The following is a 72,089-nucleotide window of genomic DNA, read 5'->3' as shown; positions in this document are numbered from 1 at the left end:
ATTTTTATTTCTATTACAATGATAATAGATAGAGACACATAAAATATGTAATTGGATAGAAGAAAATTCTAAGTTTTATTTTATGCAATCAATAGGAACCCTACTTGTTATACGATAAATATAAAATAGGAAGTCCGTTTCTTGCAGCACATGCATAACTGATGATTATTGAATTCATTGCTATAACAATTTAATCTCGCAGTTCTTGAAAAGTAGCAGACATAGATTATAAATACAAACTGTCTTCTATGTACCCCAATACATTGGGCTACGCTCTGTGTTCGAAAGCAATTTGAATACACCCAACGTTTTCATCTGACGCAACGATGACTGGTGTATTTCCCTTTGCATATGCAACCACCTTCTACGAAAGTCTTGTGTCAACAGCAAATCTGTTTTTTGACTAGGCGGCTACAAAACACGCTAAATTGCTACAATGGATTCATTCTTTACATATTACAGAGCGCAAAATAGCTATTTCTGAAGCGTCGTCGCTTCTTTTTCGTAAACAAATAATAATACCGTTTTTATCAGGATTATCTAAATGCATAAAAAAACAACCATTGTATATTTCTCTATAAAAGGATATATCGCATCTGTTTCTCTCCACTTTCATTCATTTGAAATAAAATTTTAATTCTGCTCCTTTGTTTTGAATAACACTATATATCTAATTCCAATATATAAAGAAATAGACTCTTGTTCACCTTTTCTATATCCTGTTAAGCAGAACTTTCGATTGTCATAAAAATAAAATTTAATCAACTGCTAAGGTTATTGAAAGAAGATTTTGATTTAAAACTGCTTGTGATAAATATTGTATGCAAATCTATTTTCGTATAGAAAATAAAGTATGTATTAAAATTAATGTTATTATAAAAAAAACCCAATCAAACGAAGTCATCTCCCCAAAGCTTTCTCGCATACACTCTAAAATAAACTTGTCATGCCAGAGAACGCCTTACATGGTATTGGCGTGCAATAATTACGAAATATTAATTTTTGGCTTGAATTTAGCATTTTTACTCTATCTATCGTTTGTTCCTTAACTAATTTTTAACTAAGAGGTGTCGTCCTTTTCATCTGACCGCGGTTTTAAATTACGAGGTCCGTCCCAAAATAGCCCTAGTGTTGCTTTATAACGGGACGTTAATATAACTAAACTAAGATACTTTTGAAATTATTTGAACAACGTTGCAAAAATACTTATTCATAAAGCAATAAATTTCATGATATGTATTGTTTGATGAAGTTTAAATTATAATTTTATATTATGATCGTTTTGTGTAATTGTTTCTTTGAAAGAATATCGCATGAAACCGTATTACATACGATTTTCTGATAAAAATTTTATCCCATTCCTCATGTATATACTCCCATCTATTTAAAGTTATTAGATCGGTGCATTGAGACAGAATTCTTATTTTAAATTCTGAAAAACACAATATGAACTTTCCTCTATTCAGTGACGTATCGAATGTGTCTCTATCAGTTGCCGTTCATGTTATTATTGAAAATGTAATTCCCGAAGAAACCTCCTTCAATTAATTTTCTTAACTTTGAAATTGAAATCGATTTCAGTATTCGTTTTTGGAAATATGTGATTATTTTATTATAATTATAAGCCCTCAATTCATAGACAGCATTCGGCTAGGGTGGATCGGAAATTTACAAAAACAAAAAGATTTACAGGTTTCTAAATGTTTATAAGATTTTTATACTCTCTGGTTGGTTCGGGATCTCGGTTGCCATAGTTCAGGGTCAAGGATTCGATCTCAGTTTTATGAAATATTCGCTGGGGATATGATAACTCTATCGAAGGTCAAACGCTCTCTTGTTGATGCGGAGTTGAAGTGTGGAAAGGTAATGACCGAACTTTATATTTTCGACCTGCCTGAGTTTATTTTAGACCTGAATGAGTTCAAAAAACACATTTTTGGAATCATGTTTGTTTAGGAGTGGAAAAATTACTAGATAAATAATGATACAGTTAGTAAAAAGAATATAACGATATAATCACTTCTTGAAACCAAATGAAAAACTACACAGCTTTTATCAGAATTTAAATTTTATTATCTTTTAATAATTTTATAAATTCATTATTTTAAAATAAAAGAACTGTTCAATTTTATCAAAATTTTACTTTTATTCGAATTTGTTTTGTTTCTTTCTCGTATTTTACATTTTTTAATCATGTTGAAAATGGTGGAAGGAATTTGAATTATTTAATCATTTGAATTTGTGAATAAGTTTGGCGTCATTTTTTAAATAGTCATAGTCATTTTTAATGCATTAGTAGTTTGTAAGAAAGTACAATATAAAACGAGCAAATAAGAATATGCTTAGATTAATTAAAATTAATTAGACTCAGTATTTTATAAAAATATCGGTCAGAAAGTCAAGGAAAATAGAAACAGCGACTGAAGAACAGAAAATAGTCTAAGTCAGAAAGCTTAAATAATTTGAAAGATTCTTCGATTTATCTACGTTTGTTTCAGTATTCTGAGACGATCATTTTCGACGATTCTATTTCATTAAGGGGTGATAGCGGAAGGATGTGCGCATTTCCGGAATTTATTTTATTGTTAAATGTAAACATCTTCTTTCCTCTCACCCCTGTTTTGCCGAATTAAATGAAAATTCTAAAGCGCAGAGAATTTTAGAATCCGTGGCAAACAATAAGCAACGCGTGCAATTTGTTTATGTTTTTGATAGAAACAATTTCATTTCTAATATTGATATCTTAGTATTTTGATATCAACCTCTATATATATTTGAAAAAATGAAATTTGTATTTTCTATCATGAACAGTTTTAAAAAAATAAAATTAAAATTATGTATATTATGATTTTTATTATTATTATTATATGTGTTCCAAAAAGTATTCGATTACAAGATGAGTCAGATTTTAGAGTAGAATTATGCATTTGAAATGCGATGTTAAAAGTTATTATCATCATTTAAATCAATTAGCTGTACAATCATAAACGTTTACATTTCTTTTATTTTCTCTTATTTTTTTTTCCATGTTGGAAAACTACTGACAAAATCTTTAATTTTATTTTTTTAAAATTTAATCTGATTTTTTTTAACGAGTGAGGAATCAAATATAACTATAAACAATCGGACTTCTATATATAGAACTTGAAGGTATCTGGGAAAAATTCCGAAATAGAAAAGGATATCTTGTAAATTTTTCATCATTTTCTTTCCAAAATAAACATGTTTACACGACTTAAAAAAATGAAACTTTTAAAGAATTTTACAGTGTTATTTGCAGTCTTTCTTACAGTGCACTTAAATTACTATTTTCGTCCTGACATTTCAAAATTTTTAATAACCAAATTGCGAATTTTTTAAATCTGTTGAATGTTTTATTTTTTAGCCTCATCTTTATATTATCAAGCTTTCAATGTCTTTCATCAAGCCAAACTACTTTTTTGATATTTAAATGTTGCCATTTACTTTTTTTAATAATCTTGAAAATGATGGGAGGAATTTGAGTTGTTTAGTTATTTGAATTTGTCAGTTAATTTTGTGGATATATTTTTACTTTCTTGTATGCGAAGTATAGTAATCGTCAAAAAATTTGAACTCGAGGTTTTTACCTCTCTGAATACGAATAACACATTTTTGAAAAATGTCTGTCTGTCTATGTCTATCTGCGACAAAGATAATTGAAATACTCTTTGAGCTAGACTGATGAAATTTGGTATACGGTCTTTTGATCAAATTTGTAGATTTCTATCGAATTTGGAGCAAAATCTGTTCTGAGGTGGCCTGTCTGTCCGGTTATCCGAATAAAAGTTAACAAGATAACTACAAAAAAAAGAGCTAGATAGATGAAATTTGGTGCATAGATTTAACATCTATAGTGTAGACGTCTATCAAAATCTGAGCCATATCCAACAACGGTTTGATTGTCTGTTCTGTCTATACTTTCAGAAATATGTAAGCGCGTTAACTGAAAAACGCAATGACTTAAATATATGAAATTCGGTTTTGTGGTTTTGTGAATACAAGTGAAGCTGCGTAAAAGTTTCATTTTAATCGATTGGAAAAAATTTGTATAAAACGCAGATTCGATTTTTGGATACCATTAACCGCATGCCGGGGAGTAATCGAAAAAACAACAACATGTAAGCGCGTCAAACATCGCACGATAAGCTCAGTTAAAATGCTAAATTCACGCTAAAATTTAGTATTTCATAATTATTGTAGGTGAGTGCTATGTTAGGCGTTCTCCTTTATTAGAGAATATGCGAGAACATTTTGGAGAGACCCATCCCGCTGGTTTAACATGTTAATTGTTTGTAAGAAAGCACCGCATCAAACGAGTAAATAAGAATATGTTTCAACTAGTTAAAATGAATTGGATTCAACGTATTATTTTGTCATAAAATTATCAAATTTTTATGGGTAAACCTCCTAATATTGTGAGTCAGTACATTTTTGTGAGACAGTAAAACCAATGCTTGAATTAGCACTTCATTTTCCAAGCTTCTAAATTACTTCAGAGTTAAGCTTTTAAGCTAAGTTTTATATCATAAAGATCCACTGAAGACGCTCACATCGCCCGACTTGGAGTGTACGAAACCTAATGACACAGAACTTAAGTAGAATTGGGTCTCGAAACGAAAACTTTCCAAACCTAAAGGCAAGATTCTGACACCAATCCAACTCTGGCTTTAAGCGGAGTTATTCTCAGGCAGAAAATAAAATTTACATTTGCAATTAGAGCCATGTTGTTTATTTTGTTTTCATCTAATGTTTATTTTTATCGTTTTTATCTTTTCAGTACGTTCAAAACTTTAACGAGAACTTTCTTTTTAAGACTGCTTGCTGCACGGATCAATTTTTTTGGACCTCATATTAATTTAGTTTATTTTTTTACTTTTAATAATTAGCATCTCGAATATCATCTGCAGCGATACTAAAATTAACTTTTTTGTTCTCCTAAAATAATTAGAGGAAATCCTTTCCTTTTTTTCATGGTTAAACTCCTTTGCATTTCCTAATTATGCAAAACTATAAATTAGATTATGTTAACTAGAATGCGCAGATGCATAAAATCTGAATTACATAGAATTTTGCAAATTAAACATTAATCTCCTTTGTTTGTCGATTTAGTGTGCTCAGTGGAATGAACTCTTTTATTTTCTGATCATCGCACTCTTAACTATATTTCAAGGTAATTATTAAACTACTAATTAGAAATGAACTCAAATCGTTAGTTGTATTATTCTTTTCTTTTTCCTTATTTAGTTTTCTCGATTATGATTATCACTAAAAAGCCAGACTTTAAAAAATATTGATGGCTTCAATTTTTTTAGACTGGAAAAATCAAACATATTTTTGAAATTATGAGTAATTTTTTAAAAATTTTCTTTGTTTCGATTTTATATTACGCTGAAATATCCTTTAAATGCGTCCCATTTATACATTAACATACATACGTTGTTCATCATAGTTCCTCGTTTATACGACGCAATGGACACGAAATTTCTGTTATACATCATTTTCGGTATTTAAGAGCGCAGATATAATTTTTGAGAAGTATATGAACTATGATACAATATCACCATGTCAAAATGATTCGCAGTTGAAAAAAAAAAAAATTAATTGGTGTTAATTTAAAGGATTTAGCTAGGTTGTAAAGCTGCTTATTCCAGAAAAATCCGAACATATTTTTATGATCTAAAAATAATGCTAAACTTTATAGATTCTAAAGCAGTTTTTGTTTTTAATATGTATATGATAGAATTACAAATACATCTGTTTATGTAATATGTAAAAGATGAAAATGAAACCGAATAGGGCGACATTTTCTACTGGAATTGAATGATTTTTGCTGACGAAAATTTCTTCAAAAATAATATTTGAAATACTTATATTAACTCTCTGCCTGCTCAGGGTTCACAATAAGCTTATATCAGGCAATTCAGTTTTAAAAACATGAAAAACGGAATTTATTCTAACTAACTGCCTTTGGCTACCAGTTGGTTCGCCACGATTACGCTCGCTAAAATTTGAATTAAATATTTCCTGTAACTTCGTCTCTTAACAGCTTCTTAAGCAAAATATTTTTAAGCTTCAACTCAATTTGATAATTATATAACTCATACCTTTATAGAAACCTTACGCTGTTCTAAGCATTTTATCTCTCTCGTTTTCTGTCAGCTCTCGCAAAATTTGAACTTTAAATTGAAATGGAAGTGGTTGAATTTAATTAATATAAAAAAACTTTTTTCTGAAACGAAACATGCTTTTAAAAATATGACTACAAAATATCGAATCCTTCAACACTTAAGTCGTATGAATACAAAAGAATATTTTTTTTATATAATTCATGCAATATCTCATAGAAAAATTCTATAAAAGAAAATTCCAAATCATTTTAAAATACAGTTTATTTTCAAAAGGACTCATATACGATAAGTAATATTTTATTATTTCAGTCAGAAAATGTACTTCTGAAAACAATTATGAAATCTTATTTGTATACAGTCCTTCAATGCTATGAATCATATCCAGTAAAATAATCTTGACAATCTAATGTTTCAATCTTCTGCCATCAAGTTTAACTAAGCTATAAAGCTTTCAATAGTATAATTTTAGACCAATCAAGTTTGGGGAAACTCCGAACTATAATTGGCATATTTTCTTTAAAACGGTCGAAGGAGCTCTAAAATCGCACGTTTTTATAAAATAAATTTTTTTACATATTTATAATTCACTCCGTTTTGGTCGCAAATCAATGAAACTTTTTTATTTGAAACTTTTGTGTCTTAAGAATATTTTGTTAAATATGATCACAGGACAGAGGTTATATATAAAAATTTAAAATTAGTAAGTCAGTAGAATATTTATTGATTCAAACTACCTAAAATATAATTATTTACTTCATTTAGATCATTTTCAATTCGATGAATATGCCAATTATTAAAGTTTAAAAAATTAACTGCTGGAAATTGATTACAGAGGATATATCTGTATATATTAAACTATTTTTGCTTTAATTAAAGTTGGATTATTGATTTAATAAGACGGCATAGAATTTTAAAATGTCACGGAAATCTTTTTCTAGCATTTAATCGTTTAGAAAATATCTCGTTTTATAGGTTTAGTTTACAGTGAGAGTTAATTTAATCTTTTAATTTAAGCTTTTGTCAACGCGATGACAACACATTGATAAAAGCTAATTTTCCCCATTGACGTGTAACGTGCTCGTCGTACAGATTAAATTTTACTTTTATATTTTCGACATAAATTGTTGGAAGATATAGTTAAAATACTTTTTAAAAAAATCATTAAAAATATAAACTTAATTTATATGTTAAAGCATTGGTATCATTGGAAAGATAACATAATAACTTTAAGATGATGTAAAAATCATTTTTGTGCTGAAATATTTTTGGAAGTTATCGTGGAAAAATGTCAAAAGTTTCTTTAGTTTTAATTCATTAAAATTTCAAAAAAAAAAAAAAAAATCGCTTCGAGGTGCATATTTCCACCCTTCAATATGTATGTTTCCCACCCTCCAAAGTCTGTATATCTAGGTAAAATGGTTTGATCTGAAAAGCGCAATCATACACGCACACACACATGGGCGCAAATAAAAACACACATACATATTAATTATAAGTATAGATAAATAAACGATGTATTTGGATTAATTAATTTGTACATTTTTTAAGCATTTTCTGAAGAATGAATATTTTACTATGATTGATTTACGGAAAATGATATTCCAAACGATATTCTAGGTAGTTTAAAAAGTTATTTCTGTGAACTAAAAATGAAATATTTCTATTATTTTCTAACTTGTTTCTCCTAACACTGAAAATTTTGCGAAGATTTTATTAACGAATCATTTTTTTCAAACACTAATGTAATTTATACTTTTTTCTTCCTTTAATAATGTAATGAACCACAACTAAAAATTTTGATCTTCCTTTTTTTATTATAACACTAGTGTAAAACATCCAATGAAGTTAATTCGATTCATAATGCTGTATACGATACCTATAGATAATCAGCATTTCATACGGTAGTTAAAAATTTTTTTGTTTAATTAATCTCCTACCTGCATGCACATACATCATATTAAACAAGAAATATATAGTTAGTATGAACAAATACAATAAAGGTTCGATTTCTCTCTCCTTTATGACAAATATTTAATTTTAAAATTATATTATTGTTTCCAATGCTGTGGAATAATAATTTAATACTTGTAATAAACTGGTAAATTTATTACTTTTAATTGAATTTATATTACTACCACTAAATTTATAAAAATTTATCTTGTTTTTTAACATTTGGTTAACAGTTCTTCATTAATACATCGTTTCACATTGGTACCAAGAGAGGTGTATGAAAGGTTCTTTTCTGTATGTCTACATCTCCAGATCGATTAATTTTACTTTGTATAAATTTATTCATTTTATTCTTCTTTTAATCGCTCTTATTTTACTTCTCGGTATTTATGTTTGACAAAATTAATCATTTTACAGAGTTCAGCTTTTTTTTTGTTTTGTTTGTTCTAAGTCTGTGTTAAATCTGATTTTTTTTTTCTGTTAGTGGATCGTTATCTCATTCGTTTCAAAGTGATTTGAGTAATTATTTTTGTTTGGAATGTTCTTGAACATTATAAATTAATAAGATCTTATTGTAATTGAGACAAAATTTCTAATGTTATTATACGTTATACGCATTTGACGAGAGCTTCAGGGATATTAATTATATTTAATTTCAGTTAAGTTACTTCGACGCAGTTTCATTTCCATGATTGCATTAAATTGTCAGGCATTTTAAGTCCTTTTATTTTAATTGTCTTACCTATCTTCTGTTCATTTTGTACATGAACCTTTCTTATGGAGACTAGTCCCATGACATCATAGCGTTATTAAAATTTTCATCTTAAATTTTGAGGTATTGCAATTTCACACTTTTTTTAAATTCATCTTGTAAACTAAACAAATAATAAATAAAAACCTTCTTTAGCTTCCAACAATGGATGAAAATTACGGGCTTGAATATTTTAGGAAACAGTGAAAACGGGTTAAATAACCGGCGACAATGTAGTTTACTGTCAAAATTAGACAAAATAAAATATTTTCAAAAATTACCAAATTGAAGAAAAAACACAATTCTGAAACTGTGCAAAATTCATTTTTGCGTAACAATATTTTTGAAAATTATCGCGGAAAAACGCCAAAATGTTGTTGATTTTTATTTAATTAAAATATACGAAAATTCATCCGAGGTGCAGAAGTATATACATGTCAAATTTAGTAACTTAGATCAAATGGTCTATTCTGTATGACGCCAACACACACGTATTTATCTTTATTAGTAGTAGAGATTTGTATTTATGAGGTACTATTACTACTATTTTTAAAATTTCTTAATTATTTTTCCAATGTGTATCAGATTTTCTACTACAACTGTCGTTAGTTAATCTGTGCGAATCAAATCTGACATTGTTAGCATCATAACAGCCCTTATAGGTGGGCGCCTTTTCAAGTACAAAAAATAAATAAGACATCCACATAAAAGAGAATAGAGTTCACTAAGATCTTCTGATATATATTAATTATTATTTCACAGTTATAGAGCAATTCTATACAGAAAGGATTTTGTTCTAACTTAGAATGGGTAGTGCTACTTTCAGCCAGCTAGGCCACCTCTACATGTTTTGTCTTCACTCAACAGATTCTATTAGTTTAATACAGAATTTAATAATAATTTCCTAATTTCTTTGATTCTCTTAATTTAATTCTCTTTTAGAATCCAATCATATCATAAGAAAGAGAAGCAATGTTTGAAAACGGACGAATTTTAACCTTTATTTAGCTCTGAAGTCTTAATTATAATATTAAAATAATTCTAGAAATATGCTTCTTATTGAGATCTACTCAACATGAAAAAATAAGCCGAAACTTCATATCTTGATTATCAACAATAGAAAAAAAAAGCTAGGATAGAAATATTAATATAAAAAATAACAATGAGCAGTGATCTTCATGCTTCATCTATGAAATACAATGTTTTAAAATACTTGTAAAATATTTTTTAAATGATGAAAATTGATTAGAAATAGGAAAGAATTTAATTGGCAATAATATTGATATTAAAATTTTTTTTTTTGCGCTTCCGAATGATGCAAAAATAATTTTTGTGTTGTATTATTTTCTTAACTTATCATGCAAAAATTCCGAAATTTCGCTTCATTTTTAAATAATTTTAAAAGAAGGTGGCTTAGAAATGAACCTTTATATCCTCCAACATGAATATATGTGTTAAGTTGTTAGTTCCAAGCAAATGGGTCTGGTTTGTAAAAAACCAACGCGCGCGCACACACACACATACACAGTTGATCTTTATTATTAGCACAAATGGAGATATTGAATAGATATGGAAAATAATATTTTTATTGTTTGTCTTATCTTCTGCTAGATGCAACATAAGAAGATATTTTATTTTGATAAAATTTGTCGAAGTAAGGAGGTATTTAAAGACGATTATCAAAATAGAAAATTGAGTGCGTCCGTGAATTGATTTGGGTCATGAATACATTCGTGGGCTAAAAATATTTACTGTTGTTTATCAATCTCGAGACACAAAATATGCGGGTATTTCTAGAATGTAACCTAGACAGGGTTTTGAATAAGCATGCTGTCATTCATGATGAATGAAAATATTATACCCTAGTCGCCTCAGGCAACCAGCCGGGAATATCGGTTAAAATTGGTTTCAGATAAATCGTTTAGGTATAATTTCATGTCCGCGATTCTGCCAAACTATCTTACATTAAAGTAGCGTTATTTTAATTGTCTTACTTGAGCTTTGTTTAATGTGTACATGAACGTTTATAATGGAGACAATCCAGTAACATCATAGCCCTATTAAAAAAGTAAAAAAAAGTATTTAAAAGTATTTACTTTTATAAATAAATTATAAAAGTAAATCAAAATTCGAGATATCGTAACTTCACTTTTTTAATTGTATTGCAAACTACACAGATGTTAAACATAATCCTTCTTCTTTAGCTTTCAACAACGGAAAAAAATCACGCGATTAAATGTTTGATGAAACAATGAAAACGGTTTGAATTTCAGGGCAACAATCTAATCTGTTGTTAGAAATTAGATAAAAAAAATTAGGAAAAATTTGCACGAGTATCAAATTTGTATTATTAGAAACACAATTTCTTAAATTTTGAAGTGGGTTAAAATTTATTTTTGTGCAACAATATTTTCGGAAATGATTGCGGAAAAACTCCGAAATTTCGCTGAATTTTTAATTAATTAAAATTTTAATAAAATTCTCCCCGAGGTATATATGTGCCAAGTTTGGCAACAGTAAGTCAAATGGTCTGACCTATAGAGCGCCAACACACACACATATACACAGACTTGCGATATAGAATCTGCATTTGTGTCATAATTCTAATATGCAGAATATTCATAAAGTGAGAAAAAAATAAAGAATTTCTTGAAATCATAACCGCGTAAGTAAAGCTGGTGCAATTAGGGATATTATTGCATATACATTTCTAATTATTGTATTTAAGTATATTGCATTATATATCATCAATTATATCCAACGAAAATGCTTCCATGCCTTTTTAATTATTGAATTAATTTGCATGCACATTGTCACTCCGTATAGTGAAAGCATCAATCCAACCACTGTATACAGAAAATTTGTTAGATAGTTCTGGTAAAATTATAAGTGAAGTTCTATTATATAATCAGCGGAAGAAGTTTCCCCAAAACTTTCTCGCATACTCTTTAATAAAGGTGCTATCCGAAAGAATGCCATGCATGGCATTGGCGCACAATGGTCACGAAATATTAACCTTTGGAGTGCATTTGACAATTTTACTGAATCCATCGTGTCATTCTTGGCGAGTTGTTTGGCGATTAATCACTGGCATGCGGTTAATAATACCCGAAAATCGAATTTGTGGCTTAGAACGTGTTTTCCTAACCGATTGAAACTAAAAGTTTGGCACAAAACTATACTTGTAGTTTCAAAATGCCGTGCCAGATTTTATGTATTTAAGTCATTCCGTTTTTAAATGATCGCGTTAGCATATTTATGAAAATACAAACCGACAGACGGTCAATCACTTGTCGGATTTGGATGAAACTTTGATAAGTATCTACTTAATTCTTTATGTCATTTAATGCTTTTTTCCTACTGGAAGTTTATAGCTATCCCTAAATCTTTAGAAGTTGACTATTCGGTCACGATTAAAAGTGGACATCATCTTTATGTGGAAGTTCAAAATAGTAACCGACTAATTTAATAAATGAGTGGAAGGTAGTCAAAAATATAAAAAAATCGGAAGTTTTATTTAATTTTTTGGTAGAAAGCTTTTTTACCAATATTGATGTCTTAGTACTTTTATTTTATGTATGAAAAGAAACTAGCATAGTTTTATGAATAAAAATGAAATTTACATTTGCTAATTAAAAATTTTAAAAAATTAAAGTTAAATAAATAAAACTATGTTTCTTGTAATTTTTTTATTATTATTTGTGTTTCACAATGTTCTCTGTAACAAGATGAATAAGATTTTTGAGTAGTTTATTTGGAATGTGGTGCCGATTATTATTGCCATCTCTTAAATCTTTAAGTCATACTATTATAAAAATTTTCGATTTCTTTTATTTTATCTCATTTTTCGTTTGGAAAACCCTCGCCAAAATCTATAATTTTTTAAAAAGATTAATATGATTTTTTTTCTAATAAGTGAAGAGTCAACACTTAAAAACCAAATATAATATAAACAAACACTGTAAACAAACGAATCTCTAGATATCGAACTTGAAAGTATCGGAGAAAATTTTTTTTTTAGTCTATTAGGGGATGGGGCATTTTACTGATTATAGAAATGAATGATTTGTATAGTTCTGAAAAATCAAACGCTTAGAAATTATCCTTTAACAATGAATCTAACATGAACACATCTGATAGAAAGAACTTATCGCCCTTTTCTCGAAAACTGTTGTTTCAAATTTCTATACATATAGAATATATTCTATTCATTATAATCGTATAAAAATTTGTGCTGCAATATTTACAAATATCATGCGTATAAAATATTACAAAAATTACCTTTGGCGACCAGCCGGTTCGCCAGTATTATCGCTCGCTACCATTTTCAATTAAATATTTTAAATAACTGGTCTCTTAATAGATTCTCAAACAAAACATTTTTAATCTTCAAATTTTGATAGTCATACCAAACTTATACTGTTGGTTAGATCGTTTCGTTCAATTTACTATATATATATTTTGCTAATTTGTTGTCATTTCCGGTAAAACTTCAACTTTAGTGGAAATGCTGAAATTGCAATTAATGTAAAGATATTTTTTAATAAAACATAGCGTTTTATTTTATTTATCATTTTTATTGTTATTTATCTATTTATTTATTATTATTATTATTGAATATGAGTATGCCCTCGGTATTTAAGTCTTATGTGAACTACAAAATATTTTTCAGAATTTATGTAATATCTCCAAGAATAATTCAACAAAAATTTCTCAGATTCATCATAAAATTTAGTTTTTAGTTTTGCTTTCAAAAGGATTGAAATGAAATCAATAATAATATTTTGTTCCGATCTATAAATATATTTCAAAAATTATGAAGTCTAAATTTAATGCAGTAAGGTATATTCTGAGAAATATTCTGGACACACCAAATTTTAAATAAATGATGAATGTTTCTATTTTCCACGATCAACTAAGACTGATTACTGAAGTTTTGAATGTTAAAAATTTAGAAAAACTCAACATTTTCATAATCTTAGGCCAGTTAATCTTGAGAAACCTGCGCGCTGATAGGCGTATTTTCTTTGAAACGATCGATGGAAAATCTAAAATTATCCTTTTTTTATTAAATAGTGATATTCAATTTTTCATAAATCAGTCAGTTTAAGTGATTGATTTAGTTGATTAGAAATTAACTCTTTTTATTTAAAATATTAGTGTTTCAAGAACATTTTGTTAAACGTGATTTCCACAGCAGAAGCTTTATGTAAAATCAAAAATTCGTTATTTATTAGAGCATTTATGGAATCAAGTTACATAAAATATAATCATTTTCCATTTAGACCATTTTAGCAGATCTGTGTCTATTACTAAAGGTTTACAAATTAGCTGTATGGCCATGATTTGAATGGATATCCTGTTTATATTAAACAAAACTTGCCTTAAAATATAACTGATTTATTGGATTAATAATATAGATCGTATAAAAGATCATTAAATAATTTTTCTTAAATTCACTTTTTAGAAAAAATAATATTTCATATTTGTTTCATTTCCTACAGACACGTGCTGAAAATTATATTTTTGCAGATTTCATTTCCAAAAAGATTTAATTTATTTTTAATTGGAGCTTTAATCAATGTGATGGCAACACTTTGAAAAAAGCTCATTTTTCCCCAAGAACGCGAAACGTGCTCGTGCAGCTTAAATTTTATTTTTATTTTGTACGAAAAAATTGTTGAAAAATATAGTTAAAATATTTATTTACAAATTAATTAAAAATAGAAACTTAATTTTAAGGTTAAAATATTGGTATCATTTAAAAGATAAATTTTTGATCTTTAACTTGATGTAAAAATCTTTTTTGTGCGGTAATATTTTCGGAAGTTACAGCAGAAACACGCCAAAATGTCGCTTAATTTTTAAATAAATGAAATTCTAATTAAAAATTCGGAAAAATAACCCCGAGGTGCACATTCCCGGCCTCCAAGGTATACACGTGCCAAATTTGGTAGCTGTAGGTTGAATGGTCTGGCCTGTAGAACGCCAACACACACACACACACACACACACACACACACACACACACACACACACACACACACACACACACACACACACACATTGAGCTTTAATTATAAGTATAGATTAGCATATTTAAATTAAAATAACTTCATTGTAGTTATTAAACTTATCTCATATATTATGTATATATATGGAGTAATTTTTTACTCAGAATTATTTGTCTGAGAGTACTGATTCGTGATTATAAAGCTGAAAATCATCGCATCACAATACATATTCAATTTGCCTTTAAAAAATAATTATTTTAAGAAAAAAATATTTTTCTGTTATTTTATAATTAAAATAATCATTCTTTCTTTATGACCTAAATTTTATATCAAATATAAAATTTAGTTATGAAAAAAAAAATCCCCCTGTTTTTTACAACTGAAAATTTGATGATTTTCGTTTTCGAAAACATTCCAGTTCCCTTACCCCCTTAATTGTTTTGCTTTTTGTTAGTTATATAATTAGATGAACACTTGTGGTGTAACGTGTTTTCTTCCTACTGAATTGATTAAGAATCCACAGAATATTTGAAATGTTTGTGGATTATTTATAATTTGTGTACCGAGCTATAGTGTCTTTACTGATTTAAGTTTAAGAAGAAATAATTCGATGTCCGTATGATGCACGCTTACAACGCTTAAGGAGTTAAGATCTACTTTTATCCAGTCGCTATTCGATTTAGTTTAGTTATATTAACATCCCGTTTTAAAGCAACACTAGAATTTGATTTTAAGACGGATCTTGTAATTTTGAGTCGTGGTCAGATGACGAGGACGACATCTGGGCGGGCGCAACCCTCTCCAAACTTCTACACCACGCCAGCGGGAGGACATTTGATCCCGACGGATTTAATGTACATCAGACCCGCTTACACGACGGTTCTTCTGTGGAATCAGGTCTCGAACAGGAAACCCTCCGGTTCCACCAGGTGATCTTACCACCAGGCCACCGCGGCCAATCACTGTTCGGATATCAATCTCAAACGACTATAAATTAAGATATCGATTTACATCTAAAATTGTTTAACATTCTTTTTCTCGATGGGTACTGGAATTTTACCATCATCAGTATGGTGTGATAATGTCGACATGAAGGTACGGTTATTATCCTCGTCATCTTACAGTGATTATCTGACAAGATGTTTGTAATCATACTAAATTACTAGATACTAATGGCATAGCGGCGAGGTAGTGTTTGTTTCAGAGGCCGATATCGAAACAAAACATTACTATATTTATCACTTTTCAAAATCTTATATAAAGAATGGGAGAAAAGAAATGACACTGGATCATTTATACTAAACACTGACAGACGATGAAGGGTAGTGGTGGATTTATGGCATTTTATGGCCGTAGACAGTGAGACCAATTATAAAGCTCATATTTTAAATAAATCTTATAACTTTAAACGGACAATTCTTATATATGTGTATAAAAATTTATTTATTTTGTGTATCTTGGAAACGGTTCTAACGAGTTGGATCAAATTTTATATTTAGATAAGGTTTCGCTTTTTATATTTATCTATAAAGGTGCCATTCCTGTTGCGGGTACTCTGTTCGATTCGCGCTTTTTGCTTTATTTTTTTTTACTTATGTATTTATATTTGATGTTTTTGCTTTTTAAGTTTATCTATATAGGTGTCTTGCCTGAAAAAAACGCGATTTTTCAGAATAAAAACATATTTTTATAACTAGCTATTACAGCCTTTTTTTTTATCTGCTTTCATGCTGACAATGTCCCTCTCAGACTCGATTTCACCTTGGTAAAACTGAGTGTAAGTTAAAAAAATATATGTAATGACAGATAAACTGTAAAATGAATACTATAATACAGCAGATTGTTTCGAATAACTTGTTAAATGAAGTGCAATTTGTGATTTTTTTATAAATTTAAAAATGACCAGTTCATATGTAGGTAAGATTGAAAAATATTCATATGTAATCAGTATGTGATTCGTATCTAAATTTTACCACCGAAAAAACACGATTTAAAAAAAATACCGATTGATTTCCCAAATATTTAATCAATTTAATTCACATTTCAGCATATTTTTAAATGAATCGGAATATTTTTTTTTATTTTAGTAACTCCGTTATAATGTGTTATTATGAATTATTTATTGTGATTCATGCTTGTATAAAACGCCAATTGTTGTTCACAATATTATTAAATTCTATAATAACCAATAGAAGGTAATGAATGAGATAAAAATTTGACCACTTATACTTGGAAAAGCATTAATATTGTTCAAATTTTTTATTATTATACAATTTTTTTTATAAATTTATTCATTAATAATTTTTAATCGACCTCTTGTTGTTCTCTCTGCCCTTTTGCTTATTCCGCCTATTCGGAAATCTGCCACTGGCTAAGACGAAAAAAATCATGTTATGTCCCGGTCATCACTTATATTCTCTACGCCAGTGGATGGGCAGTAGGACTGTTGACATGCTTATTTATGAAGCGTAACTTCTAGAGAGGGCAGAGATATGACTATATTTTAAGAAATAAAACAAGGGGCCATGATTAAGCAACCCCTCCTCCCTATAAGGAGAGGGGGAAATGCATAGTTTTTTTTTTATATCAGATATTTTATTTTTAAAAAGCTTCGGAGAGCATTACTTGATGAGTGGTGTAATATTTCCCAAGATCAGATCGAGCATGCCTAGGCATTGTACGGATAGTAATGCAACGTCTGGGAGACATACTATGTATTAACCGTCATACTAACCATGTAATATTGGTTTTAGTAAATAGTTTTTTTTTAAAATTTGCTCCAGGGAGCAAAAAATTGCAGTTTTTATTAATGATATCAAACATATAGCATCTTTTTTGCTCTTTACCTTTTATTTAATAAATAGACTTTACAAATAAGCCACGTTTGTTTTACTTCTGACTCTTTCTTTTCCTGAACTTGCATTATCCTTAATTTATGGACATAAGTGTAGATAAAAATATACTTTATCTTTAATTAAAAAAATCAGTTGGTAAAATAATTAATGATTTAATAATAATTAATGAAATTCGTTCCCTTAACAGTTAGAAACAGACATTTTTGTAGTCCAAATGTAAAAATGAAATATTCAGAGTAATTTGCCAGTAAGAATTTTAAACTTATCACATTGTTCTGCAAATCAGCACTAAGCCCTAGAAGGATCTTTAGGTAATGCAAAGATCCATTTAGGTTATTTTTGGCCCCTTTTCCCTTCTTTAAATTTCAAAGGCAGATATTTTTATGGATTTGAAATTTATTCCTTATATTAACTGCTTCAAATAGAAAATGTTGACATACTGAAATAGCAAAACATTTAATTGCGGACTTCTTTCAAACGAGTTGAATTTCAAGAATATCGCATACAGGGGAAAAAATGCTTATGTAAAATTTAAATGAAATTAAAAATATGACTATGGCTTAAAATAATTTACAACAATTCAAATGATGTTTAATTATAGGATCGAAAATTTTTTTCAAGCATAAAGTTCTATATTTTTTAGAATTATAAAATAAGATTATATAAAACGTGCAATTAGGTAATCAAGATTATTAGAAAATATTCCAAAATTTAAACCACAATTTGCGGCAGTGGTAGCCCGGAGGTAAGGTCTGACCCGATTCCACCGAAGAACCGTCGTGTAAGTCGATCCGTGTATGTTAAATCAGTCGGGGCGAAACGCCCACCCGCTGGTATGGCGCGGAAGCGTGGAGAAGGGGATGCCATTTCAGGTATCGTCCTCGTCATCTGACCGCGTTTCAAAATTTCGAGGTCCGTCTCAAAATAACCCTAGTGTTTTAAAACAGGGCGTTAATGTAACTGAATTAACAATTATTGATTTTAATTTGAATCGGTTTATTTGCACGCTCTCCGCCATTAAGTGGTAACGAAACGTTAAATAATGTTGAGAATATAGCAAAAGATATCTCGTGGGTTCAGAATTACCTAAAGTCGTAAGACCCTTAAGCGAAGGTCAACTTCATCTACTTAATGATCAATCCTTGTTGCTATGTTTGATATTTTGTTCCGTATGACATCCTTTGGTTCGCATATCATTATTATTATTTTTTCTTTTTTTGCTTAACAGGATTCAGTAGGAATAAATTTTTTAAAAATGTGACAGTAAAAATATATTTATCGAAAAAATTATAATTCGATTAAAATATGTAAAACTGCTTTAATTGTTAAGAAAAATTATCGACCATAAAGTGTTGAATCGACCATAAAGTAAATGTTGAAAATTTTGATAAGGTTATATACATGATTCAGCAACAGAATTTTCGAACTGTCACGCTATATTAAAATTGTGGTGATATAATACATGATGTCGGATATAATATTTACCTAGGCATAATGTATCAAAATCCAGTACTTGAATTTCTTCCTGGTAAAGAGGGCTGTCTCAAATCAACCAAAGCTTATACATGATTTCATCTATTATTTGATCAGATAACAAATGTTGCATTGATTCAATTAAATGTCATAATATTTGAGATGTTTACGATTTCCATATGAATTTCGTGCCGAATTATTAAGTCAATAAATGACCTTTTTTTAAGTTTACAAATATGGTAATCTGATGCAAATATGACGAAGGTTAAGTAATTAAAAGAAATATATTATACGGCCATAAACTGAGAATTTAGGTAATTTTTCATTCAAGTTCAAATAAATATAACACGAGAAGCAGCGGATGATACTAATATCTTTGGATTTCTGTTTTCAAAGCAATTGAAATTTTAATTTTCAATTTTTTTTTTATTTTATGTAAAAAAATTAATTCAGCATGTGAAAGATGAAATTTGTATTATTACATTAATTATAATTATTCTTACAAATAAGATACACGTTTCGTTTTTTTTTCGATAGTAATTTTTTAAATTTATTTATAAATTATGTAAATTTAAAATAAAAAAATAATGTGTGTTAGTTTGAAAATTTCTGTCTTCATAATGAAATTTCAGAAATACGGTTTGTAATATATATATATATATATATACATAAATACGAAATTGTTTTCATCAAAATAATTGATTTTTGAATATTTACCCCCAATAACTGAAAATTAAAAAAAAAATCAATTTAATAAAATTGTATTTTACTAAAGATTTCATACATACATATAGGCAAAAAAATAATTATAAAATGTAAATTTCAAATTTGAATGTTTTTTTCCAAGTATGATTTTTTTACTGTCTTTAATTGTTTGAAAATAAATTTTTGTTCAAGGCCAAAAAATAATTATTCATCAAAATAATTTATTGCGATTTGCAAAACATAAAATTTGTTAATTTTGTATTTTAATCCATAAAATCTATAGATTATTGCAATGAATTACGATTAAAAAATAACCTTATTTTTTTAGCTCACTTCATGCCTGTTAACCAGAAAAAAAAAACATAATTTTTTATTGATTTCTCTTTATAAGTACTGTGTCCAAAAAATTATTGCTGTAAATAATGAATTGTATTCATAACCTTCTATATTAAGAAATTTTAAAAAAAAATCATATATATTAAAAAAACGCCATTTAAAAAAAATGCCTTATCCTCTGTAAAATGCTTACATCTAACTATATCATAACAATGTAATTCTTTTTTAAAATTTTAATATATCTTGAAATTTAACATCCCATGATATATTAAAAGATTACCTTTTTATTCGAAAGCTAAAATTTTCAAAATAATATTATTTCAGAAATCTAATGAAAAGACATTTTTTTTGTGTATGCAAGGTATTCAATTCAACTGCATATACTTTGAAAGAATTAAAAAGAACTCGACGCATTAGGCTTCCGCATTAATTATTACTTCCTACTCTATATTAGTTGAATCTAAAGTACCTTTAAATATCAAATTAGGACAAATTATCATTATTTTCAAAATAAAAAAGCATCACTATAAAAGCAATGGCGACATAGATTTGATTTGACAGCAGTCAACTGTGTTAGGTGACCTCAAAAAATATCGATTTTGCCCTTTAAAAAATAACTCTAAACTATTGATGATGAGTCATTATGAGTCTTGACATTTCAAAATTTTCTTCAATCATGAAAAATATTGCCCTTCGCTCTCTGTTTTTTAGAAAAATGAAAAAAAATTATCGACTTAGAAATTTTGTAACAGTCGATATCCTCTTTCGAATCTCTTACTGAAAAAACAAGAGCTTCCAAAATGGTAGAAAGAGTGAAAATAAGTAATTTGAAATCAAATCTAAAACCGGAAATCAGTTGAAAACCAATTACAATACAATTAAGGAAACCGGAAGGGTTTAAATAATATCAAGAAGCACAACTGACGGACGAATGTGCATTCGTTTCGAACTGAAGCCTCCCCGCGCTACATACCTAGTTTATAGCTTTCTACGACGTCCGCACGAAATCTATAAGTACGAGTGGCTCAACGGCATGGGTTTCATTTCTTGCGCAAACGTTGTTAGAGAGTGTGTTACTTTTGCATTTCAAAGATTCTTGCCTGAGCTCTGCTTTTACGAGTCGTAGTAGACAAAATGGTTGACGTTGTTAATGATACCCCGACGAAGAAGGCTAAGACGCCTAAAGTGAAAAAGCCCAAAACGGCACCGACACATCCTAAGGTGTCCGAGATGGTCAATGCAGCTATTGGGTCTTTGAAAGAACGCGGCGGTTCATCTGTTCAAGCCATTAAAAAATACATCAAAGCTAACTACAAGGTGGATGCTGAGAAGTTGTCTCCTTTTATCAAGAAATACCTTAAAACTGCTGTTGCAAGCGGTGGTCTTGTTCAGACAAAAGGAAAAGGCGCTACAGGTTCTTTCCGAATTGGAGGATCCTCATCTGGTACCAAGGAGAAAAAGGCAGCTGCCAAGCCAAAGAAAGCTGCTGTTAAGGCTGCACCAAAGCCCAAGAAGCCAAAGGCAACTACCCCGAAAAAAGCAGCGAAACCGAAAAAGGCAGCAGCCGCTAAGCCGAAAAAGTCCCCCACAAAGAAAGCGAAACCTGCAACCCCCAAGAAAGTGGCCAAACCGAAAACCGTCAAAGCAAAGACTCCCAAGGCGAAGAAACCAAAGGCAACTCCCAAGAAAGCGGCAGCCAAGAAGGGGAAGAAATAAACCTGTTCATCACTGACTTTTTTTTCCGAACTGAAACATCTTTACGCGTTTCTTTTATTTATTTTTGACGGACCAAATTACTGTTAACGAACTTCTGTTTTGGCGGCTTCAACTTGTGAATTTTCAGATAAACGAACATTTTATTAACATTTCGAAGAATTGTTAATAATATTCATTTCATTACAGGTAAAAATACATTTTGTAACATCGAGATTTAGTTTGTAATGTTTATTTTAATCACTTTCTAAACAGTTTTTAATAGCTTTTAATATCGGACCACTGAAATTTTCTGATGTTTTTAAAATAATCTTTCGAATTGAATATTTTACTTGTAATAATATAAAATGAGTTTGATTACAATTTTTGATAATCTTTTTTAATTGTTTGAAGACTAAGAAGTAACAGAAGTTGTTAACATTTTTCATTGTATTATAAACATAATCATCATTTTAGTGTCCCAAGCTTTTTGTTAATGCTGTATCTCAGTTTTAATGGATTGTTTAAGAAAGTGGATTTTTTTTTTTTTTTTCAGTTAAAGTATCAATATGTTGTGTTCAATCAGTATACCATACTCCTTTTGTTGCTTAAATGATTTATGTAATACTCTTTGGACACAAATTGCTTTGAAGATGTTTTGTTTGATGTATAATAAAGCTATATTTTGTTAAATGCTTCTTGTGTTTGCATTTGAAAAAAAACTTTTTTCTTTCCAGTCCTTAAATGTGAAGCTTAAGAAGAAACCTTATGTTCTATATAACTATTTTTGATGCCTTTAATTATTTAATAAGAGCATAATACTAAATATTTTATGAGCTTGAAATGAATTGATCAATTTTAGATGGCCAACTTAAAATAGTGATGTATTAGAGAATACAATTCAAGTTTTAATATACACTATTGCTGATAAGGGAATTTTAATCTACAGATTTAATTAACACTTTTTATGAAAGAGGTGAGTATTTCAATTGAATATTGGTTAAATTTAATTAAAATTTTTATATCCATCTTAATGAATTATAGGAAGCTAATCATTTATTTCATGAAGTTTTTTTTGTAGATAATTATAGATTGATGCTTTGAAGGTATGCAATGATGATTGTTATAAAAAATTAGTTATTTGGAAAAGTGAAACCAATAATGGGGGAAAAAAATGTAGAAGTTTTGGCAGATTTTATTGGAATTTCGATTTATACTTTTATTGCAGTAAGTTTAAATTATTTGAATTGTATTTATTTGAAGAGACAAAATTCTGAATATATTAGATTTAGACATTTTATTTTTTTAGAATTTTACATAGCCATTGGTGATCTAGATCATTGTAATTGCCATTTTCTGTTGACTCGGGATTAATAGAATTGTTTAGAAACATTGATCTAAATGAAAAATTTTCTATTAAAAATTAAAGTTGTTTGTACTGAGATGCATTTCCAGGATGAAAAATATTAAATTTCTCCAACTTTATTGATTGTTTGAAAGGAATAAAAATTTTTTGATTTTCATATAAATAATGGTTGGTTTAAAAATGAATTATTATTAAAAATGTAAAATAACTGTTTACATGAAAATTTGATAAATACTTAGCTTTAATTAATATTCTAAATGGTTAAATACAATTTTGATATTTCTTATACAGTTAAGGAAATTTTTAATTTGTCAATAGCATTTTAAATTCGAAATTTAATATAAGGAAGAAAACTATTAGATTATCACACAATTTAGAAGGAGGAACTACATTATATAAATAAAATCTAGAAATCTTCTGATTAAATTTCAGCTTTTAAACAAAATATTGAGACAGAAATGCCAAACTGCTAGATTAAATTGGAGTAATAAATTATTACTTTCAATTATATTGAAAGTCGTCTAATTTTTTTTATACTGTAAAAATAAAGCTGCAGAAAAGGAAACATTTAAGAAGTCTAGTAATAAGGTATAATTTTTGTGTAACAGAAAACTGGTAAAGGAATATTTTATGACTTATTGCATTTATTTCAACGAGTTAGTTTATAATTAAATTTTAATATCCAGACTTTTATATTATTTAAAAAAAAGACTTGTATTTTGTCCACTGAAAGAGAACCTTCTATTTTAAATTTAATAAAAAAAAATCCTTAAATATATATATAATTTTAAATACATTACTTTTATAAAGGTATTTAATAATAAAAGCTTTTATCTTTTAAAAAAATTAAATATGAATGACATTATTTACATACACTTTACATTAAAAAGCAAGTTAATTGATTTGTATATGAGGGAATTTCTAAAAAAATTTACATCTAATATGTAATAAGCAAATGAATATTACTTCTGATGATGTTCGATAATGAAATACGAAGCAATTTTCATTTCCTAAAGTTTTGAGAAAATAAAGAACTAAGTTTTCATTAGTGAAAGAGTGCTTCCATAAAAGATGAAATGGCAAATTTAAATATTTTAATTATTATTTTATTAAATTTCATTAATTAAAAGAAACAAATTTATCATTGTGCTTAGTAATAGTAATGTAGTCTTCTATATGAATAAAGAATCAAATATCATTACAAAGGAGCTTACTATTCAGAAACTATGATTCTGTCAGTTTGAGAATGATTGAATTACTATGATTAAATTTTAATTGATTCAATCATAGTAAAAAAAAAAAAAAACTGTCTCTAAAACTACTAATTGTAAACTAAAAAGCGTTCCATGAAAGAATACAGCATATTTTGCTGTCATTCTGGAAATAAACCTAACTTAAGAAATGCATTCAGAAAATAAAACACAGCAACAAAAGTGATAAAATAAAACTATTCTATTCTCAACCTATGGAATACAAAAAAAGTCATGAAAAGTAGCTTATACAATGGAAAAATCGAGAGATGTTAATGCAGCTCTTTTTCAAGACCATATTAACTCATTAATCTCCCATTTGAGTGACTGCAGTTAAGAAGTACATACAAGAATAAGAAAGGATAAAAAACAAGACAATAAGGCAAATAAGTAATAGACATGATTTGCTTGTAAAAATGAATTGGAAGACCTTTAACTCTTCACTGTCAATGAGTGTTCCATAAAAAAACAGATAAAAGTATAAAATTCAAGGAATAGAGAACCATGATCCTAAGCATCCCATGAATATGGAGAGACAATGTTATCTCTATCTGCGATTAATCCGCCACCTGCTGATTTATCATGTCAACACAATTTAATGACTGTCTTTGCCCGTTACTGCATTGTGTAAAATTCAAATTTTTAAAAAAATATTTAATAAATTTTAATACTGTGTTTTTAATTCAGTAAGCATAACTATCTTGCTGAGCCACTTTTCTTGCATTAAAGTTTGGAGGGTAAGAACCTTGAGTTCATATACAATGCTCATTCTCTCACATATTATTTGCTTCAATCAAAGTACCTAAATTTACATACTACATATATTAAATTAGTAAATATTATTTGCATAAGCTGCAATGAATGCGTTTCAACAAACAATTTCATTATTTTTTAATGCACTTATACAACATATACAAATAAAATTGGATATTAAAGATGTTAGGATTCAATAAGCTGTAATGAATGGGTCTCAACAAATAATTTTATTAATCTTGTAATACAATAATACAATCCACTCACAAATGATCCTGCATACATTATTGCAAATTTTTTGATGGTAATTATGTGATCAGTATCTGTGATAGTAACATATACATCTAGTATAATATCCCATTTCCCAATTAGCTGCTGATTTTCACTAAATGACTTATTTTACTTTTTGATACTGCAGCTGCTCTTGAAAGCATTTTAGTGGCAGGAATTATTTTAGCTGAAACTAGTTATTATATGAAACAATGTTTGCGTACATTATCATTAACTTAGGTAGTTTATTTTTATATTCTTCAGATTTTACTGCTAAGCAATTGATATATATTGCCAAGATGATTGCATTATGTATTGTTCAGTGAAATCTGAAAATTGCCATGTAAACCTGTAAGCAATGAAAGTAAACAAGTATGTTAGCGTATTATTCTTTTCATTTCCTGTCCAGTAATATGTCTATTCAGGATCTTGCAGTTTCAGTTTTAATTAATGATATTTATATTAATAATTATCTTTTCTATTTCTTATTCTAAATGTAAAACAAATATATGACTCATATGTAAAATATATTAGTTTTATATATCAACTTATATTCCTTTTATCAGTAATTATATTTTTTTCTCCAAATTAATGATCTGTTATATATGCATTACTATTATATGCCTAATTTAAAAGTTTCTGCAAAGAAAAAAAATAAAGAAAGAAAGTTTCTGGAGTTCAAAATATTTCTCAAATCTGGGTATCCTTGAAAAAGTGACTTAACAAAACATAAGAAGAAATAAATAAAATTCTGCATGATTTATTTAATATTAAACAAGATTCAAAGGAGGCAAGTAAATTTTAACAATGCTATTGTTAATTTTTATTTAATATAGCCATGAGTAATGAAAAATAAAATTATCATAAGGCTCAAGAATTTAGAAACTATTTTATTTGAAATTTATATTAAATATAAATTTATGCTTTCTTTCATTATTAGTTTAGATTTATGTGAAAGCTAAAAATATAAAATTTGTATACTAATTAATTGTTTTATAATGACTATTTTTACTATAGTTAAATTTTCGTAGTAAAATTTCTTTTAAAAATAATTAAAAAAAAATAAAGTCTAGAAATTAATTTTATGACTAAAGTTTAATTGCTATTTACAACTAACTTCATTTCATGTCCATTCTATTAAAAAATTATGCCAAATCAAATACTCGGCAAAACTACATGGTAATAATCACAAAGAAGTCCTTCAATCAATACCTGTATTAGGAAGTGTAGCTTTGACATCTGCTCTGTGCTTATAAGGATTATCAGATTTGGCAAGAAATCAGCAAACAGACAAAAAAAAAAAAAAAAAAAAATCAATTTGTGTGATTGCACTATATTCTTACATTTATACTGTTAGTGAAGTCACTCATTCATATGGCTTTTTGGATATTGAAACCAATTTAATCGATTTTTTAAAAATATTTTATAATCAAATAAAAATAACAGAAAAACAATTGGATCGCATCTTGAAATTCCCTCTATTTACTATTTATTTCCTAATAAAAGAGTTATTTCATTTCAGTTCATACAAGTTTAATTAAATTATTTTTAATACTTTTGTGGAGTTTTTCACTGATTTAATTTATAATTTTTAAATAAACTTCATAATATAATTTACTATATTTTGAAATTTTTCACGAGAATTGATATTCCAGAATTTTTCAGATAATGCTTTTTTAAATGTTAAGTTATTCATTTCTTCTGAATTTTTTTTTTTTTAATTTTCAGATAAGAAATTGAATTTATTCATCATAAGACGCAAGATGAATATGATGATTGAATGAATTTAGATGAATTTTCGACTTTCTCTTTTTTTATTTGAATAAACCCAAATTGGGTTTGCAAGTTCTTATCAAGCTGATATTAGATACTATTGAGAAAGAAAATTTCTTTTCGTTAAAAAATTTCTTGGCTAAAGATATTTTTCAATTATTTGGTTACAACTATTTTTTTTTATCTATTAATATAAATAGGACATATTAATAAAAAAGTGAAGTGATATTAAATTCTTCAAAACCGGAAGTTGACGTTTTAAAAGGATGTCTGCTCAAGTTCGCGGTGTTGTTGAACGTGTGTGCGGGTTGTAGGCAGGTCAAGGTTGAGAAATATGGTTCCAATGGATGTCATTTTAATGACATCATCGGTGCCTGCTATAATTATAATGGTAGTGCTTTTGTGTAGGTGAAAAGCTTTATGACATTTTTACCTATTTTAAATTCACGAAGAGTTTTAGTATGTTTTTTTTCTTTCTGTTTCTGTCTTGCAGTGAATGCACTATATTTTAAGAAGAGAATTCATCTAGCGGATCTTGTTTATTTTAAAATTTATAAGCGGTAAATCTAGACGGTAAGATTTCTTTTCTTTTGTTTTTGTATAATTGTATTAGAACAAGGGTTTTCTTTTTCTCGATCATCATCTATCGATTAGCGTGATATCTCTCTCACTTAGATTATTTTATATTCTCATCGTTATTGCTTTTATTATTTGCAGAAATTTCAGATGCCATTGATAAAGATAAAGCAATTAGAAATCACAACTTTCACTGAATAAAGATTCAAAATCTTTTTAAAGAATTCTTTGAATTGTTTGTCATTAAAATATGTATCGCTTCTATGTCATCAAAATTTGAAGATATATTTAGAAATGAAAATGACTACATATCTACATTTTTGAGAAAAAGATGCTGAATAATCTGTATTTTTTGTTATGTTTAACTGACTGATGCCTGTGTTTGTTTTTTTAAATATATTTTTAAATTTATGAATGAATGTGAATTTTTACCTTTATTGTAGTATTTAATAAAAATTCATAAAAATAAAAATAACTTTTATAGTTACATTATTACACACTAATTTAAAAGATATATGGAGGGACTAATGCAAGCATGAAACTATAAACAGCTGTGCTGACATTGTAGCTTTAAAAAAAAAAAAAAAAAAGTTTAAAACAGTATTGGATGGTAATGTGATGTAAAACCTAGTGAGTAAAATGTGATGGATAGAACCTAGATTTATATTTAAATATTTTACTTTTACATTACCATTAAAAATTTAACTGCATAATTGAAGTTCTGTCATAACTGTTATAGTAAGTGTATATATTGTAATAAATTAAAAAAGGCAATGGTTATGTAACTTGAGATATTTTCATAATTTCCTTTCATTTTATATTTTTAAAAGTTATGTGATGTTCAAGTTTAAAGAAGAAATGTTTGTTCTTCAGTGATAGAAATTATTTGGTTAAGTGTGAATAAACATAGCATTATATGGTAAAAGAAATTTTTCAAAATATTGAAAGAATTGGCATCATATACAAAATGAATATTTGTATTCATTTTCATAAATGTCAAATCATCAAAATTTAAAAGCTTTCTTGACTTTCAAAAATGTATATTTGTGCTAGATTTGCATTGTTTTTATAACTGACTTAATGTTATTGAAAGCATTATTTTCGAGAATGTTTTATATTATGATAAATTTAAAAAATCTCTATAATAGTATTATTATACATGTCATCAATTTATAAGAAACTATCTCTAGATTTTTTTTATCGTTCAATTTTTTACAATAACCTGGTATTGTTAAGGAAGATTGAGAATACTAATCAATATGAATTGAAAATTTTTCTTGTGTATGTTATAACTTTTGAAGTTGCATAGTGAATTATACACATTTAGTTGGACAAGACTTAACAGCTTTACAGTATATGCTTTATGTAAGTACTGAAAATATATATGTGAAATGCTGAAGCTAAGAATGTTAAACAGTATCATTTAGGTGATTGCTTGACAGAATGAGATCCATTACAGTTTTTCTATAAATGAACTATTTACATTTAAACAAAATATCTAGATTTGCAAAATGCTGCTTTTTTTTTCATGTAGAAGGTGACTTTTGTTCAACAACTGTTCAATAAATGTGAAAATGCATTTGCATTTAGTCATCTGTTTCTTAGAAAAATATAGCTCTATTTTTTTTGCTTTTGTCAGATTTGATATATTGGGATTTAACAATTTGGGTTTCTAATCATGTAAAATTTCATTTCTTGTGTATTTTTTTCAGGAATTAATGACTTTAATATCACTTTCTTGGTTAGATTGTACTTTTAAAAATCTTTCAGTATTCATGATTAATTCTATTAGCATAGAAAAATATTTCTTACTTTCATTGTATTTGAAAATGTATCTACTGGTAAATATAGATCTTAGCAATTATGCTTTTTTGATAGTCTTCCCCAGAAATAAGTATGAGGATCATTTAGTAGTAGATTTCTGGCATTGAAATTGAAGCATTATGAACTTGGAGGTTGAAGAACTTGAAGGATTATGAACTTTTGAAAACTGATTTTTTTCTTCTTCTTGCACCATTCTATTTATGTATACTAGTTTGGATGAGTTGTTTTTTTATTCATAAGATGTGGAAGTTTGAGAAATAGAGTTCCATTTCAAGTGTAATTCTTGTTATCTGATTTGTATCCGTTTCCAATATCTGTATGTAGCAACAAAATAGAATACCAATTTTTCAGATTTTAATCCTAAACCAAAAGATAAAAGTTTTAGCCTTTGAGAAAAATCCACATATTTTTTTAAATTTAAATAGTTCATTAATTGGAAATCTATAACAAATTTCAATATGTTTAGCAATTACTTAAATGATTCTATTTAATATTCTCCTCTTGGCTATTGTTATAACTATTCTTTTATGAGTTTATTTAGTCAATTAACTTAGTATATGTTTAAGGATATATCTCTTTAAGTACAAGTGTAAATTATGTATTTGGTGTAAAATGTGTTTTGAAATTACTTTTAAGAATTCTTATAAAGACATAAAAATGCATTTTTAATTAATATTTATTAGAATGGATATCTTTTATTGTATTTCATCTGTCTGCAAAAAGAAATGAAAATTGTAAAATCTTTAAACAATACTAATGTATGCGAGTTTTTTCTTATGCTGAACTTTTAAAACAGGCCATATAAAGAAAATAATTTGATCTAGATTACTTGAATTTATATCATTTTCTGCAATAAAATCCAGCTGTTTTATTTTTTGAAATCTTTATTTGTTTAGACGTCTGAATTATAGTTTGATTTCTCTACAAATAATTTATAATGTGTGCGTACAAATGTGTAAATTTATCAAAGGTTTTTATTTTTTCAAATTAATGTACTGTAAGTAGTTTTTTTATTTTGCACATATTATTTATTAAAAACCATTTGATATTTTATTAGATACAAAATGGCATCTACAAATGATTTAATAGAAATGAGTCCTCAACAATCAAACATAACAGATGGAGATTCTGATTATGAAGATTTACCATCGCCTGATGTTGAAGATGATACTGATGAAATTTGCCATAATAATGGTAAGCTACGATATTTGCAGACAGTATCAATACAAATTTTATTTACAATAACATCCGGAGAATAAGCAATATGTTGGTGTAATTGCAATTTTTTATTTTTATTTTCTAAATGTGGTTTTAGTAATATTCATCAATTTTGAAAGTTGTAGAAAGTAATAGATTCCACAATTATGTATCTTATGTGCATATACTTATTTTTATATGTTCTTGAGAAAACAATTTAAAATAAATTCTTTTGTATTTACCCACTAATTAACTGCTAGGCAAGTTATATTAAACTTGTGTTATTCTTTGACAATTGTCGGAAGCGGCAAATATGATTCAAATGTCCCTACTTTTCTTTCAAGGTAAAACACAGGACATGAGTAAAAAAAAAAAAAAAATGTTTTTGATGTGGTAGTTAATTTGTTTAAATAAACAATGGAAGTTAAAATTTCTAATACGAGACATTGTAGCATGATATTGACTTCGACTTTATTAGTCTATTTTCATTTAATTAAATGTACACTTAGTTATGTATCAATGCAGAAAAATACACTTAACATCATCGTAAAACATGGATATAAACATATTTTCTATGAAACAATAAAAAGTATTATTCAAAAACTTTTTTAGAAGTATTTTGAAAAATTTATTGCAATTAGTGAAGAAAATTATATGTGGATGCTATCCCTGAAAAGCTTATGTTTCGAATTTTAAAATGATTTTTATGCAATAATTTAATTAAATTAATAAGGAAAAGAATAGCATTCAATTTATAAATAGTACACCATCCTTATAATCATTATCCAAACTGGAGAAATAAAAAGGATTTAAAAAAAATAAAATATCAAATTTCTTGTTGTAGTTGTTATTCTGAATGTTTTATATCGGAAAGTGATATATATATATCTTTAAATATTTTCAGATTACACACTTCCTAGTTTCATCAAAATTCATGATGTGCCTTTAGCTTTCAAAGATCCATCTGTAAACATGTTGATACCTGGCTGTCCAGTAAATGTCAGAATTGTAGATATTGAGCGCCATCCTGCAACTCATATGCTTAATCCAAATTTGTAAGATTTTTCCCCCCCTATGTATTAAAAGATTCAGAAGAGTGAATTTAATTTTATTTAAGTGCTAATAAATTAAATCTGCTACTATTACAGGTATGTTTTGGAATTGCAACATGGCCCTTATCAGTGGACTATAAAGAAACGGTACAAACATTTTCAGCATTTACATCAGCAGTTGAGCCTTTTTAGGGCAGGTTTATCAATTCCTATTCCTACTAAAAGGTATGTTGTATGATTCTCTATTCTTATCTTATCATAATTTGTGTTTTTAAACAGTTAAGAATTTATAATGGAAATTAGTTTTCCAAAATACATGATTATTTTGAAAATACCTCTTTTATTTCAGTTTCTAATATAAATAATTTGAATATACCACAAATATTTCCAAATATTTCGTAGTTTAGTTTTCATATGAAAAGATTTTTATTCACACAGTAATTTAATTAAATACCTTCATTCTTCACTTTTAATTAGTTGAAATTTACTTCATGGAAAACATTTTCACTGAATATTTTATAATTATGTTAACATCTAATAAGAGATTTTGAATGAAATTCTGACTCTTTCAAGATTTACATCACATTCTTTCCGAGATAAATTTTTATACATCTTTCTAAAATGTAAGGTTACTGAATTTTTTTAAAATTAAATATAATGGCCTGAAAAATTCTAATATTTTTATGTTCTAAAATATATATTGTGAAATGATCTAATTGATGTAATATTTTGAATATTTGTATATTGAATATTTGAATATTGTAATATTTTGAAAGTTAAATCCTTTACCTTGTACTAGCACAGTTAAGTCAAGGTTGGTCCTTTTGCCAGTAAAACTTGCATCCAACCAACCTATACATTATTAATAATAGGGGATAAATGTAGATATTTCATATTAAAGTGTTTCATTTCTTTCCTCTATAATGATGCTACTTGATTAATGACTTAAACTAAGCTTTCATAATTTTTTGCTGTTGTATGACATAACATGATGTAAATAAAATAGTATATATTTAAAAATATATATATATAAATATTATACATTTTGTCTATATATAAAAGAGAGCGGTAGTATGAGTTAGTTGATTCTTGAATTTTTAAGCTTCCTTCTTGCTTAAGCTTCTTATATATATATATATATATATATATATATATATATATATATGTTATGTTATGTTATGTTATTATGCTAGTTTTTCCTTTGATAGTTATAACATTTTGAATGTATGTGTTGAGGATTGGATATAAATAAGAAAATTGATATAAAGTATATTTTTCTCTAAGCACATAAAAACAATTTGTTTCTGAATGAAAGTACTGCTTAGCAGATAATGATATTTCAAATTTAATGTATATTTATAATGAATTCTTTTGCTAAACATAATTGTTAACTATTGAATGTTCTCTGATTGATTATTTTTCACATCATAAAAGAACTTATTCTTCTTGAAATTATTCAAAATGAAAGTTCAATTTTGCTGATGGGGAGAAGAGATAAATTCTTAGTGTTTCTTCCTAAGGGTCAAAATTTTATGTACACTTGGCTGTAAAACTTGAAATTCTCGCCCCCTTCCCATTTCTGTTATTGACAAAACCAAAATGAAAGTTTGTATTATTTCTGTGTAATGGTTATGGCAGGATATTTAGTTGTTTAAAATTGTGTTGTTAAAAGGAGAAAAATTTTATTGAGGAGGCTGGAGAAGTGAATCAAGTGTATGTGCTGTAAGATTGTACACTCTTTGTTTGTAAACATTTTTTTTTTTTGTGAAAGAATGATTTTTTAAAAATTGCTACATACTCTATTTCTTTCTGAAGTTTCAAATAATGGCAGTGCATTTTTAATTTTAAAGAATTATTTTTTATTGAAATAAAGGTAGTTAACTTAAAAATTTCATAATAGAATGAATTATGCTCTTTACCTTTATATGTATTACAATTATCAAAACATTTTGTTCACAAAAGTTTTAAATGATACAGAATTTTTCTATGATTTAAGGATATATATAATAAATATGCATAAGTATATTATAATAAATATGCATAAGATGTTAAAAATAATTTATTGCATTTAGTATTACAGCTTATTTTTTCACTTCATTACATTCAAATATAAATACTTGAATATATTACCATCTTTCATTATTTGTTTCTCAGACATAAAGCTCGACGGAAAAGTTGTCGCAAAGTTGATAGAAGACGCCTTCCACGATTTCCAAAAAGACCAGATGCATTACTTACTAGTGATAAAATTCCTGTTCGTGCCGTGAGTTTTACTTTTCTCCTATCTATATTTTGTCTGCATTGCATTTATTTATAAAACTGCAAATCAAAAATTGGAAATTATTTTTGATTTGTAAATTTTTTTTTAATAAATGTTTTTTTTTAATTCCTAGAAATTTTCAGCATGTTGAGCTATTATTAAAAGTGTCTTTTATAAAAAATTTTATTATTTTAATATGTGAATTTTATTATGCTATTAGTATATATAAATTTATTAGCATGTGTGCTTTAGTCCATCATTTGTTTTGATTCCAAACTTGTAATAAGTGTATTGTTCTGTACCGCTTAACTGTTCTGTATGTTTGTTTACTTTATCCTCTTAGTAATTTTCCCACATTTTGAGATGTTATATTACATTTTTTAAAATATTATATTGCTATTAATTGAAACAATTTTTTTGCATGCTACTTGATTGACAAAAAGAATTTCTTTTTTTGTAAGTCTTATGTGTATCTTTATTACAGTGTAAATAATTATCAAAATCATGTAGTTCTTAGAAGCTTTCTATAAATGTTCATCAGAAAAATTATAAATTTACACTGCAATTTATAATTTTTCTGATAACAAAATTGATAATAACAAAATTTTTGCAAAATTTAATAATTGAAATTTATATTGCAAAAAGTGCAACTTCTAGATTGAAGATCTAGAAAATGGTGGGATATGGAAATTGTGATAGTATGGATTTTTTTTTTTTTTTTTTTTTTTACTGATAATCCACCAATCTTTCTTTTAAGAATATTTTATGTTCAAAAAAATTGTCAGATTTGTTTAATATAAATTCATAACTAAGTGACTATTAGGATCTATTAGTAGTGAAATGTGTATAATTAAATATGTTAATATGTATAATATTTAATTTATGCTGTCTTTAAAGAACTGGATTTCAATTTTATGCACAAGCTGTTTAATTGTACATATTGTATCTTGCACTCATGAGAAATTTACTGTAATTAATTAATAATCAAATAGAGTGATGTTGGAATAAGCAGAGGCATAACTAAAATGTTTTAAAAAAGTTTAGTCTATTAGAATGTTTTTACAAGTTTGATTTGTCATTTTTTATAAAAATACCTTTGCTAAAAACAAAACTAATCTAAAGGTTTCAATTTTGCTTTAGGAACAGCTAGAAGAATACTTAAAAAATATTCTAAGAATACCATTGTACAGAAATCACCATGAGACGGTATATATTATTTTTATTCATCTCTTTAGTGTCAATATTATTTTAAAAATAGATTTATTAATTTGCACTTACGTTTTATAACTTAATAATCTTTCAGTGATATTAAACTTTGAAATAAACATTCTAGATGGATTTCTTGGAAATTTCACCCCTTTCATTTGTAAACTGCTTAGGAAAAAAGCGAAAAGAAGGTTTAATTCAAAAACGTTCTGGTGGGCATAGAACATCAACTGGATGTTTTCGTCTAAAGCGAGGCTTCATTGATTGGTGTGGACGCTGGAGATGGAGGTAAGTTCTTGGATGAAGAGATTTATGAATGCTGTGATACTTACAGCATTCATAAATACTCATATATTTCTGAAAATGTACATATTTCTTTTTATATATATATAAATGCTTGTCATATATTAAGAATAGATTTTATTAGGAATTAATAAATGTTTTGTTTTTATGTTTGTGAACTTGTGAAACATTGTTTATTATTATTATTTTAAAGATAAATCAAGTTTTTAAATGCCATATATTGCATATGTACATTATAAGATTAAAAGAAATATTTGTTTTTAATTAAAAAAAAAATGGCAATCGTAAAACAGTTTTGTATCTTTAAATCTACTTCATAAATCACTTGCCATTTTGCCTATTTTAAATAAAAATTATTATCTACTTTTGAGAGCAATACCACTTTGAGAGAAAGACCACATAAGTTTTTATATTAATTTCAAGTTTATAATTTATTCACATGTATGACATATTGAATTTTTTTTTTCTTTGCATTGAATGTTTTTCAATATTTTGTTATTTGAAATAATTATGAGAAATAATTTCAATTAGATATTTGATGAAAAAGATGCAGTTTAACTATTGAATAAAAAAATTTCAAAAATCAGAATTTCCAAAATTAATAAAGTTTGTGTGTCTAAATGATCTGAATTCTGTAAAAACACTACATTACTGAATTGCATCCATCAATATATATATATTTTAAGTCTTTCAAGCTTTTTGTATTTTATTTCATTTGATGCAATGCCTTTCTAAATATTAGATTAACTTTCCTTAACTGTATGTCATCCATTGCATTTAGAAGGTTGAAAGAAGTAATTATAAACTGATCCATTTGGAAGAGAGATCCTCCTCTCTCTCCCCCCCCCCCCCAAAAAAAATAAGGTCGTCTTAGTTCTATTACTAACTCATAATCTTCTGTGCAAATGATTTTTAATTTATGATTATATTTTAAAATAATGGCAAAATAATAGTAAAATATAGAATTTAAAAGTGGAAAAGTGTTCAGATACAGTCAATTTACAATTATGGCATATATGTCTGTTAAATTATTATGAAACAAATAGTTGTGAATTTTTCATAATATAATTTTAATTAAATGTAAAATGTTTATAGATGGCTACTTATCAAAGACCATTTTGTTGCATATGTGAAACCTGATGATGGGCGGGTGAGAAGCATTTTGTTAATGGACCAAGGATTTCGTGTGGAATGTGGTTTTGTTAACACTGGCATTCATCATGGACTACAAATCTCCAACCTCTCCAGGTGAATATATTTTTTCTTAATAATTAGTGCTTAAATCTATATTCAGTTGACCTTTTTAAATATTTTTATACAGTTTTCTCCATTGGGTTATTAGCATGAATATTTAATCCCCCCCTGCTATTATAATATTTCACTTTTAAATTATGGATGAATATTTTATCAAGCACTTTTAGGTAAACAAAAGTGATTTTATAAGATCTGTATAATTTAAGAATTTTGAATGGTATTATACAGTTGAAGCAAAATATTATTTTATTAGAAAATGAAAGCCAAATTGTCTCATTTCAAGAAAGCTAAATTGTTTCATTTCACTTCTTTATTCTATTTATTAACTTAATTAGAAACATTATAAAATTTTAAAAGAGTTTTTCTGAAATCACCATTCCAAATTATTCAATAAGTTGTTTATTCTCTTAATTTTTAAAAAATAGGATATCATGATTTTAAAAATAAATATGAATTTCTGTTGTATTTAAAATGTCTCTAATTTGACAGCAACAAATAGCATTCTTGAATTAAAAAAGGTTTTATGATTAAGTTTGAAGCCAAACGGTATTCAACTAATTATATAAATTAAATTTTTTGCATAATTGTAAGTGTTAATTGGAAGAATGTATGTGCCACAAAGTCTGTAAAATATGGAAATGTTGTGTGCAATTTATGGAGATATCTCTGTTAATGCTGTTCATTATAATGCTGTGTTGCTAAAATGTCTGTATATTGCTGATTATCAAATAATTGAATCTTTATCTAGAAGATCTGAACATATTTAGTTTGAGTTTTGTTTCTGTCTTACAACAACTACATAATTGAATTGTTATTCCATGTAAGGTGTTTCTGTATGTCTCATTGCACAGACTCGAGTTTGGCACAGCTTGGCCAATATTGGCCCTTGTACCATAAAAAAAACAATCAAATCAAAATCATTACTCAAAAAATGACAATACATTAACTTTTACAGACATTTATTGGTAAGATGTTGGACTAGAAGAAAAGCTAGAGAATGGTCTGAATCTCTACTTGATGCAGCTAAAACAACAGCTCGTGACTTTACTCAGCCCAATCGTCATGGATCTTTCAGTCCTGTGAGAAATAATTCTGAATGCAGATGGTTTGTGAACTTAAGATATTTGTCCTTGCATTTTTTTCTTTTTTGCTAGAATTTAAAGCAGTTTTGCTTACATGAATTAAATTGGTTTATTGATGGGATTAAATATTATCGAGAGTAAAATATTTTTCTAAAGATTTGGAAATTAGTGATACAGTTATATACCTTAAACATTTCTCAATAATTATGTTGTTCATTTCTACTTTTTTCTTAAATCCATAGAATTCATTACATTCTATTTTATTGATTTGTTTGTTTTTAATTTTCATTTTAATTTGAGAAAAGTTTTAATTTGATGCTCTATATAATTGCTTGTCTACATAGAATTTTAGAGTTATTTCTGTTGAAAGCACTTTTCTTATTTGAATTTCATGGCATGTTATAATGTTATATTTTTCATTTCATACTTAATTAGATGTATTATAATTGTTTTCATAATTTCTGGTAATTTTTTTAATTACTAATACTTTAAATAATTTATTAAATGCTGTTATATTTGTTAATGTTTTTTTAGTATGAAATATTTTAATATCAAGATTTATACAAGACAGAATAATTATATGAATTCTCAAGTAATACCTTTTATGTACTATTTGTATTATATGGAAGAATAATGATTAAAAAAGCCTACCAGCAATAAATAATTTTAATCATTTCTTTTAATGACTGTTAAGTTTTCTTCACATTTTAGTAATAGAATATAGGATTTTTTTTTTAAAAGAAAGCAATAATGTAAATGCTCATCTTTTTAAAGGTTTATTGATGGTGCTACATATTTTGAAGCTGTGGCTGATGCATTAGAGAAAGCAAAAGAGGAGATTTTTATTGCAGATTGGTGGCTGAGCCCTGAATTGTATATGAAAAGACCAGTGATGCAAGGAGAAATATGGCGTTTGGACCATATTCTCAAAAGAAAAGCTGTATGTTTTCAGCTAATTTTTAAAAATCTTATGAATTTCTTTTTACAGTATATATTTTAATATTCAGACTGCTCATTCTTTTTATATCTAATTTCTAAATTATTAGAGATTGGTATATATTTTCCATTGGAAAATATGTTTTAAATGAAGTAAAATGTTTTGTTTTTTGAATCAATAAATATACTGCTAAAAAATACTATAAAGTTTAAACTTTTGACAAAATTTTCTTTGTCCTATTAGTCATATTTAATAATATATTTTCTAAACACAAATATTAAAAAGAACAAAACTAAATATTTTTACTCTTTTGCAATAAAATTTATTGAGGTATAATGCTTTGAATGCAATTATTTCAAACAATTTTAAGACTATTGCAATAATCGCTTTAAGGAGGATCCATCAGTCAATGCACAGCAATTCCTCAAGGCAACCATTCATTGATCTAAAATTCTGCAGCCATGATTAGAGCAGACATTCTCTATTTTTTTTCAGGTTCTTTAAAAAAATTTACCTAAGAATAATAACATAATTTATTAATAATTTTTTGTTATGAACTTATATTATTCTTTATAACTGTTGAGCACATATTCTTTATAACTGTTTTTCATTTAACAGTACATAATCTGAACTTAAATGATTGATTACAAATCAGAATTTAAATTATTGATTGTAAAATTAAAATAATGAATAATTTAATGTGAATAAAAGAATAAAACTAAAATGTAAAAAAAAAAAAAAAAGAATAAATTACACTTTTTTCTGTTAAATTAAAAACAGTATTCCAGGTTTAAGTTTCTATTTGATAAATTTAAACAACTTTTTTATTTAACATTAAATATATTTTTTTCCTTTAAGTTTTCCTCTTCATTTTTTATTCTTTTTTTTTAATTTTTATTTTGTGTGTTGCACAGCTTTATTACATTTGACTCTTGTGCCTTAAAATAAACTAATTGTATTACTTCTTTTTATTGAATCATAGCTGTTTGCAGACCATTTCAGCATTCTTTTGTATAAATCTTTTATTTATTTAGCAACAAGGAGTAAAGGTCTTTGTACTGCTTTACAAAGAAGTTGAATTAGCTCTTGGAATAAACAGTTTATATAGCAAGCAGCAACTTGTAAATATGCATCCCAATATTAAAGTAAGTTCAGAATTTATTTAAGAAAGCTTCATGAATTTTTAAAATTAGAATTCATTTTATACTCAATTATTTTTATGTATAATGGTTTTCACGTTTCTTTACATGTGCTTGTAATAAAAATTTGATATTTCATAAAGGTTTTGCGACACCCTGATCATGTTACAAATGGTACTTTACTGTGGGCCCATCATGAGAAATTGGTTTGTGTGGATCAAACTTATGCTTTTGTTGGTGGAATTGATCTTTGTTATGGCAGATGGGATGATTATCAACACAGGTTTGCATTTTTATAATTTTAAATGTATTAATGTAATTATAGAAATAGTTTAGTACAATGAAAATTATTTTTTACTTTATAACTTTGATCTAAAATTCAGTATAATATCTGTTTACTATTGTTGGGTTTGTAACATGAAGGGTTTTATTTGTCATTATCCTTAACTAGGTGGACTTTTGTACAAAAGTTATAAAATCAGCTACTTTTAATGAATTTTATTGTAGAAAGACTACTGCAAATATTTTGTTGGATTCTGGAGAATGAGTTCAATAGATTTAATAAATATGCCATATGCTATTACAATAACTAATAGTATGCTGTTGTACTTTTATTTGTAGATTTTGTAAAAAAATAATATTTGGCTTGAATGCTATTGCCATTAATCTCTCATTACAATTTAAATAGATATTGCTTATTGATATTTATAGAAATAAATCTGATAAGAAAGGAAAGTAACATATCTTCATATATCGCTTTGGGAAATTTAGCATTATATTTATCATTAAGTGCATTGTGCAAATAGCAAAAATGCTATTTTCTGGGGGAGGGGGAATTCTGTTCATCCAGAAAATGTGAAAATACGATAGAGATTTAGATTTTATTTTTAGTCTCTTTGTTTTTTCATGTGTTAAATTACCACAGCTAATCTAGCATCTGAAAAAAAAAATTAGTTTTTAGATTAACATTGCTATTTATTATGAAAAATAACTTTTTCAAAAGCTCTTTATCGTCATTTATATATTGCCTATTTTGCAGGCTGACTGACCTTGGTGGAGTTGGTAGAAAAATTAGCCAAGGAACCTTGTATGAAGATGCAAAATCTTTGAAGGCAACACCTTCTCCACAATTAAGAAGGTCTCATTCCATGTCTGAGATAGGAAATGAGTTTAGTGGACTTAAACTCATTGAGGTATATAAATGCTTTCATACTTTTACTTGAAGATGGGGAAATGATTATTTACAATAATATCTTTATTATGTTTTGATTTTTTTTCTAATATTTAATTTTTTTAAATATTAATAGTAGTATGTTTTGTTTTTTTTTGTTTTTTGTCTTGTAGTAAAATAAATCCTATGAACGTAATTACTTTCTTAATATCCTTGCATTTAAATCTTCTGACAATTTTGACTTAGAAATTTATAAAAGTTCTTTATAATAATAATAATAATAATAATTGAAAATTTATTGTGCAATTGGATTTTAGTACTTGCAAAATTTTGTTCCAATTCTAATTTGGATTACCAACATTTTTTTCCTTTGTCATAATTTATACTTCTGAATTTTAAAACTTTTAAGTTCATTTTTTAATTCAATAACTTTTGATATTTAAAATTTGTTTTTGTGCTCTCTAATCTGAGCTGTTATCTCCTCCCTGCTTTTATTTAATTGTTCCTCCAACTAACATAGTATTTAAAATTAGTTCGCCATTCTCTCCGTCCCCAGCCTACCCCACTTATTGCAGCAGACAAAAGCAAAACAGATTCCTCAGAAAACCTTGGAACAATCAAAATCAATATAGAAGGAGCCACTCCAGCAGGTTCTCAGATTTTGACACCTTCACCTGAAGAAAAGAAAAATTCTTTAGATGATCTAGAATTCCCTTCATCACCTATGAAAGCTGTAGACAACGAGGAATGTGCAAGAAAAAAATATTTGTCACGGAAACTGAAAGCTAAACGTGTAATGCAAGCTGTTGTGGTAAGTAAATAAATTTGTAAATTTAATTTTGAAATTTTTTTTTAATGTACCTTTTTTTTTTGTAAAAAAAAAAAAAAAAAAAAATAGTAAGAGTTCTTAAAATTTTAATTTTTCACTTTTTAATCTCGTTTTTTATTTTATTTTTTGTAAAATTTGTGAAATGTATTAATATATATGGAATGAATATATATATTTTTAAGTGTTTACAGTATTTTTTCATGCAATCTAATACTACATTTAATATTTTAGCGATTACAAGGTTTAAAAAAGCAAGTTCATAATAAATCACTGGAATCCATCACTAATTTTGACAGGTATGATGAATATTTTCTTTTGTTTATGATTCTGTTTTATAATATGTACCAAACATTTTTCATTTATTGAACTGATTTTTTTAATGCCTGACTAGAAGAGATCTGCTTTTTCAAACAATATTTATAACATATAATTGAAATATTCAAATATACATACATTTAGTATATTCAGATTAATATGACATATAAAAGATCTTACATTTTTAATTATTTTGCTTCAATTATTTTTATATTTAAAAAAAAATTCATTTTGAAGTCTGCCATTTCTTTAATTCCATCCATATCCGTTAAATGCACAATTTATTTTCAGTCTGGATTTGCCTGATTCTGACATGAGAAGAACTAACAGTGAATTGGCATTGAATGAATTGGGTTTACAAGGAAGTGCAAAACTGTGGATAGGAAAAGATTATATCAATTTTATTATCAAAGATTTTGAGCATTTACATAAGCCTTATCAAGGTCTGAAAATTTTTTTTTTTTTATTTGGTTATTGAATTTATATAATGCAATAAAAGCTTTCTTTGTAACATAATTAAGGATTTCTAACAAAATGGACTATTACCAATAAGAAAAATATATTAATTAATTTGGATTCAAAATGCGACAATTTTCTTATTTTAGCTTTGTGTACTACTTAACTTAAGCTTACAGTATCATAATATTGGTTTGCTTTTTGATAAAATTTTTTTATCATTTCAAATATCATTATGCTTTAAATATCAGACAATATTATTAAATTTTAAAATATTTTCAAATTAAAAAAAATATTCAAATATTTAAATATTCTGTAACACCTGATAATAACTGCAGCATTTTATTTAAATAACATTCTTGAATAACTATATATAATGTAAAATATTGTATTTATATGAGTATATGAAAGTAAAATATTATTCTTATTTTTAGATTTGTTACAATATTTTATATCTTGATTAATATATGTTCCATGCCATGACCTCTCAACCTTCATATCAATGACTTACTAAATCTGTAACAAGGCTGAAAATACTTAAACCATTTTAAGAAGTTAATATAGGATTTTTATGATAAACTTTCTTGTTAAGAGAATAAAAGATACAACATATGCATTTAATTGAGGAATAATTTATGCATTAGTTATCCAGAGTATATGCCACTTTATTAAATACATAAAATATTTTAAAAGATTTTTTTTTTCAAGAAATGAAAATTAATAAATTGTTTCAAAACAACATAGTAAATATTTAAGAGATTTTACTGTACATTATCATTAAAATTATCTAATAAAATTGAAATTACTGGAAAATTTATATTTATTACTTTTCTAATGGTAATAATCAGTTTGTTTTTTTAAAAATCAATGATCTCCTCCTGTTTGATACAATTTAAATTTGTTTTGAAGTAAAAATTCTTCTCTCTCTGTCAACTCACACAAAAGTGAATTTACTACATAGGATCACAATATTTCTTAATAATATATTATAAATCACAAATAAAATAGTTGTAAAGAGATTAATCAAAAATAAAACAGATAGACTTAAGTACTAAAAGATTCATATTAATGTCAAAACTAATTCTATCTGCAAAGAAAAAAAAGTATGCAAAATATTAGATTGTAGTAGATGTAACAATATGAATAAGTATGAATTTTGTAATGCATGTTTTGGGAAAAGTAGAATGAATGCAATTAAAAAAAAAATATACAAAATAAATCTATAAAATTTTTTTTCCAAATATGATAGAAAGTAAAGTAAAGAATTCTCTATTGCATCATCTCTCTCTCTAGTAAAGTCTCTATTTCATTATCATTTAAAATAATTATAAATAAGGCTCAGGGTCAAATTAAAAAAAAAAAAAAAGACTTAAATTTGTCAAAACCAGTTTTCAGTCATGGTGATAAGTGAATCTTTCAAGAAAAAGATCCAGTGATCCTGACATTGTTGTCACCAACTTTTGAAATATACAATTGTGGTTATAGCAAAATTTTAAATACTTATAAAAATAAAATTATCTTTAATTATAATAAAGAATGGCTTACATTTCTTTTATTACATGTATTTTTAAATTTCATTGAAAATCCACAACTTTTTTATATATGAAGAAACAATCCTGAATTCCAATTCTGTATTTTTATAATATTTTATATATAATTAGTAATAAATGTACATAATGCCTGTATTTTTGGTTATTTATATATAATAAAAGAAAATCAAAAATATATTCATTATGAAATTTTAATTAAAATCTATTTCCGAAAACAAACTAAAATTTTAAACTAAATTTTTATAATATTTTTATATTTACTAATTTGGTTATATGTATATAATTCTGAAGGGAATATATTAATACTCTGTATAGGATACAGTTAGTTACTTTATAAAATATTAGTTAATTTTTAATTGATAAATAGTATTTTAAAATTTTGTGTGACTTTTCATAGTTTATTTAATTATATTTCATTATTAAAAATCTTAAATAACTTAATTTTATTTGATAGATTTTTATAATATTTTTATTATTTACTTAAATAATAAATTTAATGATAAAAGTATAATGTTTTGTTTATTATTTTGAATCTATTTATTTGAAGAGTAGGTACATAACAAATGTATTGTATGGCACCAGAAGAATAACAAAGTTAAAAATTTTTTTTAATTAAAAGACTTTTTATAAGAATTTATTACTTTCAATTCAGATTTTAAAAATAAATTTCAATAGTATTTCTATTTTTATTGAAATTAAGTTCTCTTTTATAAAAGGATTTATGTTTTAATGATTCTGTAATATGCTGCTGCTAAAATTGCTCATAAATTGCACAGTATTTAAATAAATGTTGTTGAGTGTTGCTAATATATGCTTGGTAAAATATTCTGTGTTATAAAATATGTGTATTTTTAATTTATTTCAGATCTGATTGATAGGCATACTACACCAAGAATGCCTTGGCATGATATTGGGTGTTTTGTTCAAGGAGCAGCAGCAAGGGATGTGGCACGCCATTTTATACAGAGATGGAATTTTACAAAAGTATGTGAATATGTATATTATACTACTTACTCTTTTGTAATTGGTCTTAAGTTCTTAAATCTAATATTAATTTTGTGAACTAAAAATAAGTTAATCTGTATCCATCTGAAATTGAAATTTATCAAAACACTGTCATAAAGATTGTAATTTTATGCTTAGATTTTATTTTTATGCATATATTTACATTTTGGCTTCAAGTTAATTATTATATAATACATTGAAATTCTTTTTAGTTATCTTCAGATTTAAAGTTTTGAATATTTTTGAATTTTGCTTAGTAAAATATTATTCAGTTATCTTGTTTAAAAATCAAGATGTTTCAAAATAAATTCATTGATAATGTTTTAAGAAAAATTCCTTGATATATGCTCTTAAAAGAATTGAAACTCTTAAATTATATATTGATTCAAAATAAGGTATTAACGACATCACATTTAAGTAACATTTTAACATTGGTCAGTAAATATGGTAATGGAAAATGATAAAACTTTGTTACAATAAATATGTCATTAGTCATGTATTGAAATTCATTTATTGTTTTCTTTGATCTTAGAAGCATGAGGGAAAATCTTGCTTAAGTGTAAAATATATGTAAATAAGAGATCTTCTGAATTGAATGTTTAAGCTATTCACATTATTATTATTTTCATTGCTATTTTTTATATTATTATTATGAACTTCAGTAATAAGATTTCATTTATCTCACAGTTTGAAAAAGCGAAATATTATGACAGATACCCATGGCTTATTCCAAAATCATATGAAGGATGTGAAAATTATCAGCGTTTGAGCATCAGTTCGACTAAAAACCTATTTTGTGCAAACTGTCAGGTAAGTGTATAGTTTTAATTTTACTGCTAATAAATTTGTTTTGCAACTGATGTTTATTAGAAAATTAGCATAAAAATAATATTTAGATGTTCATTTTAAATATTTGAGTGTATATCAGTAAAGTGAATAAACAGGATAACATGTGCATATTTATATATGTTTTCAAATAGGGAATTCACTTACAAATTTATTAGCAGAATTTCAAAAATATTACTAGACCATGGAAAAGTTGTACATCATCACAAAATAATAATAATTATAAAAATAAAGAAGATTTCAATGATTATTTCTTAACATCAAAGCATGGTATTGTTCTAAGCTTGATTTTGTTTACTTTTTTATTTTAAAATTTATTCTTAATAATAAACAGCAATAATATGTATACTAAAAATGTAAGTAATATTGTCATAAGTCCAACAGCAGTAGACAATGAAAAGTATTGTTGCAAAATGTACTTAAAAGTTTATCTGAAAAAATTATTGAAGATGGGGAAAAACATTATATAGAAAATCTGGCATTACTAAAAAGATTCTAATTTATTTTCTTTTAAAATGGTTTGAAGGTGATTTTTTTTTGTTCGAAAAATATGTTCCAAGCGACAAAAATCCTTTAAAATTTAAAAAAAAAAAAAAAAAAAAAAAAAACACATCTGCTATAAAAGAAGTAAATACTAGCCAAATTTTTAATTTTAGTTGCAACAATTTGCACTGTAGAGGGTTTTGAACAACTTTTTTTCATATAAACGTGTTTATTCATTTAGAATATTGCTTGGTATAATTTGGAGAGGGTATGTGCTAGCCTATGAACATTATCAAATTAAAATAATTTGTAACCAAAAGAAATGAATCGTAGGCCAAACATGAGCAGAATTGAAAGAAGCATTATACTAAGAATAAAAAATGACACAACTAAACATTGCCACAGTCCACATTTATTATGTGATATTGGCACCTTTTGACAATGAATATGTTTACCAAAATTTAAAGCCACTTCTCTCAAAGCATGAGTATTTTTTTTTTTAAATCTCATTTTCATTGATGATTAAATAAAAGCAAATTTATCCATGAGAAAAAAAATATTTTAAGGCTTAAACGAATTAGTGAATAATATGATGGACAATTTAGCTTCTCTGTAGTTTCTCAATGACAAATTTAATTCCAGTGACAACTTTTATGTTTTCTTCGTTGATGCCTTTATTATCTTATTCCTGATTTCAAGCAGACAGACAGCCAACATGCACATTTTCAGTTTTTTGACATCAGATTACCAAGTGGAAATCATTACATTCCCTTGTTCTAAATTATCTTTAAATGCTTCAAGGCATTGATTCAAGACAGCTTTGTAAAGATTACTCAATCATACAAATTCATTCTTCTTGAGAAAAATTGATCCTATTTACAATACACAAATGATCTTTAAACACCAGCATGAAAGTTAACAGTTTAAACTATAACTTAAACTGTAAGTGATATATTCATATTAACTGTATATTGATAAGTTAAACTGTAAGTGATATATTCATATTAACTGTATATTGATAAGTTAAACTGTAAGTGATATTTATGATAGGACACTGATGCTATTTGTTGTTAATATATCATTAATATCTATGTTAATATTACCATACTTTTTAGATATTTGGATTTTATTTTTGGATCACTTTTCACATTGTAATACAATAACTAGTATAGTTTATTCTTAAAAATTCCATTCTTTTATTGAAATATTTTTGGTATATTTTAAAAATATTTTGGTGATTTCTAATTGGTTGTATAAAATTGTTCTTTTATTTAAAAAACTTTTTTCAGGTTCTTCGTAGTGTTAGTACATGGTCTGCTGGAATGAAAACTATGGAGCATTCTATACATACAGCTTATTTAGATGTCATTCGGAATGCTAAACACTATCTTTATATTGAGGTAAGAACTATTTAAAAAATGTAGTTTCATGAATGTGACCCATAAACATCTTTTCACTGTTAATATAAATCAGATTAACTGAGCTTTAAATCTGCAAAAAGAGTCTTTGATTTCAAAATAGATATTCTATTAGCATGAAGCTCTGATTGCTATTTGGGAAAAGAAGTTTACAAATAACAAAATTTCAAATTCCAACAGAAATGCAAATTTATATATGGCAACTTGAAATAAATATAAAATGTGAGCACAATATTTAAATTTATGATGAATGCACACATTTAATGATGGATGATTGCTAATTTATATAATTGATTAAAATATGCAATTGATGAAAAGAATTTAAGAGTTTTTATGAAGTCATTCAGCATATCTGATATCATTTTCTCCCTCAAATTAGTATTCATTTCCTAATAGTTATTTATTTTATTTTGCTTGAATGAACAAAACTGGCCTAATGAATATGAACTCAAAATACATGATATGTGGCCATAATTTATCATATATTTTACAAAAAAAATCTTAAAATGATACTTTTATTAAAATTTTTTCTGAACAAGCTTTCTTCCCCAGTGCATTGATGTAACATGTCCATTCTGTAGATTAAACTGGACAAAATAACATTGCCAGTGGAAATAGAAGTATTTATGTTCTAGAGGAAACAAACACTGTTTTCTTCTTATAGTTTATTTAGGAATTTAAAAACTGTCTGTTTTACTATCACAGGTTCTATTGCTGTTGAGTATTTAGGGCACAATATATTTAATCAAAGCTTTTATCAGTGGAGCAACATAAATATTTATATTTAGAAATTTTTAAACTTTTTTTTACTGTAAAATACTTTTTTTCAGTTTTAAAGTTCCTAAAAACACGTATTTTTAATTCTTATTATGCCAAATGAGGTTATACCAACAGTTTGATGTGTTATTCAATCCGGCATATGAAAGTATCATAAGAACTTCAGAATTTTTTTTTTTTTTTTTTGTAATATTTAGGCAACTGATTATTAAAGTCTAGTCTCTAAAATTATTGTACCTAAACTTCTTACTGCTATTTAAAAGATTGATATATGTATTTATTGAAATGTACTATAAGCATTCATTTCTATCTGCCTTACTTTTTGTGAAATAAATCAACTAATTATATATATTTTTTAATTTTTAAATTTGTAACTTAATTTTTTTTTTTTATTTATATAGAATCAATTTTTCATTACTCAATCTGCTGGTCACAGAGATGTACTCAATGGCATAGGGGAAGCACTCTTTCAGCGCATTTTATTAGCTCATAAGTATGTTTTTCTTATAAATTTTTCTAAGTTCTTTTGTAAAATATATACAATCAATTAATTTTGAAACTTGTTGTGGAAGAACTGAAGTTGTAGTTTTAAGTGTAATATTTAAGTAGCTACTGATCTATATGCAGTTTTGTAGCATTAAAAAAAATTTTTCTTTTCATTAATAAGTATTTATTACAATTTTTTATTTATTACAGCAAGCATTTTTAATTTATTATTAGTAATCTAATTTTTCTGTTCTGTAGATAATTGGGAATATTTGTTTTCCACACAAACACAGCAAACTTAAACACAATATATATTTTTAAGTTATTGTTTTCATATTGTTTGATACAGTATTTGTGTATTTCTCTTTTATTTAATAAATGTTTCAATTTTTCTTGTGATATTTTTTGTAATGATGTTCAATTATACTAGATAATAGCTTAAAATGGACTTTTATTAAAAATTCTGAATACATTTTTCAAGTTTCTGTTTATAAATTAACTTGATTTGAAAACTATTAAAATAAAAATATTTGTCATTTAAAAAAAAATTGTTTTATTTCTACTCAGTTTTGTTTTATGCATATAAAAACTTTGCTGGACAACTAAATGTATGAAATATATTTGGAAAAGTGACATAAAAAATTAGTTTTTGTTTTAAAAAAAGATGTTATTCAATTAATCCTTTGTCCAGTCTATTAAAGTCCAGTTTTTTAATGTGTCCAACATCATTTTATAAAGTTTTTTCTTGATTAATATGAGTTTTCTTATTTTATTGATTTCCTTAATGTAATATTTATAAATGTTATGAATCTTTTCACCTTTCCTTTTATTTAAATATGACAAAGCTATGTTCTAAATCACTAGTTAAAAATTTAATTAACCCTAATGAATCCTTAACATGTTTACTGATTTAATTGCATAGTTTTTTTTTTGTTTGTTTACATGGAGATTTTGATGAGATGTAAATCGGAAAACTATTAAGAAAATAATTTAAACCGATTTTTTTTTCTTTTGTAAAATGTTCTTTGTGATAATTTTAAGTATCAACATGAGGTTGGATTTCCTTTCAAATAGGAAGCTTCTGTGGAGACAACTATCAATTAAAACTTGTAATGGATAACAGATTTGTATTGATTATCCTTGAGGTAACTCTATTAACCACTAGTTTCATTTGGCAGCTTTTGCCTGTAGAAGCCAATTGACTAACTCTAGATTAGCTGCTTGTTAACCTACACTTTTCTAGCTAGAAATTTGTATTATTTGAAGCACAAAATGAATTGAAATATTTTCATGAACTTTTCTCTTTGCATGTATAATTTCCTTTATATTGCATTAACTCTTCGTCCATTAAAATCTTGATGTTTTTCTCGCAAATTTTTTTTATCCTCCTACTTTTCCTGTAAACATTGATTTATTAATTAAAATTTCGTTTAAAAATTCAAGAGTATTTAACATAATATTTAGGAGCAGTATATTATCTGTAAATTGCCTCATGCACAGTGTGACTTGCATTATTAAAAAGTGTACAAAACTTCTCTGCAAAGCAGAGAGTTGTACCTAGAGGTAACATATATGACAGATAATTACTTTTTAAATATTGAATGCTCATTGAAAAAGTTTTTTTCAAAGTTTTAATTTAAAAATTTATCAAGATTTAAATGTTTTTTTCTTGAATAATTATGGGGCCTATTAAAGCAAAAAACTATTCTTTACCCTATTTTAACTACAACAACAAAGTTATATCATTTTTGTTTTCATGCTATTTTTTTCTTAATTTTGAAACATATTTTTAAGCATAATTGTACTACAATGTTTGTTTTAGTAACTGCATATTCTAAGTATATGGCCATGATATTAAATTCATTTTGTGTGAGACCATTGTCTTTGTTTTAATTGTGAATTTTTAAAAATATAAAATTAGACAGACGAGTTCTAAAACATTATCACGATATTGATGATTCAGAATAGATTCTTATTTTTTCTCATTTATAAAAAAATTAATTCTTACAGTTCAAAAAGTTTTATTTAACATGTGTGGCTCAAAATACTGAAAATTAATTATATAGAATAGAACTTTACTAAAATTTGCATTCAGTTTAATTATATCTTTTTTTTCTTCCTAACATAGTTTACACTTTAAAATTGTACAAACAAGATTTTAGTCTGACGAAGGGTTAAGGCTAGGAATGTGCCTTTCATAAATCATCACAAAAACTATTCTGTCTTCTTTACAAGCTTATTCTTATCTCTGCACATATATTTAATGTCACTAGGAAAGTGTTTACACATTTTTTTTGTTAATGGCTTTTCAGTGCATTTCATTATATTGTGAAAATGGCTAATATGTCAATGGATTGTTGTTATTCTCTGTAAATATATTCATTCAAGCCAATCAGTCTTAACATTTTGCTTCTATAAAAGATTTATTTCGCTCATCAGTGGCTGTTGATGTATGACTTGCATTGCTTCTCTTTATATATGTGCATACTTGTACTTTTATGTTTGCAGACACTTTATTGTCAAAATTTTTTGATAGGAATAAAGAAACATTTCGAGTGTATGTTGTTATGCCACTTTTGCCAGCATTTGAAGGGGAAATTGGGACTGGTACTGGTACAGCTATACAGGCAATTACTCATTGGAATTATGCTTCAATATGCAGAGGAGCTGATTCTCTCTATCAAAGGTTACTACATGAAGGTGATGGTATATTATATGTTTTTAAAAAATTCTGTAAGGCATATAGTATAATTTTTCTTATTTTATTGCCTTGCTTAATTAGCAATAATTATTTAAGCTGATTACATCCTTAAAAACTTACAACATTGACATATTAGAATCAATACATTATTTTAATGTTCCAAATATACCAGATATATTTGGAACCATTCAAATTGTCATTAGGTAAATCATTTTGAAGGGGATGCTCTAAAGTTTAATTTGTCTTGCTGAGGAATCATTGGGAGCTTATCTTTTTTTTTTTATTGTTGTTGATATTTAAAAATCAAAAAGTAGTTATTTGTGTTGCAATTAATTATTTATTATTATAGATCTTCTCAATATGCATCTAGCTAATCTTCTTCTTCATGCACATTTGTAAAATAATAATAATGATATAAACAGTGATATCTTTTCCACTGCCAACTATCACAAATCAAAGTCACAATAACTACAAACTATAAAGTGAACATGGAGAGAGTTTGGGGTGAGTTTGTATAGTGTGTAAATATTATTCAGGTTTCTAATAAATGCCATTATGGACAAATATATATTCTTAAGCTTACAATCTATTTTTTTTAAGTGATTGGTGTACCAACTTTCTCATTTTTAAAATAGAACTTTCCAAATATGTAATAATTTTGTTCTCACCTTGTTTATTTATTTTTAGTCTTTTTCATTGTTTTTTAATTTGTTTGTATGTGTATTTGTAATGTATATGTGCTGACTTTTAAAATTGCAGATTGTTCTTTTTATATGCATTTCTTAAAAACCTTTTGGAATGCAGATGCTATTGGTTTGTAATCTTGTTTTTGAGGTGCTATTTTTAAACAATTGAATATTCAAGGTTGCTACTTTTTTCTAAATATAGCATTTTAAATTTGAGGGTTGTTCTATTGCAGGTTCCATGGATTCATTATATGAAAATTATAATAATGAAAATTTTAATATTGTTACATATATAGAACATTATTTAACATGCATCCTTTCTGAAGCACTGTACATGGTATTAAATATGAAATTTTAGTTTGATAATAAAAGAAATTGCATTTTATTCTTTTTATAGTTGGTGATCCTAACACATATATCACATTTTATGGTTTGAGAAAACATGGGCTTTTGAATGATAAACTTGTAAGTTCCATTGCATCTATTGAAGTTTATTGATGATTTTATGAATACAGATTTGTACTGAAAAAGAAAGGAATGATATATAAATTGCTGATATCAATTATTTAATCTGTTTAAGGTATCTGAGCTGGTATATGTTCACAGTAAACTATTGATTGCTGATGATAGAACAGTTATTATAGGATCAGCAAATATAAATGACAGAAGCTTGCTAGGAAATAGAGATAGTGAAATGTGTCTAATAGTGGAGGATGTAGATTTTGAAAAAGCTGTAATGAATGGAAAGCCCTATGAAGCAGGCCGCTTTGCATGCAGTTTGCGAAGGACTCTTTTCAGGTATTGCAAAATAGATCAGTTTCCTAGAAGTGTCTTTTTATTGTTTACATTTTTATTTTGTCTGATGCATTTAAATTGGAATCTATATATAATGCAGCACATTATACTGCATGTAACAATCTAAAATAATTATCCTTCAATATTATAATGTTGTAAAATAGGGAACATCTAGGCTTGTTGGACAAAGGAAATCAGGCAGTAGATATTAGGGATCCAGTTTGTGAATCCTTTTATAAAGAAGTGTGGATTAAGACTGCAGCTTTAAATACATCTATTTATGAAAAAGTAAGACTCTACTGTTCTTTTAATTTTATTTCCATTAATTTGTATTGTAAGTTAATTGTATGAATATATTGTATTTCATAATTAGAAAATTGAAATTTTTTTTAATGAATTTCTTTTTGTTTTTTCTGGAACTTCCTACTAAATAAGAAACTTTATCTCATTAAACATTGAATTCCATTAATTTATATTAATGTCTCTATTGACTTAATTTTGCATTTCTCTGAACATTTTCACTTCTTGATTTCAAATGTTTTTCATATAGATGTGCTATTTACCTTTGGTGATCAGTTGGTTCATAAGATATATTGGTTATATTTATTTTTAACTAATTCTTTGAAAGCATATCTTGATGTGCATTTTTCCTTCAAAAAGTGTCTTTATCCATCAAATTGCAATATGCATTAAAACCCGTTACTTAGATAATTTTACAGTCATTTTGTTTATTGTATATAATATATACAATGAAAAATCTTTCTAATGAAATTTAGTCTCATTACATTAAGGTGCCAATAAAATGAAGTGTCTGAGTAATCTGTTTTAAAATTGCATATTGTCCTTAGTGGTAATGTATTTTCCTTTCTGATTCTGTATATATAGTGAAAATGAATGATCTTTTTTTTTCTCTTGATCTGTCAATAATGGAAGAAAATCAAACAATTGAATATTTGATGAAATAATAAAGCAATTTTAATCCCAATGCAACAACATAACATATTATTAAATTATATAGATTTTTTTTTTGACATTTAAGAAAAAAATTGCATAGCAATTAAATTAGTATCATTAACAAGACAGTTAATGACATTAACAGACAGTTTTCAAGATAGTTAATGTTTTTGAGGTTATCAAGAAATAATGTCAAACCGTTCTTAGTTTTTTTTAATTAATTGAAAAATTTCAACAAAAAAAATCATTTTTATTTTTTTACACTATTAAATATCCACCCATATGTGTGTGTTCACATTTGGTATGGCTTATCTTTTGATCTACAATTGTCAGATATTATCCAAATATACTTTGGAAGATTGGAATCTACTTTTGGTCAATTTTTTTTCTCCAAAATTTTCATTAAAATTATGCTAAATTTTGACTTAAAATATCATGTTACAACACATTTATTTTTGTATCACCTTAAAAAATTCTTTTCAAGGATACTAATTTAATTTAATTTCAATATTTTTCCCTCAATCTAAAAATTAAAAAAAATTATGTATATATTTCAAACTATTTTTATTGCTTTTATAAATATTTATTTGTGAATTTTTTTCTATTATCAAAAATTTGTCACATCCTAATGGATTTAATTTCTTTTTTTAACAATTTCATCAGCTTTTCTATAAAAGTGGTAAACAGAACTCTAGGATAGGATATAACCAATAAGCTCAGGCCCATGGTTTATCATCATGTTTTAAGCTTCTAATATACTCTTTGTAATAAGATGTACTACACTATTCCAAGTTTATTTCCTAATGAGGCATTCATGAAATCAAGGAACATTATTATCAAAGATATTCATTCGATACTAAACTAAATTGGATATCCGCCAAACCTGTTGGTCCCAAAAGTAGTAATAATATAATAAAATGAATTGATACATTTACAAAGAAATCATTTTGGAAATAATATTTTGTTGTAGAGTTTGTGAAATTGTTCAATATTCTCCTTGCATTTTGTTTATCGTATTTTAAAAAAATTTATTTTCATGATCTTTATAAAAATGAATTAATCTAATTTTTATAAAATGAAGTTTTATAAGGTTTACTTTGAGTAACCTGAAAATTTCATGCAGGTTTTCCGTTGCATTCCATCTGATGAAGTACATACTTTTGCTGAATTGAAAGAGTATCTTTCAAAACCTACCCTAGCTGTCACTGATCCAGAAGCTGCAAAGAGTTTATTATCTGGTACTCGAGGCCATTTAGTCCTGGTGCCATTCTTTTTCTTATGTAATGAAAATTTGACTCCTAGTGCTGGTACTAAAGAATCTCTAATGCCAGTTTGCCTTTGGACATGATTCATTTTTTCTACACAATCATAACTTAAGAATTTAAAGTATTATATTACTGTTTAAAGAATCTCAATTTATTTTCTACAATTTATAAACAGCACAAATTTTACAATTGTTAAAGAGTTATAAAATGTTTATTACTATATCTATACCAGTTGCTGAATTTATATTTTTGCACAAAATGCTTGTACAAAATTCCCTTTTCCAGCATTTATATCAGTATTTATCGTAACTTAAATTATTTGTTGGTTATTATTTCTTTTCATAACTTGATTGATTATTGGTGCTAATTTTATTGGAATTGTGTAGTTTATCTTTCATATTGAAAGACTAATACTGGTATTATTTTAGTTAACATTTTATTCTCTGAAAATCAGTTTTATAATGTTTTTGTATATAAAAATATATATTTGAAAATTGTTTTGTAAGAATTGTATCGTAGAAATTTTTACCATATTTTCTTTGCTTATTTTCTTTGCCATAATGACTAAACATTTCAAGATTTAAATAATAGGCAAATATATAAATGGTTCACAATGAATTTTTCTATTTTAGGTGTGTATTGAGACTGTTATAATGTTTGTATAATTATAATATATTTAAATCTTTTATCGGTGTTATTTAATTGTTATGTTTATTGTTATTAGCTTATAACATTTTGGGATAAAAAATAACATAGAATGTCTTAAATTAATTAATATGTATATAATGCTTGTTATATTCCCTAGTTTTATTTTTCTTATAAACTAAATCATAATTTGAAATAAATTTTTGTATGTTACTGATAAATTGTTATGCAAAATGTTTTATGTATATCTAAGGAAATAACGTTTTATTTATAATATGAAAATCTTTGATTGTTGTTATTTTTATTATTATTTGATGAAAAGATAAATTATATTTTTGCTGCACAAATTTAAATTTCAAGTGGTTCAAGTAATGATTTTGAATGAATATAATAAATTTCTTAAATGCATAATACAGTTTTATGTAAATATATAAATAGATAAATATTTATAAATATATAAAATTATATATAAATATATAAAATTATATATAATATTTATAAAATATATATAAATTTTATATATTTATAAGTATATAAAATTTTATATAAATATTTAAACATATGATGATAAAACAAATGAATTTTTTTTTAAAGCTTTTAAAAATATATGAATTAAGGAATATCAATCTTAAAAATTTATTTTCATGGAATTTACATTGAAATAAAAAGAATTTATTTTATAGTTTATTCTCATAATTAAAGATGAGATGACATTTATTGTGTTCAAGGTTCATATGATGTGAATTGATAAATAAGTTTTATAAAAAATGAAAATTTATTATTTTTCTTTTACTTTAGAATGCATATTTTTAAAAATATAAATAAGAAAACTAAGAGAGAATTATTATATCTTTAAATTCAGCCAAAATACAATTTCATTAATATAAAATACTTCAGAATCAAAATGTTATAAATTTATATGATATGCATTGACGTAAATGTTTCACATTTAGAAAAACTGGACAGTGAAGTTAATGTCATTGAAGAAAATGATAAATTAAATACAGTTAGGACACTTTATTCGGTAAAGCAACATTTTAATATTTTATTTGGATGAATTTATCTAGTTTATGAAATTCGCTAAAGGCATGCATTTAATTCAAGCAGTTGGTGATTACGATTTACTATTTCAAGGGGGGGAGGGAAATCTTCAGCTATTGGGAAAAAAAAGTCTTCTTCATTTTTTATATAATTATTCATCCTTTACACTAGTAGCTTTTAATTTCCAGTTAAAAAACCTTCCTCATACCTTGAATCTTCCTTTGACTTTTAACCTTGTAGTTTTTAAACCATTATTGTAGGTTCCAATTTTGTAAAATAACATGCCAGTGAAAAAATTTAACTCAATTTTAAAACTAGTACAACTTTAATTTAAATTGGTATTGTATTAAGCTATTAAAAAGAATATCGGAATACAGTGCTCGATGTTGGGTGCAAAACGACAGTTTTTCACTGACAGATTTTAAGGGGGAGAGGGGAGGAATGAGAGAACTTCTGTTACATTATCAATTTAAATAATTACAAATGATTAATATCTAAACTAATGATATACATCTGCACTGATCTTGATGACTGTCTGATTATGTGATTTTGTACTTCTGAAAAGAGCTAGATAAGTTTAATTTAGATTAATTCTAATCTAATCAGTATTTCAACCTAAATTACATTGACAAGCAATTCTGCATTTTTTATAAAATTCTTTCCTAAATTTAATAATAAAAAATTTAGATTATAGTTCACTATAATATTAATTTGTTCTAAATAAGTTTTATATTTAGAATAAATAGTTCATAAATATTTAATAACAAAAAATGGTAATCATTTTTTTGATATTTAAATATTTATTGAATAAAATAATTTATTATCAATTGAATAATATTATTTGTACTAACATAAAGTAAATTATAATGTGCTTTCAGGTTTAATCTCTTCCATTTATCTATTTTTTAATAATTTACCTGTTTGCAATTTATAGCCCTTTTTTTTCTTTATCAGACAGATTTATTTCTTTACTTTAATTGCTAATTTGGAGCGATTAAGAATAATGGACTTCTTCATTATCAAATTTTATTATGTTCTTTTGACAATTAACTGTACAATCCCATAATCTATAAAATTTATTTTAATACGTCAGTGTTGTCATTGCAGTGTTCATTATTTAATGTTTTTTTAAAGATAACTACATTTAATGCACATAATGCAAATTATTTTTTAAAAACATGTAAAAGATCTCAATTTGTTTTGAATTAAAAGAAAATCTAATAATTTTAAATCAGACATTCATTTATTTAACATTTCAACATAAATACAATGATCTCTTCTGGCCAAGCATTATTGATTTAAAAAAAACTTCTCTACTTATTGATTTAAAAAAAATCAATAAGTTGAGAGAAGCCTAATTTTATTTCTTTGTTGATAATATGCAATACACTTTGAACTATATTTTGACATATCTTTTGATGATTCATGCTAACTTTTAAACAATTCGAATATTTATATTCTTAAAATTTTATCCTTAGCATAAGACATATAGTTATTAAATAAAACATAAATATAAGGTTAATGATATGCACTACTTAAAAAAAATTATGATGTATTCTACATATGAAGAAATGTATGTTTTCTATTGAAACTTTTGTTTATCTTTCAATTTTTTTTTTGTAAATAAATATATAGATAAATTTTATTTATAAAATTAGTTGTTTAAAACTTGATTTGAAAATATCTATATCTGAAATATCTTCAGTGTATTAGTGCAGCTAATAAAAAAAAGTAAAATATTAATTGAGATATTTAATATTGGATTTATCCCTATTTTCCTTAATGTGTGAACTTCGTGGTTATAAAATTTTCCTACTGGAAATATGAACATTCATTAAATTAATCTTTATTTAGTATATAGGAATAATGCATCTTATTTCCACATGCTGTATTAAAATACTTCTATAGTTATTTATGAAGGAAATTTGCTATTTTTTTTAATGATTTTACATTTACCTTTCAATAAAATAATCTTTTCATGTTTTATCATTGTTTTAAATTAATATATTGTTTGTTTCCTTGTTGCACATGGTTTTTCTTCCTTTATTTTATTTATCTGCATTTGGATTGCTATTGCTAGAATTCTGTTTCATTTTGACTTTTCTAGTCTATAAACTCATGCTTCTAGTCTTTTCTAATCTTTATAACATTTGCAGTGATTGCTGATTCATTGTATTTCATTAATAGTTTTATACTATAAATTTCTTGCTCATGTATAATGTAATACTTGCCATTTATTTGTATAATATTTAGTTTAATGTTATTTTACTGCTTGAAATGCTGAGATTATTGCTGTGCTCAAAATGATATCTTATATTTATATAATATCAATGAGATTCCATTGTTTTAAACATTATATAATGTGTTATAAAAATTTCTATCTGTGATAATCCTTTTGAATGTTATTTTTTCAATATTAAGTTTTAAAATAATTTCTTTCAATTTATGAAATTTTTTAAAATTAAAAAAAGTTTTTTTTATATATTTATAAATTGATTCTTCAAATTGTTTCTATATATTACCAATATACTTAAGTTAAAAAAATGTATTGAACATTGAAAATGCATTTTTATTTTTAAAATTAATTTTAAATAACACAGGCATTTTTAAAAAATCAATTTTATTGATCCTTGTGAAATTTGTATAAAATCCTAATTCTGAATAGTTTAAAAATTGTGAAATAATCTTTAAATTTTAAAATGTTGATTTATTTTCTCATGTACTCAAATCGCACTATGTATATATATATTTTTATCAATACACTGTGTACTTAGTTTTAATCCCTGTTTTATGCATTTTCTTTTTCTTCATTGTTGTTTATATTTTCCATTTGAAGATGAACTAATAAAATGTAAGGAAAGTTCATTATTATTAATTGAAACTTCTAAAATTTCATTTGCATAGACTTTTTACATATGCAGTAAAGCCCCTATTATTTCTGAAACTGGGTGGTGCAGCAGCTACAGATAAATGATGAAAATAGGTTACAAGTGCATTTGAACCATTTTAAATTATAGCAAGGGGAGCGGAGAAAGACATATAGTTATGAAATAATAAACAGCAGATTTCATTCTGTTTTTAAAATACTTTTTTTAAAAACAGAAAAACGTTTTTTTATTGTAATTTAAATGTATTGAAACTTATATTTATATTTTAAAAAACAAAACAGGAATGATTATTTTAAATTAATGATATTAAAACGAATTTATTTATGGAAAATTCCATCAGTTCATTAAAAATGTGTATTAATAAGGTAATACAGATGTTGCTGTGTTGCACGAATTTAAAAGTTAAAATGTTTAATATATAATTTTTGTGGTATCGAAATAGTTTGTCATTCCATGAAAATAACCTTTTATACATAAGCAAATTTCATTGTTATCATAACTGTGATATATCGTTTTTTTTCCCCCCAACATAAACTTTAGTTTTCAGATCTGGCAGTAGAAAATTTTCTAATAGTGACTGATTCGAATTTTATTTTAGAAAGAACACATGATTGTATTTGAGTGCTTTTAAATCTATTTTTCTCTACTTTACTTGTAATTTTTTTTTATAAAGTTATGTTTATTTTTCCTGTTTCATGAATACATTTCTTTGAAGTTTATACAGCTAGTTGATTATTAAGAAAACAATTTTTGATTAATTTAAGAGGTATTTATATTTTCTCAACAAATTTTAACATAATTGTGCTTTGCTGCGTTAGTCACAAAATTTTAAAATTTTTCTCTTAAGTTACGGAGAGTATTTCTGGAATTTTTAAGTTGTACATTTTAACTTAACTAATTTATACAACTCATTTAAAATTGTTAATATAGTTCTATTTATTAATGATTTAGAGCTTGACTAATGTAACTTATCTAATATGATTATTGTAACAAATATTATTGTTATGTTAGTCACATTTTTTACTCTTTAAAATAAATTTTTTATAAATTCGTTCTTATATAATTCTTGTAAAATTTCAAAGTATTGGTAATATAATTTTAAAAATTAAATTTTTGTTAGAAATCAAAATGCCAGGACCAAGGAAAGAAATCTGTATTGAACAAAATGGGGGAAAAAAAATCGGTCAATGCAGGTTAGAAAGTGGAAAGAGAGCTTAACTAGAAAAGAGAATTAAAAAAAGAAAAAGCCTGTCTACTATAAGTCAACTTCTAAAGCATATTCATCATTACAAACATTAAGTAGTTAGAGAACTTAAGAAATCTTTCTCCTCTAATCCAAGGAAAATGCAATTAGTTATGAAGAAATCAGCTTCACACATATGACATTTTATTCCGTCTAACTAAATCTGAAAAGAAGGCTTTTACAAAAATTGCTTCAATATCAAAAAGAATGATTTGCTCAGATGGTACATCAGCACATTTTAAGAATCAATATAATATATCATTGCTGTTTTCTAATGCAATATTTTCTGAGTGGAACTTCACTGCTTTATAGTACAGGAAAGGACCAAGAATGTAATATAGTGAAGGAGAAGTAATAGAATATAATGTAAATTCAGGAATATACCAAAATATAATTTTTGCAGGAAACTGACTTGCGCTTTAAATGATCAAATGTTGACAATGTTCAAATAATTCAGAAAAATTCTTTTTGTCAGAACCTATTAAATCAAGTGGAAAATTGTCATTATATATCAAATATGAATTTGGAAAAGGCATTACCATCCTCTATTAAAAAAAAAAGACTTTATTTGTATTAAAATTTCTATATATCAAACTTGTAATTTTTAAATATTTTATTACTGATGGTCCAACTGTTACATATTAGTCATACCATTGAAATAACAAAAATATCAATAAATAATTGCTGATCAATCCAAAACTGTTCTTACTACAAACTTAACATTTCCATGTATTACTATTATTAATTGTAATTTTTTTAATTATAAAAATTCAAAAAATTTAGTGCTTAATTTAAGCTATTTTCTATGTGGTAACTAAATTATGCTGATTGCAAAGTTAAAAATTTCATTTAATTTTTTTAAAATCACTATCTTTTAAAATAATTTCTGTATAGATATGTTATACCGATTATTGTTACATAAAATATAAGGATAAAAGATTTCCTCAGAAATTATTTAAGAGTATTCATGACATTTGTCATATTGTAGCTAGTTAAAATCTTTCAAATGTTATGTTAGTCACAATAGAATTACTTTTTTATATTTCAATTTCAGTAGAAAACATTTTCACTTTTTATGAAAATTGATTAAAAAAATTCAAATCAGTGACACAAATTATACAATATGTACTCAATTTTATTGCTTGAAACACAAACTATGAGAAATTATCTTTTAAAGCATTACTTATTGCATTTTCGAATAAGGCAAAATTGTTTGCATCCAATTTTATAAAATAGCTAAGCATTTGGGTTTATTTACAATGCTGTTCCTTTGAAAAACATAGTTATTCTTATAACACTTATGTAAAAGCTAATATTCTTTCATATCATTGAAATGAATGTAAGCAACAATCTACATGAAAACTATTGAGCTTGAACTAACTATATTTGCAAACAAATATTACGATGTATTCACATATAAAATTTTTACAGATTTGCATCTATATACAATGGTAATGAAAATTCAATATTAAATACAAGTTAAAATTGATTTAACCAAAATTTGTAACGAATTAAAAAAACAAACAAACAAGATTTGAAATTGTAAGAAATCACTGCAATAAATAAATTTAAATAAAAATGTAATTTTATCATAGAATGTAAAAACATATTATCCTTGAAACAACCAGATTTTTCCCCCTGCATATAGGTATAGCAAGCAATATCTTAAAAAAAAAAAAAAAAAAAAAGATAAATGATTATATGTAATCTTTTCTAAATATAATGAATTAAACACAAAATAATGATTACCTTATTAAACCTACCATAAAATATTTTCATAGCAAATTTAAAAGTACATTGCAACTTTCCACATAAAAACAATTGTAATGGAAATAGCTGCATAATAATTCTAGTTTGATATTAATAAAAACTGAAATTATTTTAATTGCAAGGAAATAAGCAAATGCTCAAGGAAAAAGAAAATTATCGAGTAGAATAATATATTTAGGATGACTAAAACAAAAAGAAATCAGAACAATGGTTTGAAGGCTATTTTGTACCAAATTTTAATAAACAATTTTTCCCATTTATTTTTTATGAATCTCAAAAGTAAATATGAAGAAGAAGTTTAATAAATGATTAAACTGAAACTGGCATCCGAGCAAAATTAAAAATTGTCACTGATAATAAAAATTGTAATCATCATATAATTAATTTCCATTCTAAACTGGATAAAGATTCAGATGGGTTTATTAAATAAAAATTATTTTGTATTGGTTAAATATATTCAGTTTCTCTTCAATAAAATAATATGATGAATTCATCATAAGACAAACAGCCATTCTTTATAGTATAAGTATTAAAAATACGTAAGAAATTATTCAGTGTTGACACCTTTTCTTTTCTTATGCAAGTTTTTACTAGACTTGAAAATTCATCAAAATGCTTTATTTCAGAATTATGTACTGATCATTGATATGATCTATCTTCAGTATCTGAAATTATTTTTTATTAACTTCAGTTTAAAGAACAGTTTGTCTGACAAGAATGCTGGTATTTGCTGCTAATATTCAATGCAAATTCAAATCTTTTGATTTTGCTATATAGCAAAATATTGATATTTTTAACCACTAAAAGTATTCTAAAAGAAACACTGAACAAAGTATTTCTTATTATTACTTAATAAATATTTTTGGTTTTCATTGCCATTTAAATTGTACTTTTTAAATGTCCTGAACTAATATTTTTATATTTTAAACCATATGCTTCAAAAATGCATGATCAAAGATGAAAAAATATATAATTCCCTTAATGAACAACAAATCTGTTAATTATCTAAAATTTAATTAAATGAAGTTGTTTAGTAATAAAATGAATGTATAAATTTCAGACAAATAAAAGGCAGTGTTATCTTTTTTTCCATCTTCATATTACTTTATCAAGAAAATAAATAATTAATCATTGAGAATTCATTAAATTTGATCAATTGAAAATAAACAAATATATATAAATTGCACAAATTGATTTGCACACAAACAAAAGAAATATAACTGACAAATTATAAAAATTGGAAAAATAAAATGAAATTATTCATTTCTGAAACAGTTCTACTATGAGAATTAACCATCAGTTTCATTAAGAAGCACAATCATAATATATAAGGTATATGTAAATGACACTATAAGAAAAAAGAAAAGAAAAATTAAATGTGAAATTTAAAAATGAGATGATTATAATGGAATAAAACTATCTTATTCATTCGGTGATTTAGAATAAATGACAATATTATTCTTGATATTAAAAAAACAACAACTTTTTTTTATAAACATAAAATTCTTCAAAATATTGTTCTAATAATACTTTCTCAAAGACTTATTCAAGTTGACAGAAGACAGGAATTTAGAGATTTATTCATATTTAGAGTTTAAAATTCAGTGAAATGGAAAGATTTAATAATAATAAAATACTTCTAAAAAAATATTGCTGTATATGACTGATTAAAACAAACATCTAAAGATACTATCAATTTGTATCATATTTGATACTTGTAGGTAGTATGGCTGACTCAGGTCTCATACCATAAATTGCAATGAATAAAAAAAATTGGTACAAGGTCTTGGAGAGAAGGGGGGGGGGACTTTTTTTAAGGGGATTGAAACCTTTAATCTAAAACATCACAGAATGATGTTTTCTGGTTCATATTAATTAATCTATCTTATTTTATCTTTAAAATTGCTTATTACATAAGAATGATAATGTGCACACTTTAACAACGTATGTATATAATACTGCTTCAATATTCATGAGTTTTAATCCAGTAAGCAAAAGAAATGAGGGGGAAAAAAAAGAAAGTCCGTAATTAAATATATTTTAAAGCATTTTAAAAACTTAATGAAATAAAAAGAATTTAAAAAAAAAACTGGACATAGACATGAAAATTTCACTGAGAAGGTACTTTGAATTTCAGAGTGAAATAAAAATATCACCTAAAGTTATTGAAGAAAAATGTTAAAATCCCTTATTTAATTAGTATCTATTATCCAAGAAGTAAATGTATGCAAAGTTTGGCAATTTTGGTCTAATAGTTTGTTCTTTAGAGTGTTTTGAATGATTTTTTTTAGCATACATGCTCATACATTTCTCACACGTTAGAATTTGCAGCCAATAAATTTTATCACGTTAAAACCATCTATATCCTAGATGTTTTATTTTCCTAATATGATATTAATATTTTGTAAAATGCATATATAAGAATCTGAATAAACAATTTATAAATTATCACAAGCATCATATTTGGCAGAATTTTTTTTTATGTAGCCTATAGGTCAGACATTTATTAAAAGAAAATGCATTAAAATAGAAAAATAATAGTACTAATAAAATAATTCATTTTTCATATATTACATTAATTACAAAGAAATTATGAAGATTTTGTTAATTATTTTTATAATTTGTATTGCTTTCTGTAGATACTAACACTCCTTATAACATTAGCTATTTATAAACTGAAAAAGCATAACTATTTTACAAATGAAAAATTTCAACATCTAGGCTATTGTTTTATAAATCGAGCTTATATGGTAAAATTTGATACAACTAGCAACCACAAAAATGAAAAGGAATTAAAATTCATATTTGTGATATAGGGTTAAGATAATAAAAACCATAACATATATATGATGTTGTCAATTAGAATATTAATAAGATCTTTTATAAATTAAAAAAAAAACAGTTAAGTATTATTACCTTTTAGAAGGCAGGTAGAAATTAATTGTCATTTTTTGAAATATTATATGAAACAAACATTCTTATAATAAAAAAATATAATGCATTAAAAAAAACATTTTAAAAAATAGCAAAATTATACAAAAGATTGGCACCTAGTTTTACATTAGGCAAATAATAATAATAAAACCTTTTAAAACATAAATTGCACACTTACACACATAAACATGAATGACTACAACCATTTTTAATCACTTTCAGAACAAGCAAAAGCTTTATTTCTACATTTCAATCTTTTGTTAATTGCATAATTTGAAAAGTATACATTCATATGTGCAGAAATAAATAAAATTAACGCTTGTAAAAACAGTTTGGGCAGCTCTTTGTTTTGAACTAATAAATCTAAATTAATTTATTGATTTTAGAGACATCACATACAAGAGTAGGAGAAAAACGCAAAACTTATCAAATCACAAAAAATAAATTTAGCGTGTGCATTATACTTAAAAATTCAATTCATTTATATAAAGTTGCTTTTAATATGTTGAATAAAAAAAAAAAAATATATTCAAAATATATTTTGTAATAGCAACATAAATAAAAAAAATATTTGCATTCACAGAATTTGTACATGTTTTAAATAAATATATTTAATGTTATGTGTATATATATATAACTGTTATCCTAACATATTTTCAGAAAAAAAAAATGAATAATACACATATTTTTTACAATTTTTGAAGAAGACAGGTTCATATAAAGCAAAATACACACAAGAAAGAGAATGTGTGCATCAGGGTAGTTATATATATATATATATTCTATCAAATAAGAAATTTACATAAAAGTATGGCTTTTATGTTTTCTTTTTTGGTATTACGGTTACTTAATGCAAAACAAATTTAGTTTTAACTGCATGAAGAGTTTGATCCACACACTTAAAAATACTGATTAAGATATGCAACTAACAGAAGATTTATACTGTAAAATTGTTATAAAATTTAAATGATTTTTCACATACATTTCTCCCATAGGTCTAAAATATACATGATTATAGACATTAATAACAATAGTTACTGATATATGCTAACAACAAGCATAAATAATCAACATGAAATATTCTTAAAAAGCATCTTTAAAAGCCAGATGATAATCACAATATAGATTACAGTAGGATTTAAGATAATGGTGCAGTCTCTAACCAAAACTTTTCATCTTAGATGGCCACACAAAGCATATTACCACATGCAACAAGAATTGTGATTAAAAAAAAATTCCAATTTTGGCAGCCATACCATAATCTTAAATCCAGGTTAAATTACTTATTTCATGAGGCTGAGCAATATGATGAAACTGCTTCTAAAACAATATTAGTAGATCACACAATATGACTACAAGTGAAGAATAATTATAAATGATCCTAATGAATTCATTATTGCTTACGATAACATTTCTTTTCTATGTGGTATTCAATTTATAAATAAGCAGATCTTAACACAAAATCCAGCCAAAATACAAAAATAATACAGTGTAACATATAAATAATTCAGCTATATTTTTATGCAAAATCTGTTTATGAGAACTGGAGCACATATTTACATCGTATATTTTTTCTGGAATTTTCATAATACTAATTAAATCACAACAAAAGCACTGTATCGTTTTAATGCATGATTAAATTATAATAGTACAATATTTGATTGAAATCTACTTCAATGTGATCTTTCAAATTGCCAAGTCACTGATAACAAAATGCAAGAAGGATGTTAAGGCAAACAATGCTATTGTTGAAAGATTGTTAATAGAACAACTGCACTTATTTGTGTGGATTGTAGTACTGGCAACAAATTCAAGATACGTTCTTTATTTAGGTAGATTTCACCCAAATATTTAATGTCATATAATAAATATATACTGAATTTTTCAATTTTCAATCAGGATGGAATTTGGTAAAATATCAAAAAATAAAGTACAATTATTTAATTTAAGTACAAAATCTGAAAATAAAGGTACACAAAATTTTTGCTCCTAGCTATAACATAAAAAAAAAAAAAAAAATGTTTGGATAAGTAACAGTTGAAAATAGAAAAAAATTGTATAAGAGATTACATTTTTGATAGTACTTTGACACGTGTTTATACTAAGAAAATACTGTGAATACCACAATTTCACAGTATTTCTAACAACTTGTTCCATCTAATCTGCTTTTCAGTTCTTCACTTTGACTTGAAATTTCTTAGAAATTTCAATCAACACAATTTTTAAAGTTTCATCATTATTTCATTTTTCATAATTCTAATCTGTATCCTTGTATCCAAGGTAAGCCCGTTGGTACACGTCGCTGGTAATTCACATAATCTTCTCCAAAGAAATTCAGTAAAGTTATTTCTTCCTCTACTACTCTCTGCTTGAAGAACCTCCATGAGGCTACAGCATAAACTACAGTACATATTGGATTACACAGCACAATCTGTGTTCCAATTGACCACCAAAACCATCCCACATAGGATGGATGACGACACCAAGCATACAGTCCATGGGACACAAGAACATGTCCTTCTTCTCGATGACTTTGTATTATATGATTGAAATTTGTTCCAGCAGTAAACATAGCACCTTTTCTTACTAATTCACCAACAATGCATAGGAAAAGTCCAAAACATGTACACCATGAAAGCTCTTTCCAGTGAGGGAAAAAGTAGCATTCAACAAAAAACTCCAACCAGCTGCATAAAGCTGCAATTCCATATTCTTTGCTGTGATTCAGTAAGAATGAATCTAAGCTCAACGACTTGGGATTTATTATAGCAGTCGTGAGATATTCTGAGAAATGGAAAAAACTGAGCAGTGCCATGTAGAAACCAAATATACACCATGAATATGAAGCAAGACGTGTTATAAGAATGCCCAAGCCTAGAAAAAAGCCAAGAAGACCAGATCTCCATGCGACTTTGTAAGCATATCCTCTATTTTTATATACAATGAAAATATGTAATTGAATTCCCAGTCCGTAAACAACAGACATAATAATCCAGTAATCTTCCACAACTAATTTTAGAGTTCTGTTTATATAACCAAGACATGGCAATAAAAGAACAGTTAAATTAACACAAAAACAATATAAACTTATTCGGCCGTTCGTACTAATAGCCATATTGATGATAATTATCGGTGTTAATTTAATTGTTTATTTTTCCAGCACCACAAACATCGTTTCTTAAGTTGCCATCTTGTAACGAATTTTTATTGCTTGACTTTCTACAACCAGGTTCGCTGGTCTAATTAATGAAACTTTCGTAGCATATTGTTATTATGTAGAAAATAATGTTTGGAATCCAAAAAGCAAAAAGAAAAAAAATCAGTTATAAAAATGAGTATTTGAATCAAAAAAATTCCGCACAAAGAAACTCTGCAAAAATAATTTGTTCATCATTTCTCTCCCCAGTTTGTTTAGATGTCGCACTGTAGCTTAAGCTACCCTTATCTTGAGGTGAATAAAATAATTCGAAATTACATTTTTAATCATTCAATTTGTTCATCTTCACATATTCCCATCCAACGAAGATGTCAAATGCATGCGATAATCTTTTGACACATGAATTCGTTTAGAATCCGCTTTGACTTCCTTATTTCTTTGGACTGCAAGCTGTTTGTCTCGTTTGAGAACACTTCAGAAAATCAATTGCAGCAACCCATTCAGTCATTTGAGCTTACAAGTTGTCATTCTGACGGTGTTTCAATATTATAAAGTCCATCTCAAAATATTCCTTTGTTTTTAAATGGTATTTAACATAATGTAACTGAATTAAACTAATCCATTTATGTAAACTACTTTTAACTTACTTTTATTTCTACTTTTTACTTACTTTTTTATGACTAAAACCGAGTGAGTTATAAAAATATGTATATTACTATCTTGTAAAAAGGTGCAATATTAGACTACTTCGTTGACCGTCTCAAAGAAGATAGCCTATTCAATGTTCGGAGTTTCCCTAAGTTAATGAAATTATTAATTATCCTAAAATAGTGATATTACAAATTTCATAATTAGGTCAGATTTGGTGACAAAAGATGGAACCATTTTTTTTAAAAAAATTTACAATTTGACATGTCAAGAATATTTCACTGAATATTATTCCTTACCACCAATGAATTTTATAAAATTTAGACTTCATAATTTTTTCAGAATATATTTACAGCCCAAAACAAAGTAAAATATTATTATTTATGACATTGAAATCCTTTTGAAAGTGAAACTAAAAAGTGATGTTTATGGTAAAGAGGAGAAATTTTTATTGAAAAAGCTTATGGTGATTTTATAAAGTATAAAAAATGTTTTATAATGCACATGGGAGATCAATGCTGGATTATTTTGTTTCCCATGCTCATATTTTTTTTAAACACGTTTGTTTCAGCATAAAGAATTTTGGTATTAATAGAAGTTTAATTACTCCGCTTCAATTTAAAGTACGAAAACTGATAGAGAGATTAGACATATATATAGTACAAGAAATAGATCAGTATTAGGCTTCTATAATATTTGGAGTCATATGACTATCAAAATGTGAAGCTTAAATATTTTACTAAAGAAACTATTTAGAGACCAAGTAATATAAAATCCTTAATTGAAAAACTTTAAACCTAACGAACTAACAGATCTCAAAACGCGGCTGGTATTTCAATAAAAAAACAGGACATTAAACAAGAAACATAAGATTTTTGCATTATTCTTATAATAGAGTCCCAAGAATTTAGTTACAAATTTGCAAATTATACAAAATAAAAAATATGATTAACAATATCAATGAGTGTTGAAATTTTTTTCGAAAGATTAATGCATGCTTATAAATGTTTATTTTTTTATTATTTAGTTTTAGGACCTTATATGTGTCATAAATTAATCTAAAAATGAAATTATTCAAGAGAAACTCTCGGGAGGCATGATTTATGTACAAGCATAAGCGACGAGCACATGAACACAGAACGACACAGACCAAAAATGAGGAAAAGCTAATGAAAAATTTATCCCTATGAGATACTGTGAGATCCCTGCTTATCCCTGTGTCCCTAATTCTATACTGTGAGATTTTGGTAGGGATTTCCTACACATGTCGAATTTAGGTAAGGGAATTATAGGAATCTTTTAAAAGAATTTGTTTAGGTTAGCAATTTTTTATCCCTTCACTCGGAGCGTCGGAACCGATGACGAAAGCATTTTAACGGAGCTTTCTGTTGCATTAATTACATAGGAAAGTAGAATGGGATCAGGAAATAAGAGAATATTTTAGAATGAACTTAATATGTGCTGAATTGAGCTAAAAATTAGGAAATTAATTAAATTTAATAAATAAATAAATAAATATATATATAAAATCATAAATTAACAAATGCATGGCTGAGAAGAAGCGATGATAAAATTGACGTCCGTTTATATCGCGATACAAGAGCAGATGAGCAAAACAGACAGAAATTTTCCCCTCATTGATTTTACAATCAGATTTTGATAGGGGTTTCTTTGCTGCGTGTAGTCTTAGGAAAAGGAAATTTAGGTATCTTTAAAAGGATGTTGTAAATATTAAGGGTTTCTATCCTTTCACTCGGAGCATGTGAACCTGCCGAATGCTGCAGTTTTGCAGAACGCGTGTAAAATAAATTAAATAAAAAGACAAGTACTAGATCAGGAAATAAGAGAATATTTTAGAA

At 25.9% G+C, this 72,089-nt stretch overlaps 3 protein-coding genes across 4 annotated transcripts; 2 read left to right on the top strand and 1 right to left on the bottom strand.

The window, feature by feature from the left end:
• Window positions 1-21,265: 21,265 nt before the first annotated feature.
• LOC129968132 (histone H1-III-like) lies at window positions 21,266-22,618 on the top strand. Its single transcript, XM_056081950.1, has one exon. It carries the CDS (start codon window positions 21,368-21,370, stop codon window positions 21,947-21,949), a length of 582 nt encoding a protein of 193 aa, XP_055937925.1. The 5' UTR covers window positions 21,266-21,367; the 3' UTR covers window positions 21,950-22,618.
• Window positions 22,619-27,616: 4,998 nt separating this feature from the next.
• LOC129969035 (phospholipase D1-like) lies at window positions 27,617-56,332 on the top strand. Of its 2 annotated transcripts, XM_056083433.1 has the most exons (26): window positions 27,627-27,728; window positions 27,831-27,910; window positions 30,795-30,931; window positions 31,839-31,989; window positions 32,083-32,211; window positions 34,141-34,249; window positions 35,387-35,452; window positions 35,580-35,740; window positions 36,851-37,003; window positions 37,965-38,114; window positions 38,866-39,031; window positions 40,063-40,173; window positions 40,311-40,450; window positions 41,207-41,360; window positions 41,859-42,149; window positions 42,399-42,463; window positions 42,774-42,925; window positions 45,354-45,472; window positions 46,181-46,303; window positions 48,112-48,222; window positions 49,419-49,510; window positions 52,040-52,203; window positions 53,288-53,355; window positions 53,471-53,688; window positions 53,850-53,973; window positions 55,763-56,332. In XM_056083433.1, the coding sequence occupies exons 3-26, from the start codon at window positions 30,802-30,804 to the stop codon at window positions 55,985-55,987; spliced, it is 3,372 nt and encodes a 1,123-aa protein (XP_055939408.1). In that variant the 5' UTR covers window positions 27,627-27,728; window positions 27,831-27,910; window positions 30,795-30,801; the 3' UTR covers window positions 55,988-56,332. The 2 variants fall into 2 exon arrangements, with proteins under 2 accessions (XP_055939409.1, XP_055939408.1); XM_056083434.1 differs by having other exon boundaries at window positions 27,617-27,910; window positions 41,895-42,149; window positions 55,763-56,331.
• Window positions 56,333-67,028: 10,696 nt separating this feature from the next.
• On the bottom strand, window positions 67,029-69,642 carry LOC129969693 (protein-S-isoprenylcysteine O-methyltransferase-like). Its single transcript, XM_056084379.1, has one exon. The coding sequence runs from the start codon at window positions 69,538-69,540 to the stop codon at window positions 68,674-68,676; it is 867 nt and encodes a 288-aa protein (XP_055940354.1). The 5' UTR covers window positions 69,541-69,642; the 3' UTR covers window positions 67,029-68,673.
• Window positions 69,643-72,089: the final 2,447 nt, after the last annotated feature.

The sequence above is a fragment of the Argiope bruennichi genome, chromosome 5 (genome assembly GCF_947563725.1).
Source record: "Argiope bruennichi chromosome 5, qqArgBrue1.1, whole genome shotgun sequence".
NCBI classification, from domain to species: Eukaryota; Metazoa; Arthropoda; class Arachnida; order Araneae; family Araneidae; genus Argiope; species Argiope bruennichi.
This window is presented reverse-complemented; position numbering and strand designations above follow the sequence as displayed.

Coding starts and splice junctions, on each gene's coding strand:
- LOC129968132 (XM_056081950.1), top strand. CDS start 21,368: ATGGTTGACGTTGTTAATGATACCCCGACGAAGAAGGCTAAGACGCCT.
- LOC129969035 (XM_056083433.1), top strand. CDS start 30,802: ATGGCATCTACAAATGATTTAATAGAAATGAGTCCTCAACAATCAAAC. Junction 38,115..38,865: donor AATAATTCTGAATGCAGATG/GTTTGTGAACTT, acceptor ATCTTTTTAAAG/GTTTATTGATGGTGCTACAT. Junction 40,451..41,206: donor TGGGATGATTATCAACACAG/GTTTGCATTTTT, acceptor CCTATTTTGCAG/GCTGACTGACCTTGGTGGAG.
- LOC129969693 (XM_056084379.1), bottom strand. CDS start 69,540: ATGGCTATTAGTACGAACGGCCGAATAAGTTTATATTGTTTTTGTGTT.